The sequence below is a fragment of the Momordica charantia genome (assembly GCF_013281855.1).
Source record: "Momordica charantia cultivar OHB3-1 chromosome 5 unlocalized genomic scaffold, Mcharantia_2.0 BLBB01000005.1, whole genome shotgun sequence".
In the NCBI taxonomy this organism is placed as follows: Eukaryota; Viridiplantae; Streptophyta; class Magnoliopsida; order Cucurbitales; family Cucurbitaceae; genus Momordica; species Momordica charantia.
Window position 1 is genome coordinate 10,587,986 of NW_028275163.1, and position 72,089 is coordinate 10,660,074.

At 34.9% G+C, this 72,089-nt stretch overlaps 2 protein-coding genes, 1 long non-coding RNA gene and 1 pseudogene across 4 annotated transcripts; all 4 read right to left on the bottom strand.

Moving 5' to 3' along the window:
* Positions 1 to 6,510: 6,510 nt before the first annotated feature.
* LOC148211289 (uncharacterized) lies at positions 6,511 to 7,986 on the bottom strand. The gene has a single exon (XM_088124361.1). The coding sequence runs from the start codon at positions 7,984 to 7,986 to the stop codon at positions 6,511 to 6,513; it is 1,476 nt and encodes a 491-aa protein (XP_087980487.1).
* A 9,296-nt stretch (positions 7,987 to 17,282) lies between these two features.
* LOC148211290 (anthranilate synthase alpha subunit 1, chloroplastic-like) lies at positions 17,283 to 17,567 on the bottom strand. The gene has a single exon (XM_088124362.1). It carries the CDS (start codon positions 17,565 to 17,567, stop codon positions 17,283 to 17,285), a length of 285 nt encoding a protein of 94 aa, XP_087980488.1.
* Positions 17,568 to 19,183: 1,616 nt separating this feature from the next.
* LOC111025816 (uncharacterized) lies at positions 19,184 to 20,974 on the bottom strand. Of its 2 annotated transcripts, XR_015790918.1 has the most exons (3): positions 20,799 to 20,974; positions 20,393 to 20,657; positions 19,184 to 20,191 (listed from the first exon to the last, which is right to left on the bottom strand). It is a non-coding gene; the product is annotated as an uncharacterized LOC111025816 (long non-coding RNA). The 2 variants fall into 2 exon arrangements; XR_002603634.2 differs by having other exon boundaries at positions 19,184 to 20,657.
* A 26,808-nt stretch (positions 20,975 to 47,782) lies between these two features.
* LOC148211291 (uncharacterized) lies at positions 47,783 to 48,448 on the bottom strand (annotated as a pseudogene).
* Between the last annotated feature and the right edge of the window lie 23,641 nt (positions 48,449 to 72,089).

A 72,089-nucleotide genomic window follows, 5' to 3' on the forward strand; every position in this document is an offset into this window, starting at 1 on the left:
TTCAGGGAAAGATCCGTCAATAATTTCTCCCGAGTTCAGAAGACAAAGACTAACCAAATCCGGAATGCGGTATTTCAGACGTAAGCGACGCAAATCCCTTGCTGTATGGGTAGAATTGTCAAACCAAGATGGACGGAAGGGCACAGACCCGGAGGAGGGATTTGATGACGACCCATCATCCGAGGAAGACCACTCAAAATTAAGACCATCACTTGACGCCATGAGAATTAGGCAACTCAGAAAAGGGAGGATAAAATAGAAAAATTACCTTGAAGGAACGGGGTGATTGAAATTGGAATGTGTTTGGGGGTTTATATAACCCTCGAAGAAAAGAAGAGTGCTCGGACCAATGGTCCTTAACCACTAGGCTGAGAACTGCTCGGCTCGTCTCCTGGAGTGACCGCCGGTCTGATACCAGCTCGGCACAATCTTTGAGAGACCCGTGACCTTCACGGTCACGAGTACGATTTGACACAACAAAAGAGTGAAGCCAAAAGCTGCTTGACACGCTGCATGAGACACCTGTGATCTCCTCGGTCAAGGGGAAGATTTTGACACAACAAAGGACTAAAGCCAAAAGTGGTTCGGCACACTGCTCGAAGAACCTATGACATTCTCGGTCAAAGGGCAAAAAATGAAGACCTCCTTTTGTTTTTGGTCTCGGGTTAAGAAACGCATGGGGAACCACAAGTTGATGTGACAACACCTACACGAGAACCCATACTATCCAGCTCGGCGGTTGAGGAGAGTAAGTATTTTTGTCAAAAATCTGACCAAGATGGGACAATTCCATAATAAGTGAGGCACGTTTTTCATAGAGTAACTATGTTTCAAACACTCTTACTCTCAAGGAGATAAAGATAAAAGTTAAAAAACATCACGTTAAGAGTAGGGGACAATTGTTATAGGAGGAAAAAAACGACAGGTAAACAGAGTTGACGAAATGCCAGACCCAAATTGGGCCAGGCCGAGTAGGGCTCGGCGCTGAGCCGACCTTGGCCCATTCCCTCCATCATCCGTTACAAGCCTCATTTCCTTCGACATCTGTTATAAGCCACGTGGTGAAGATGTAACGCCCCAGAACTTCCCACACACTTCTAGGTCACGTTAACTACCCAACTGTTTAAACTTAACCCCAAACTCGAGATTTCGACTCCCTGTGCAATAATTATATATAAAATCAAGCTTCACCCCTCATCAATTTAACAATGAAACACTTCTACAGAATATCAATCAACATCATCCATAGACAACCTCACGAGGCAAATTTATTATTTTAACTAGGCAAAACTCAATGAATGGAAGAAAACTAAAATAAACACCTATCCCGAAATAAATTAAACAACAAGTGGGAACCTCCCAATTATTCAAATAAGAACAAATAGTTTATCGACCAAAACATAGGGTCTTAACCATCCAAAAACTTAACCTAAGCAAAAGTAACTACGCAGCCTATGGTCCTCGTTCGTCATGTCTCCTCCGTCTCATCACCATGGACGCCAACGAGTCCTTCACCTGAAACAATAATTGTAGAGGGGGGTGAGTATATAAAATATACTCCGTAAGTAGCCCTCACCAACAACACACACACATCATGCTCAACCAAATCATAAAACATTCATAGTCATGCTCTTCATCACATTATAAAATCAACATAGACACATTCTATAAGAATCGGCAACAACCACAAACATGAACCAATTAGTTACCAACCTCGAGTCTCCCTAACATCGCAAGTACCTCTACGCTTATCACAGCTATCCTAGCCCTCCACAGTTAACTTCTTCGAGTAGAGTCGGCCCCTGACCATTTTTACCCAGAGCCCCGACACTACTGCATCGGCCCTCGACCATTTTTACTCAAGGTCCCGATGACTTCACCATCTATCGGCCCTTGACCATTTTTACCCAAGGCCCCAATAGCTTTCCTTCCCAAAAGACTCATCTCATCGACCCTCGACCATTTTTACCCGAGGCCTCGATACTCAATTAGTGACGTATCAGCCCCCGACCATTTATACCCGAGGCCCTGACACTCACCCATTCACTTTCTCCAAGAATCCAACTCTCACCAGAGTCTCACTAAGTACTTTCTTAAGCCATGACCCATGCATCTTTCAGCTCACAAACACAATTCAGCATGCTTCCACAACATAAACCACATTCTAATAATGAAATGATAAACCACTCATGCTTTCACAATATAACATTTCTTAACAACAGCTCCACAATGAGTTTTGCCGTAACGACACATAACCAAACAAATTTTAAACAATTAGAGCCCAACATAGTTCACCTAAAACACTTAATATCCAACATCAATATTCAATGAGCATTGCTAGATATAATAAACACACGAAGCACGCCGAACAATTCCTGCATATTCAGACAACAAACATCCCCACAGCAAATCTCAGCAGTTTAGGAAGGCAGAAATTACACCATTGTCACCGACAAATATTAAATACTACTCCAAGTATACAGATTACCATAACCGAGAGCTACCTAACACATCAGCTATCAAAAATAATATCGAACATCACAAAAACAGCATATTAGAGGCCATCTGACACACATTAACGCACGCACACGCCCCTTGTCTACTTACACACAACCGCGCCCTTAAGTTTTGCGTCGATCTCACAGCTAAGCACTAAAACAGAAAAATACAGCAAGTTGCGTACACTATTCAGCCTTCGAAATCAATTCTAAAAGGGTTCAAATGACTCATTACCACCAAAATCGACTTCGTATAGGTGTGGGTCACCTAGATCTAGCTCGCCAAGGTGTGGGTAGCCTAAATCGGGCTTCAACAACGATGGGTAAGCGTCAAACATTGCTGGAACGAAGGAATCGCCGTGATTCTGGGCTATCGGAATCACCGAACTGCCTTGACGTGTGCTGGCCTGGGTTGCTACAGCACGCCGGAAAAATAAAAGAACGCCGCCGGGGAGTAGGTCGCACCGCCGCTGCTGTAGATCGTCAGGACGTCGGGTCGAAGTCGCGCCGCCGCTGAATGGGTCGCCGTCCGCTGCTGCTGCTGTTACGGATGTGGTCGCCGGCCGCCGTTGCTGCTGTTTCGAGGAGGCGCCGCCGTTTCCGTCGCCGCCGTGAGGTGTGGTCGCCAGAGAAGAAATTTAACAGGGGGGTGTGACGGTGGCTAGGGCAAAAGGAAGAAGAAGATGAGAGCCTAATGTGTTTTATTTTGTTTTTCTCCCTTATTCTTTTTTTTTCTTTCTTCTTTGTTTTAAAACCAACCCAACCCAATAAAGGCTCACATGACCAAGCCCAAGAGAACAAGAAACCCATCCCAACGCAAGATAAAACCAACCACACGGAGCCCGATAAATATAAATTTAATTAGAGTTTAGAGCCCGATAAATATAAATTTAATTAGAGTTTAGAGCCCGATACATATAAATTTAATTAGAGTTTAGAGCCCGATACATATAAATTTAATTAGAGTTTAATTTAAAAAAAGAATGAAAATCTCCTGATTCGAGACTAACTAACCTAAGGGACTCGGGGCGTTACAGACTTCCCTGCTTCAAAAACTTTCGTCCCCGAAAGTTGATTGTTCCAGCAGTTCAGGGTACCTCGCCTTGATATCATCGTCCCGTTCCCAAGTAGCCTCTTCCACTTGGTGGTTTCTCCACAAAACCTTAACCAAGCGAATTGTCCGGTTCCTTAACAACTTGGTTTCTCTTGCCAAAATTTTGACAGGTACCTCTTCGTAGCACAAGGACTCATCTAGTTGTAATGGTTCAGGATCCAAAACGTGTGAAGGGTCATGAATGTACCTCCTCAGCATAGACACGTGAAACACATTGTGAACCGCAGCCAACGATGGTGGCAAAGCCAGCCTATATGCGACTGGGCCGATACGTTCCAAAATCTCAAAAAACCCAATGAATCTTGCGCTGAGCTTCCCCTTCCTCCCAAAGCATAAAATTCCTTTCACGGGTGCCACACAAAGAAACACCCGCTCACCTACCACGAACTTGAGTTCCTTACGCCTGATGTCTGCATAACTCTTCTGACGGCTCTGAGCAATTTGCATCCTTCCCCTGATCTTTTGAATGGTACTATTAGTCACCTGTACTAAATCCGGTCCCAAGAGGACTCTTTCTCCGACTTCGTCCCAATTAACCGGAGACCGACACTTCTTCCCATAAAGTGCCTCGTATGGAGCCATTCCAATCGTGGCCTGAAAAATGTTCTTATAAGCGAACTCTATTAGGTAGAGATACTTGTCCCAACTACCACCAAAGTTTAACATGCAAGCTCTAAGCATGTCCTCTAAAACCTGGTTCACGCGCTCCGTCTGACCATGGGTTTAGGGGTGAAACGCTGTGCTAAAGTCCAACTTAGTGCTAAGGGACTTGTGTATACTCCGCCAAAAAGTCGAGGTGAAACGCGGGTCGCGATCGGACACTATGGATACCGATATACCATGTAGCCTGACAATTTCCTGCAAATACAGTTCCGCCCACTTTTCTACTATATACGTGGCCTTGCCGGGAATAAAGTGAGCAGACTTGGTCAAACGATCTACAACTACCCATATCACAGTAAATCCCTTAACCGTCCTTGGTAGTCCTGTAATAAAGTCCATAGCCACATCGTCCCACTTCCAAACTGGTATGCTCAAAGGTTGCAGAAATCCAGCAGGTCGCTGACTTGAAGGCTTTACCTGCTGGCATGTCAAACACTTGCTAACAAACTGAGCTATTTCCCTCTTCATGTTATGCCACCAATAATTTTTCTTGAGGTCTTGATACATTTTGGTGCTTCCTGGATGAACCGAGAATGGAGCATTGTGTGCCTCTTGCAGTAAGTCATTCCTCAACGAATGATTTTTTGGCACACACAACCTTCCGCGAAAAAGCAAGGCTGCCTCACCTGAAAGAGTGAATCTCCATGGCCCACCATACTAAAGCCTTTGGCCAAGCTGGGATCTCCCTTTTGGGCAACAATGATCATCTGTCTCAGGCTAGGTTCCACTGAGAGTCGAGCCAACAACGCTGAGACATCATCCACTGTCAGCTCCACCTCCAAGCGTTCCAACTCGCTGTGCATTGGACTGCAGGCCGCTGCTAAAGATGCCACATTTGCCGCCTTTCTACTAAGAGCATCGGCCACAACGTTCGCTTTACCCGGATGGTAACTAATCTCACAATCATAGTCCTTCACCAACTCTAGCCACCGTCTCTGTCTTAAGTTAAGCTTCTTCTGAGTGAAAAGGTACTTCAAACTCTGATGATCAGTGAAGACCTGAATTCTTTCTCCGTAAAGGTAGTGCCTCCATAACTTTAAGGCGAACACCACCGCTGCTAGCTCTAGGTCATGAGTGGGGTAGTTAAGCTCATGCACCTTCAGCTGTCGAGAAACATAAGCTATAACCTTCCTGTGTTGCATTAGAACACATCCCAAGCCCTTTCGCGAGGCGTCACTGTAAACCATCAAACCTGTCGTTCCATCGGGGACGGTTAACACCGGTGCAGACACCAAACGCTTCTTTAATTCTTGAAAAGTCTCCTCACACTCGCTGCTCCAAGTGAAGGTAGCGTTCTTACGAGTCAACTGCGTCAACGGTGCCGCTATACGAGAGAAATTCTGGATGAACTTCCTGTAGTACCCAGCCAAGCCGAGGAAACTACGAATCTCTGTAACGGAACTAGGTCTTGGCCAATTGCTAATAGCCTCTACCTTGGCGGGGTCTACTGCAATACCATCTCTGGTGACTATGTGACCTAGGAAAGCCACTTTGTCCAGCCAGAACTCACACTTTGAAAACTTTGCATACAACTTATTTTCTCGTAGTGTAGTCAAAACCTGTCTGAGATGCTCCTCGTGACACTTCTCAGTCTTGGAGTAAATCATGATGTCATCGATAAACACAATAACAAATGAATCCAAATATCCCTAAAGACTCGATTCATTAGATCCATAAAGGCTGCCGGAGCATTTGTGAGTCCAAAAGACATCACGATAAACTCATAGTGCCCATACCTTGTTCTGAACGCTGTCCTTGGAATGTCGGCCTCCTTTAACCTTAACTGGTGGTACCCCGAACGCAAGTCTATCTTCGAGAACACTTTCGCTCCCTGAAGCTGATCAAAAAGGTCATCAATGCGTGGTAGGGGATACTTATTTTAATCGTAACTTTGTTTAGTTCTTTGTAGTCTATACAAAGTCGCATATAACCGTCTTTCTTCTTAACATAGAGCACGGGCGCACCCCAAGAGGACACGGTTGGGCGGATGAAACCTTTGTTGAGTAATTCCTCTAACTGTAACTTCAGCTCTTTCAACTCTGCCGGAGCCATTCGATATGGTGCTTTCGAGATGGGGGCCGTCCCTGGCAGCAACTCTATACAAAAGTCCACTTCGCGAAACGGAGGCAAGCCGGGGAGGTCCTCAGGGAACACGTCAGTGAACTCATTAACCACACGAACCGCCTCCATGCTTGGCACAACCTTCCTTGCATCCACAACGCTAGCCAAATAGGCCTAAGCACCACGCTGGAGAAGATGGCTGGCCTTCAATGCCGACACCACCATTGGGACCCCGGCCTTAACTCCTTTAAAGGTAAAGTTTTGTCCGAAGGGCAAGCGAAAACTAACTTCCTTCTTCGAGCAATTAATATTAGCCCGGTTAGCAGCTAACCAATCCATGCCTAGTATCACATCGAAATCCTGCATATCCAGATGAATTAACTTTACCTCCAAGGTCTGACGATCGAAAGAGAGCTGGCCTCCTTTCACCACTTGACTAGTGACCAACACAGATCCTGACGGTGTGGATACCGACAACAAAAAGCCTAATGATTCTAGCTCTAGGTTCGCATGTCGAACAAAGGTAGAAGCAATGAAAGAATGACTAGATCCAGAGTCAAATAATGCGTAAGCAGGCATACTAAGCACTAAAACAGTCCTTGCAAAAGTAATACGCATGCAATAAAGCACAAGCATAAACACACAACTCAAAACTCGCAAAGAGAAGATACATGTGACCATTGCCTCGGCATGCTCAACATCCCCCCTGGTGAGAGCGAAGACGTGAGCCCTATGGGTTCCACCTTGAGCTGCCGCTGTCGTAGGGGTCTTCTGGCCTAATACTTGGGTATTCGAGTCGGTCATCGGACACTCCCTTGCGAACTGTCCTTCCTTCTGGCACCTGAAACATATTCTTTTTCCCAACCAACATGGCCCAGCATGGCTCTTCTTACAAGAGGGGCACACCGGAGGAGCAGTCTGCCTTGGCACATGATGCTGGTGTCCTCTTGAGGGTTGACTGGACGAGAACGATGCAAATTTCCTCTTGACCCCCGAGCTGGAGCCTATCACCTGCTGAGACTGAGGCTCCTCGAGACATTTGTCCATAACCAACGCACACCTGACTGCCACTGCATATGTAGTTGGTTCCTTGAGAACAAGTAGCCCCTTGATCTCCCTACGCAAACCGTCAATGAACTTGTCAATCTTTAATTGCTCAGTAGGAATATATTGCATTCCAAAACGGGACAACTCAGTGAACTTCCTCTCGTATTGGGCCACAGTTAGGCTCCCTTGAGTGAGACGGAGAAACTCTGCCCGTTTTTCATTCCTGACAGTCACGGGGAAATAGTACTCATAAAGTAGGTTCGTAAACCTTGCCCACGTGACGGGTACGTTGGCGTGATCCTCCGCTGCCGCCAACGACTTCCACCAATTTACTGCTTCTCCCCGAAGCATAAACACTGCTCCCCGGAATGGGTCGCCGGCCGCCGCTGCTGCTGTTTCGAGGAGGCGCCGCGGTTTCCGTCGCCGCCGTGAGGTGTGGTCGCCGGAGAAGAAATTTAACAGGGGGGGTGTGACGGTGGCTAGGGCAAAAGGAAGAAGAATATGAGAGCCTAATGTTCTTTTTTTTTCTTTCTCCTTTGTTTTAAAACCAACCCCACCCAATAAAGGCCCACATGACCAAGCCCAAGACAACAAGAAACCCATCCCAACGCAAGATAAAACCAACCACACGGAGCCCGATAAATATAAATTTAATTAGAGTTTAGAGCCCGATAAATATAAATTTAATTAGAGTTTAGAGCCCGATAAATATAAATTTAATTAGAGTTTAATTTAAAAAAAGAATGAAAATCTCCTTATGCGAGACTAACTAACCTGAGGGACTCGGGGCATTACAGAAGAAATCCTAGAAGAGCTCGAAAGTAAAAGGGAAAGCAAACCCTAGAGGTAGGCAAAAAAGAGACTAGCTACTTCACACTAAGTTGCTTCGTTCATTGAGCTGACTTTGAAATCGGAGCCCGTGTGACTAAGATCGCACCGGTTTAGACTAATCTGATTTTGCAGGTCCCTGATCATCGAGTTGTTGCAGATCTCGAGGCAATTTGAATTGGAATTGTCCACGCATCAACAATTACAAATTTTAGGAAAAATAAATCATATGCACGAAAAATTTTTAAAAAATGTTTGACACAATGACATTGTTGTAGAATTAATATTTTTTAAAATCTAGAAATATACATATGTTAAAACGAAAAAAATTGTTCAATATAGATCAAATAATAAGTAAGTTTGAAATTAAACAAAAAATTTGAAACTTGTTGGTATGAAAAAATGAGGAGGTTGTTGAAGATAATTGAAGGAGAAAAATGAATTAAAAAGATAAATTATAAAATTTCATAAAAAGAAAGTAAAGAATACAAATGATTGAAGACTTATACAAATGATTGAAGACTTACTTTTCATAAAGGGAAAAATTGGTATATATTAAAAAATTGAGGGCAAAATTGGTAGAGAAAAATTCTCCTCCATAGCCCCATTTATATAAAACTAGTTAAATTCACGATAAAAGTTAGGCAATATTTTTTAAAACAGTTATTTTATATTAAGTAATTATTTAATATAATTATTGATTTTCTTCATACTTGAAAGGTATGATTTTTTTCCAACAATACGTCAAAATTTGTAACTTTTTTTTAGGCAAAAATAATATGTAAATAGACAAACAAAACCCACTAAACCAGGCAGTCTAAACATTTCAAAGCCAAACAACCTTTCATCTCTAGAGGCCATGAGTTTTGTTGTTGTAAGGGTAAAAATTTGTAATTAATTAAGAGTGAAACATACATAGACAACTGTTTTTTCTCATCCATAAAAAAGTAGTTTTCACGGTTAAATCATGTGAATCGTGTTGTAGTTATGGAGTAGTTATTAAACGATTGAATGAGATAATTCTATTTTTTTTATTCTATAGATTTCTTGCATTATCTGTTTAAAAATATATGAAATCTTTAGTTTTTGAAAAAAAAATGCTAATTTTTTTTTATGAATTTGTTCTAATTTTTATAAAACATATATTAAGTTATATTTTAAAATTTTAACATATATTTCACTTATAATATTTTATGAATAAAGTATGACATGAAACACATTTTAACTCTCCGTAGATTCTAAAAACTACATTTTAAAATTTTGTAAATTTTTTAGTTTACGAAAAAAATTGCCTCTTATTTTTATTTTCAATGAATCTGCTTCTTATTATTGTTTCGTATAATACTTCAAAAGTTTTAACAATATATTATTCATAATATATTTAATCCATAAAAGTAAGACATTAAACAAATTTGAAAAAAAATAATACCATAAAATTGTATCATTACAAATTTTATAAAAAATAAATCATATACATAGTATACAAAGTTTCTAGTTTGACGACATATTAGTAAAGAAAAAAATCATCTGTAGGAACATTGTTTTAAGAAAATATTTGAAGTTAATAACACTGTATAGGAAGTTTTGAATGAAAATGTTGTATGGAAAGTTAATCCATTAAAATTTAGAAATGTAATATGAATAGTAAAAAAAATGTTCAATATAAATTAGAAAATAATTAGTATGAAACATTTTGTTTGAATAATGAATGTAAAGGGTTTTAGAAAATAAATTAAAGTATTCAAATGACTTAGGACTTACATTTTATATGATATGATCAGGTCCTTGTTGAATCTCCTTCGTGAAATTTAGTAGGATCTTCGATTTTTGTTGATTTTCGTTGGAGAAGATGATAGGGTATCAGGTTTTTTGTGATGTTCGCCATTTTTAATAAACGAAAAGACATTTCATGAATGGATATGATCTAAAAACTTATTTCATAACTTTTGAATATGAAAATAAAAAACTTATTTTGTAGACCAATGCGAACCAAATGAAATTGAACCGATGCATCCTTAACCATTTAAAATAGAACATTAGAGGCCCAAGTCCATATATATATATGATTGATCAACACTTAAAAAAAACAAACAAACAAACAAACCTGCTGCCAACTTCGTCTTCATCGATGGAGGTCTCCAATTTTCAAACTCTCACTACTTTCATTTTCTTTCATCATTATCAGTCACTTACACCACATGTCAGTGTCCCGAACATGAGTTTTGGGCAAAATAAAAAAATACATGGGTTTCTTTTCTTTTATAGGTGGTTTGCAATCACACCTATACGTGGATGGATGCATCGTTACTTTATCGAACAGTCGCATTTAATTTATCTCAACAGACATCTTCGAATAGTCGTGTCCTATAGGGGATTCACAGGTAAAATGGGTATATATTAAAAAGTGGGGTTAAAAATGGAAGGCAAAGATTCTCCTCCATAGCACCATTTATATATAGTATAGATAGAATTTAAAATCAATTAAGTTAACTAATTTTTCATCCACAATCACAGTTTATAAAATCACTTCCTAATATTAATAAGATGGGGGAGAGAATTGAGATAATCTTTTCCTTTCCACTCATGGCTTCTATCATAAAATTTTATGGTTTTTTTTTCTGATCCCTTTTTGCTTACAGGTAAAAAACCTTATAACTCTCTCCATGTTCGAAAGTGTGACCATGCCAATCGGCAACTTCAAGGCACCATGTCCCTTTCCGGTGTGTTTCGTCCCGATCGTATCATTTCAAATACAGAAAGAAGAAAGCAAAAAAAGGAAGACAGCTAGCTGTATATAATATTTAGAAAAAAAAAGATGGTGCAAAACCCACATTTTTTCTTTATTATTAGTCTCTCTCAATCTGTTGTTGTCAAGGTCCCTTTAATCTTAAAATTGAAGCAGCTCAAGACATATGGATATGTTTTTTTAAAAGATATGTGATACATTTAAGTTGCATGAGATTAGTCAAATCTATATCTCAAATCCAGTTTGAGAGCATACAATTTCACTTTGATTTAATTTAACAATGATGTTTCATTTCCAACTATAAGGCAATACAAATTCTATTTTAACAAATGTGTGTATATCTAGACTTTTTGTTTTTGTTTTTGTTTTTTTTATTACTATTTTTTTCATTATTCTTTTATAATTAATATTATTTTTATCTTAGAATATTTGTGCCTACTTTGAAATTTATTAGCTCAATATCCTATAGATTCAAATTTTATAAGAAATTAAGAATGTTTTGAAAATTATTTTATCATATTTTCTAATAACAATAAACGGTTAATAAATATTGTCAAAAATTGAAAAAAAAAGAAACAATTAATAAAAAAAATAGAAGTCAAATGAAATAATTCATATGAGTCTCAAACACAGCCCATAAGAAAGACAGTTAGGTGCTTACCTACTGCACCAACATATAATTTTATTATTAATGGGCATATATTATTAAAATTTTAATTAATTATTTTTTTTATTCAGCTAATATATTTCATTAGAAAGTTAATACATTTTAGAACAGAGATGAAAGCCAAACCGAGCATAGCTCAAGTGGTTAAGGCACATACTTTTGACTACGCGAGAATATATGCATAACATCAACATATATAAATGAAAGTAGAGATATAGCATATTTGAGAACTCGTTTGAATTGAAAAATAATCAACTATTTAGACAAACAAACTTTACATAGTAGTACGCAGAGTCTGCTAAGAATCACATTGGAAATTTTTTCTTTAATTAATCGACGCACCAGCTTTTTGAAAGGAAATTATCAGCTGCATCATTGGCCCAAGCCCTACGGCCCCCAAGTATTGTTTGGGCTGGGCTTGGACAAGCCTAACCACTCAAACCTAGGCTCATAGCCCAATCCATGAGCCTAAGTTGATGAGCCAAAGTTGGATCGGGCTTGGATCGGCCCTTTTTAATTATTAAATTTTAAAATTTGAATAATTTCCAAACTAATTTTTTTTTTTAAATCTGGATATGTGTTTTTATATAATTTTAAATTTTGAATTTTAAAATATGATGAAGTTGGAACCTTTCAAATCTTTTGTACTTCTCAAAACAAAGATTTAAATGATTCTTCTTAAGATCTTCCTATTTAATTTGGTGGAAACTAAAGTTATTGCATGTCAACCTATGTGTTATTTATTTTTTATAATAAATAAATAATAAAATAATATATTAATAATATATAATATAAATATTAATAAATATTGGATCAGGCTTTTGGGCCGGCTCTACGGGCCAATCCACATATGGCTCAAACGGGCAGACCCAAGTTAAAAAATGAATATTCATATCCAATCCAATTAATTGAAGGGTTGGATTGGGCCGGGCCGGTCAAATGTTGACTTTGGATCAGGCTTGGATTTGGACTGGAATAGCGTTTAGGCCTCGGGTCCCATGATGAAGATGAGAACATTACTCATTAATGAGGTTAACGACCAATCGATAACTGGAACTACTTTCCTCTCAACGAGATCCACCATCAACTTTTTCCTCTACAAAATTAAAATTAAATTTTAATTCAAATTAATTTATGAATAGTTATCGCAAATCAAAGTAAATACTCGCTGTTCAACAACTTGGAATTTTTCCACCAGTTTTTCTACTCGTCCAAGACAACTTCTATATGCAGTATCCACATTGGGATATTTGTAAATATTTACCCAATGAAGAATATAAACTCTCTGCAATAGTATTAAGAAAAATTGAAATATAGATTAATGCCAAGTAACATTAAAAAAATTTCAATTTGCATATAAACGCTTGTGTTTGACGAAAAGAAATGTCACTTTCTCATTATGGTAAAAAACAATCACTTTGTCATGAAGACCGAGACATAAGCCGTTTAGGTCAATAGGTTCTTTATTGGTGGGGCGGTAAAGAAAATATTCTGCCCATCCACCTATGCAAGTGTAATAAGACAACTACGGTTACATTATTTTGTCACAAATATTTGAACAAAATATGAAAGTAAATAGCACAAATACAATATCATGATACAACCCTTGATTTATAAAGCTGAAACAAATATGGATTTGACTCATTAAACTCTATTTCCTATCTTGAAAATAAGGAACCAAATACCCCTTTAAAGTTCTGTTCCTACAATAAAAATGTTTGTTTTTTGTTTTCCGTTTTAATTGTGTGGTTTAAGCCTTAAGGGAAGGGAAGTGATATTAGGTTTTTATTATTTTGAGTGGTCTGAGAGAGACAAAGCTTTAAACTGAAATAGGTGGACTCCTTCCACATTTAACATATGAGAAGTGTTGTTTATTAATATATTTTTTAAAAAAACACCACAATTACTTACTCCGACCAACTTTTTTTCTACTAACGACACCGGTGTCTGTGTGAGAAGTGTTGTAATGTGGGTTGTTGAGTGGCTAAAAAATTGAAAAAAAAAAACAAAATGATGAAAAGAAAACATGGGTGAATCATGTGATTTTTTTCTTTTTTAATAATAATAATTAATAATAAATCACGTGAGAAGTGTTGTAGTGTGAGTTTTCTTGTTTTTTTCTACGGCTCAAAATATCATAATTTGAAATTAATTTATTTAGAAGAAACAAATCACACTTCTAATCCTTTTCAAACTTTAAAACTTAGTGAGAAACTACGTACCTTTCCCACGTGTATAAGGAACATGGGACAAGAGCTTGCTATTATGCAATCTTTTGACTGCGCAAGAATATATGCATAACATCAACATATATAAATGAAAGTAGAGATATAGCATATTTTGGAACTCGTTTGAATTGAAAAATAATCAACTATTTAGACAAACAAACTTTACATAGTAGGATTCCGTGTGAGAACTTTGATTTAAACTCCTTAATGCTTTGAAGACCTCAAAATGATCTGCCGAGTGTTGATACTCAAAGCGTCTGCTAAGAATCACCATGGAAATTTTTTGCTTAATTAATCGACATACCAGCTTTTTGAAAGGGCATTATCAGCCTCATCATTGGATCCGGTCGGGCCGACCCAGCCCAAATAAGTAATGGCCCAAGCTTGGCCCAAGCCCAAGCCCTACAGGCCTCAAGTATTGTTTCGGTCGGCCTTGGGCCGGCCAACTACTCAATCCTAGGCTCATAGCCCAATCCATGAGCCAAAGGTTGTGAGCCAAAATTTGATCGACCCATATATTAATATATTTTAAATTATTAAATTTTCAAATTTAAATAATTTCCAAACTATTTTTTTTTTGAATCTGGAATACGTGTGTTTATATAATTTTAAATTTTGAATTTTAAACTATGATGGAGTTGGAACCTTTCAAATCTTTTGTATTTTTCACAAAAAAGATTTAAATGAGATGTTAAGAAGCTGGAGAGTTTATTCTTAAGATGTTCCTATTTAATTGGGTGAAACCAAAGTTATTGCATGTCACCCTACCATACCTATGTGTTATTTATTTGTTATAATAAATAAATAATAAAATAATATATTAATATTATATAATATAAATATTAAATAAATATTGGATAAGACTTTTGTGTCGGCCCTACGGGCCAATCCATATATGTCTCAAACGGGCTGGCCCACAGGCCGACTCAAGTTAAAAAATGAATATCCATATCCAATTCAATTAATGGAAGGGCTGATTTGGGCAGGGCCGGTCAAACGTTGTTATTCATTTAAAAAGAGTTAATTATAAATAGTACTTTTAATGTACTTTTTTTAATAAATATAATATAAACTTTTTAATTCTTTAACAAAATTGAATTCACTTGTATTATAATGTGATGGGATGATTTTGAAAAAATTAGTATTAAATACTGCAAATCACTACTATCATAATTAATTTTAAACTAGTTATCTCACAATTACAATCTCTCTATAACAAGGGTTTATTTGTTGAAAAGTTATTATTATTATTATTATTATTATATATTTTAGTACAAATGTGGGGATGAGGATGATGCATAATTAAATGTAGCTTAATAATCTAAGATCAGTTACACTTGTTAAAGCATGTATTACCGACCCAAAAGTTGTATGTTCAAACCCTACCCTCACATGTTATTGTAATAAAAAAAAACTATAGCTTTAGGGTTAAGACATTCAAGCACAGAATAGGACTCTACGAACCTTAGTATTTAAGTACTTGTACAGAAGGAAAAAGAGAGAAATTTGAGGGATGAGTTTTCTGTATTGCAAAACTGAAAAGAAAGCACGATTTATGGACCATTTGTGGCCATTTAAATAGTCACATCTTTTCATATAAGGCTATATCTTTTGATAAACGACATATCCTTTCGTATAAGGTTGCATCATTTACAAAAGACACGTCCTATCACGAAAAGTTGCATTACTTTTTATTTTATAAAAAATTAATTTATTTCAAAATTTCCAATAGTTTCTTCAATAGCCGTACGAAACATGAGTGTAGACTTGAACACTGTAGACCTGACTCTAACACACAACAGATGAATATTTTGTCCTTGATCTTAGATTGAAATAAAAGAAGTCTTGAGTTAGTCTAAGGCACAACTCCATCCAAGAATATAATTTGTAGCAGTATCACAGTTTAACCAACATAAAAATTTATAGTGTAGAAATTGAAAATGTTATAGTATAATAAAAAAAAAACAAAAATATGCTACACTATCCATGATTAAACCTGGATAACGACAGCAGACCCATTACAGTAAAGAATGTGTTTATGCAAGGGTTTGCACAACGGTTCTTCGCGAATAAAGCTCGAACCCGGTTTCCGGTTCCGACCTGAGCCCAAGGGTGGACCTGCACAAGAGGGTAAATACTCCAATGCTCAAGTCAGTACAGATCGGATTCCGTATTTAGTTCGAGGTGAAATTCAATACTTGAGTGTGAAATGAAGCCCTCTATTTATAGGTGATGGATCCGACAGTACACACGACCGGCGGTTATATGTCTTTTCTCATATCGGACCTGTCGAGTTCCGAGCAGGTCGGACCCCAGTCAGGTCGAACCTTGGTGCCCATACTTAGCCTTTTATAACGGGCGAACCTGGTCTCCTCGGTAGGGCCGAGGTGAACCTAGGCAATCCTTTTTATTCAGTTCCCCCAAAACACTAATGACAGTCCTCCACGTGTCTTGGGTATGTTTACCCCCAAACAGAATGAAATTTCACAAACACCTGTGCAGCTGCAGACCCTAATCGAGAAACTCATATTTCTTAAACCTTTCAACTAATAACTGAAAAAACAACTTAGGTTCAACATTATAAAATTATAATGCAAGTAAATTAATAAAGGAATAGAAACAAAATCACCTCAAGGCCATGTTGAAAACAGGGCAGAATAATGACTCCAATCCAAATTTAGCAATTGCATTCGTTCCATGCAGGTGACGGATTATGGAGAGACAAACACATGTCACATATATAAACTTGTCTAAAAAACCTTATCTTACAAAAAAGATGTCTAGTGACATTGGTATTCCTATTCATAATAATTAATTTAGAAGCAATCAGCCTAATGACCATAAGACATAATTTAGAAAGAAAATGGTTCGCAGAATATCTTCACCTCCAGGAAGTTTCTGCAATGTTAGTTCAACTATACTATTGAGACTGAATATTCTCATTAATTAAAAAATAATTACTTACAGTTATAGCTCACCGTTGTCCTCTATAAATATATATAACAGATGTTAAATAAAGAAAAGTACTAACTGTATTAACGATCTATCTAAACTAAACTAAAATAATACGAGTATTTAATATGAAACTAACATCTCATGTCCATGTGTCCTAATAAATTGAGTTAGCAGCAGCAACATCGAGGTCTCAACCCAGCTGCCTTCATCATGTTAATCAATGGCTTCGCCTTAAAATTAAAGCACTAGCTTCCGCAGTTGACATTATCAGATCAGGGGTTCGTCAAGTCGGAAAATTCCAAACCTACTCTGGTTTTCTGTTGCAGTCATAGAGTCTAGTAAATAGCACACCTCCGTCTGAAAATGGGAATACAATAAACTTCCTTCAAGTACATCACCAATATCACAAGTCAAAATCATATTCTCGTCATTTTTCCCACTGGGTAGTTAATAAATATTACTGTTTTCACCTTTCTCATCCACCCTTCACAAAACTCTCCTCGGCTGAAGTTATAACCTCCGCCAGCATGAAAGCTTGATCATTGCACTCTTTACTTTCATGTTCTGGATCACAGTTCTTGGTGATTATTGACTCGACATGAATGTGGGCCATTAAGTTCTCTTTGTTACCATCCTCTGCCTCAAATATTATCATTCTTGGGGCAAGGGAGACACTGACATCTCCACTGAAAGATATTGCGACAAACCCACCACAATACGATACTCTATTAATGTGCTCATTCTTGGTAATCAACTTCATAGCCTTCCACTGCATAATTAATATCTTAAACACTAAGAAAGATAAACTAAAGGAGGATCTAGTTAGGTGATTTATAAAACAATCTGTAAAAATACCTTACCAACTCCCTTGATTAAGCAATATCTAACCTATCCAGCATACTTACAAATTTGTTCAAATGTCCTCTCATCTGTACAAAAATAAATAATATAAATAACAGTTACGCCGCACATTCAGGTGCTTTTCATCTGCCATGTGGGAATGTTCTTTTTTCTTTTCTTTCCTCTCATTTTTCTTATCGTAGAGCTTTTATGCTCTATATGCCCATAGCGCTCATATTTATTTCTTTCTTCTATCTTCGTCTTACATAAAACCTGTGTCAGCAATTTATATTACAAACATCAAATCTAAAGATGGATGCACCAAAATTAATTTGATAAATGCAAAATTATCTTGAATGACAAGATTTTATTTCAAATTAAAAAAAATTATTTAAGTATCCATCTGGTGACAAAAACTTTAAGCATTTTCTATTCCCATTTCTTACTTTACGTTTCCATAATTATAACATACAAAATTTAAAAACATATCCTTTTTTCCAGGTACTAAAATATTAATTACAAATATAAGCAATGTAAAAGAAACAACAAAAGTAGATGAAACATGGAACCTTATTGATGCTACGACATGCCAAATCGACGAGCATTTCGAGTTTTTCCCACTCTTTCCTTTCATATTCATCCTCATGAACCTTGGAGTCTTTTTATTTCTTCCCTTTCTAGACATCCCGACGTTTACTCTACAGGTCATAATAACTCTTTTATCTAGGCTTGTCGGTCAGATGTATCATAATTTGAAATTAATTTATTTGGAAGAAACAGATCACATTTCTCATCCTTTTCAAACTTTAAAACTTAGTGAGAAACTACATACCCTTCCCACGTTGTAAGGATCATGGGGCAAGAGCTTGGTATTATGCAATCTTTTGACTGCGAGAATATATGCATAACATCAACATATATAAATGAAAGTAGTGATATAGCATATTTGAGAACTCGTTTGAGTTGAAAAATAATCAACTATTTAGACAAACAAACTTTACATAATAGTACGCCGTGTGGGAGCTTTGATTTAAACTCCTTAATGCTTTGAAGGCCTCAAAATGATCTGTCGAGTGTTGATAGTCAAAGCGTCCGCTAAGAATCACCTTGGAAATTCTTTCCTTAATTAATCGACGCACTAGCTTTTGAAGGGGCATTATCAGTCTCATCATTGGGTCTGGCCGGCCCGACCCAGCCCAAAGAAGTAATGGCCCAAGCTTTGCCCAAACCCAAGCCCTACAGGCCTCAAGTATTTTTTCGTCGGGCTTGGGTCGGCCCAACCACTCAAACCTAGGCTCATAGCCCACCTAGGCAATCTATGAGCCTAAGTTGATGAGCCAAAGTTTGATCGGGGTTGGATTGGCCCATATATTAATATATTTTAAATTATTAAATTTTAAAATTTCAATAATTTCCAAACTAAATTTTTTAGTATGGAATATGTGTGTTTATATAATTTTGAATTTTGAATTTTAAACTATCATGGAGTTGGAACCTTTCAAATCTATTTGGAAAAAATCACATACTTCTACCGCATGAATAAGTAGAAAATAACTGAAAAATTTAAAGATAGCAATAAAATAAAGATATACAAGAATTAACGTGGAAAAACTCCAAACTGGAGAAAAAACCACGGCCCACAAGGGAAAATCCACTATGTGAAAAATTATTACAATCACACAGATTTCTATCCCTGATCCCAATTACATAAAACACTCTTTCAAAGCAAATACCGCTCAGTTAACTAGAGCTAGTATATCAGGTTTAAAGTATTTCAATTGGGATGATTAAAACCCAAGCCCATGAGCTCCTTTTATAGTAGTTGGAACACATCTACTCCTTGTACTTTTCCGATGTGGGACAACTTCTAGCACATGGAGACCATCCTTGTATTCTTCCAATGTGGGACAACTTCAATTCCAATATTTTGCCAAAACCCAACAAATTCCACCTTGGCAAGATATTGAAAAAAAAGTTCACAGCTTCTACTGCACTCATTGTCTTCACTGACAATCATAATTCACAATTCAGAGAACTATAGCCTACTCCACCATAAAAGTAGATCACTTGGAATGTCGCCTTCAAGGATTTTTCTTCCTCGTCACATGTCGATAAATCCTGCTCAGATTTATGGTGCAACTTCCACCTACTTGGCTCATTTGGAAGTTCTTCAACCATCGACATAACTTCCACCACACACACCTTGCATAACCGCCAAGCCAATGCCCATGTGTAAACTTGTGGAACCGCTAACATCACATCCTCTATTATGGTAAAGCGGACATACCATGAGGATGAATGCTCTCTCTCTTCAAAGGAACTGATCATCGTCTCCCCTGATGAGAGAAACACTGTCAGCATCCCGCCTAGAGCCCTTTGACGAACTGGCTTTGTTGGGACAATCTTTCTTCATGTGTCCAGACTGTCCGCATCCCCAGCAACAAGCTTTCTTTTGTACGGAGTCATTCTTCTTCTTCCAATTGCTAGCTACCAGTGCTGAATCTTCATGTGAAGTACGCCCTTCACTATTCGGCCTTCTTTCCTCTGACAATAGTTTACTAGTAACCTCAGTAAAATTCAAAGTATCATTCTCATACATCAAGATCGGTTTCATGTGTTCATAAGAAGGTGGAAGTGATAAGATGAGCCTGAGAGCTTTATCTCCGTCATCTATCTTCACTTCGATCACCTCCAGCTCAAAGATGATGCTATTGAGATTACTCAGATGATCTGAAACTTTCGTACCTTCCTCTATTCGCAGCGTGTGAAACTGCTCCTTCAGGTACAGCCGATTTGAGATGCCCTTTGCCTGATACAACGCTTCGAGCTTCTCCCAAAGTTCTTTAGCTGTCGAATTCCATGCACATTCGCATGAATATTCTTATTCAAACATGTTCGTATTGCGCTTGCAGCTCTCAAATCCATTTCCTCCCAATCTTCATCACTCATGCTAGACTTCTTAGAACCTTTGCTGGAACCAGCACTGGACTCCATTAGACCATCATCACCGCTTTGATGGATAATATACATACATGCGCAGCGAAAGTGAGCAAGAATCGAAATAACAATCTAGATGCATAATACAACCTAAGATTAAACATGCATGATCATACATTATGATGCTTAGAGATAAGTAGAGAAAAATACAAACCTTTGTAGCTTTTCAAAAATCTTCAAATAGCTCCAATGAAGAACAACCAAGAGATCTTCCTAGCTATTCTCAAGGCTTGGAATAGAGTGGTGGGACTCTTTTTAGAGAAGGAAAAATTTAGAGAAAAGTGGAGCTAAAAAGAGTTATGTAAGCTTTTTTTTTGGAAAAAAAAGTCAAAGGTTCCAAGCCCTTTAATTTTTGAACAAAGGCCTTCTTAAATAAGCAAATTACATGCAACTCTTGCATGTCAAAGTTCACCAAAAGCTTACAACACATATTCCACTTATGCATGGCATGACTAAGTGTCAAAATGCATGTCTAAGTTCACCAAAAGCTTACAACACACATTCCACTCATGCATGGCATGGCTAAGTGTCAAAATGCATGTCTAAATTCACCAAAAGTTTATAACATACATTCCACTTATGCATGCATGGCTAAGTGTCAAAAAGTGGATTTTTGAGATTATTTAAATGTTCCACTCAACAAGTTAGTGGAATTTTCCACCAACTTGGTTAAAAACATTATTTTAATCTACTTTAGTCAACCTTTGACTTTCTCTGGTCAAAGTCAACTATTTGACTTTTTCCAAAATCCGATGTTTGATGAAATCCATGTCTCCGATTATGAATCCACATTCATAATTTTAATATTTAAATCATATTTAAATATTTTGTCCAAATTTCTCAAATTGATATCATATATCAATTACTTAATCATATCTCATATGATTAACCTAATTCGTACGATTCGAATTATTCCAAGTTTATTCCTATATGAGCTAGCTAGAGGATCTTATGGACCTACAGATTATGAGCTCCAACGATCCGAGATTAACCGGTTAAACTCTTTAACCTAGTTAACCAACATTCGTTAACTATCGGGTCACTCCACTAAAGCCCATAGCTGCACTCTCTTCACTGTAGATATATTATGTCCATTTGATATAACCATGATCGGTAAGTCGACCCTTCACAAGTTGTTCGTAATTACAGCTAGGTCAAAATACCGCTACCTCTTGTTCCTTAAGTCCCACTGATCCTCTAATGAACAATGATTTGTAGTCCAACTATAAAATCAAAAATCCTCTCAAACCTTTTGATGAGGGTGGCGCCTATTGTTCAAGACCTGGATTCAGCCCTTAAGAGAACAACCTTTCTACTATCCTAAAATTGGGTAGAAGTGAATTCCTTCTTGCACCCTATCTCCCTAGCTATCTACCGGGCCTTACCCCTGAAATGGGAGGCTTATTGAGCCAGCGCTGTTGAGCTGCTCTCACCCATGCAGATCTAAGGGTAATCCTGAGTAAACAGAAGTTCATAATTAGCTCAGGATTAAGATCGAGTTACCTAGGCCATCAAAGTCGAGATAGTCAGTTTCAAATAGTAAACGGTGTTATAAAGTAAAAGTGACTATCTCATGGTCCGGTCTTATGCAAACTCTTTGCACGGGACACCCCCACTCGCATGTCTTCACATGAACGAATTAGGATCACATCATTTGTACTAGCTACAAAGTGGACCGCATCCATAGTGTCCCCAGAATAAGGCGCCCAACCTTATTCCTATACTATAGACCATTTAGACTGTTAACTCAAACTTGATCCATATTTATGGATCTTACATAGAGTTTGAGTCTCAGGTAACAGTCTAGGATCCTTTATTTTATTGGATTTAGATCTAGTAAGAACATTTTATTGGATCAATAACTACTTATTGAAACCTTCAATAACAACTTTATTGAAAGATAAAAGTATATCTGACATTTTCAAACTATGAGTTTCAGGACATAAAACCCAACACGCTTAGCTTTTCAGAAGCACCTTCACTCGGTCTTCCCTTCAACGCCTTGTGTAACCCAGATTGTATCAGCACATCCTTGACTTGCACTTGCCACAAGCCAAAGTTGATCCTTCCGTCAAATTTCTCCATGTCAATCTTCACTGGACTCATAAAGAATGACATATCTACTTCACACTCCTAGCGAATCTACAAATAGTGAACAATCCACACTATTCACAGAACCGTAGCTCGTTTCAAGAAATCTTTTCTGATGTGGAAGTTCAGACAATGCTGCAACCACAGAGCATACTAAGAAATTCTAGAAACTACAAACCTAAAGCTTTGATACCACTTGTTGTTCTTATTATTGAGAGAGAAATGAGAAAGTGGGGAAGTGTAAGTTTCATTCAATGATACTACATATTTATACAAACTCTAAGTCTAAAAATAGACTCAACTAATTCCACATAAAAAGTAACTACTCCACTAGCCATAAGAATAGCAACCTACCTAGTTGACTTGACTATACCAAAAATAACTCTAACAACTTCCTAAAAACTAAGACCTTGGACTAGACAAATTCAAAAACTAAAATAATATTTCAATAGGAAGACTACTGTGTTTGCTGCTTCAACCCAAAACTCCTTTGACAAAGTCTTCTCATGCAACAAGCATCTTGTCATCTCCATAATACACCTGTTCTTCCTTTCACTAACTCCATTTTGCTTTGGAGAATATGGAGCAGTGAGTTGATGTTCATTGCAGCAACAACAGCAGTCAACCAAGCTATTTGGTTGAAGAAGTTGATGCATGACTTGCATATAAAGAAACAAGAGAGTATGAAGGTGTTTGTGGATAATCAAGCCACTTTAGCTATTTCATTGAATCCGGTTTTTCATGGAAGGACCAAGCACTTTAAGATCAAGTATAATGTTCTTAGAGAGATGCAGAATGAAGGAGAAGTTCAGTAGGTGAACCTAATGTGAATATTGAGATGCTTGTTCTTGAATTTAGATCGAAGTTCGTTGTTCTTTTAGAATGTTCAAGTCTTCAGAGAGTCTTCAATTTGATATGAATTCTCTCCATTCTTAAATTCTGAACCTTTCAAAATGAGAGACCACTCTATTTATAGAGATTTCCATAGGCCTAATGGGCTTTGGGCTTGAGTTAATTTGGATAAAACCAATGGATTTGGGTCATGAGCCTAATTTAATTTCAAAATGTCTAGGTTTGGGTAAATTTGGATCCAACCCATGGATTTGGGCACTATTTGGGTTACGAGCCCAATTTAATTTCAAAAGATTTAAGCTTCGATGATTTTGGACTCTGCTTATTTCTTGTTTAAGTGGATTTAGACTTATTTTTATCAATCCACTATAATGGTCTTATGGTAATTTAGCTTTCAAGTCAAAATATCATTCAATCGATTTGTAAACTAAATCAATATCGGGCCTAATTTTGTATGACCCCATTCAACCAATTTAAACCAATCTAAACGGTCAAATGAAAAACACTTGGCATTATTTGGGAATTGTCATTTTTATCTTGAGGTTTAATTTAGGGATAATTTATAAATGCCCCAAATTTAACAAAATATAATTTTGTCAACTATGACGTGGTTGTTAAGATTAGCCCAAAATTTATGGTTCTGTCGTGTATTCTCACCAATATTGACTATTATCTTAATAATTAATATTTGAAAATATTTTCCTTGTCTTTTTTTTTAAAAATTGTTTTCTCATGAATGACTAAATTTAAGAGAAAGGAATCAAGTTGTTATTCATTTAAAAATAATTAATTATAAATAGTACTTTTAATGTTCCTTTTTTCATAAATATAATATAAACTTTTTAATTCTTTAACAAAATTGAATTCACTTGTATTATAATGTGATTGGATGATTTTGAAAAAGTTAGTATTAAATACTGCAAATCACTACTATGATAATTAATTTTAAGCTAGTTATCTCACATTTACAATCTCTCTATAACAAGGGTTTATTGGTTGAAAAGTTATTATTATTATTATTATTATTATATATTTTAGTACAAATGTGGGGATGACGATGATGCATAATTAAATGTAGCTTAATAATCTAAGCCCAGTTACACTTGTTAAAACATGTATTACCGACCCAAAAGTTGTGTGTTCAAACCCCACCCTCACATGTTATTGCAATAAAAAAAAACTATAGCTTTAGGGTGAAGACATTCAAGCACAGGATAGGACTCTACGAACCTTAGTATTTAAGTACTTGTAGAGAAGGAAAAAGAGAGAGATTTGATGGATGAGTTTTCTGTATTGCAAAACTGAAAAGAAACCACGATTTATAGACTATTTGTGGTCATTTAAATAGTCACATCTTTTCGTATAAGGTTATGTCTTTTGATAAAGGACATATCCTTCCATATAAGGTTGCATCATTTACAAACGACATGCCCTATCACGAAAAGTTGCGTTTCTTTTTATTTTATCAAAAATTAATTTATTTCAAAATTTCCAATAGTTCCTTCAATAGTCGTACGAAATATGAGTGTCGACTTGAACACTATAGACCTGACTCTGACACACAACAGATGAATATTTTTTCCTTGATCTTAGATTGAAATAAAAGAAGTCTTGAGTTAGTGTTAGGCACAACTCCATCCAAGAATATAATTTGTAGCAGTATCACAGTTTAACCAACATAAAAATTTATAGTGTACAAATTGAAAATGTTATAGTATAATAAAAAAAAAACTAAAATATGCTACACTATCCATGATTAAACCTGGAGAATGACAGCAGACACATTACAGTAAAGAATGAAATTTCACAATCACCTGTGTAGTTGCAGACCCTAATCCAGAAACTTATATTTCTTCAACCTCTCAACTAATAACTGAAAAAACAACGTAGGTTCAACATTATAAAATTATAATGCAAGTAAATTAATAAAGGAATAGAAACAAAGTTATCTCAAGTCCATGTTGAAAACAGGGCAGAAAAATGACTCCGATCCAAATTTAGCAATTGCATTTGTTCCATGCACGTGACGGATTATGGGGAGACATATATAAACTTGTCTAAAAAATCTTACCTTAAAAAAAAGATGTCTAGTGACATTGGTATTCCTATTCATAATAATTAACTTAGAAGCAATCAGCCATGATCATAAGACATAATTTAGAAAGAGAATGGTTGACAGAATATCATCACCTCCAGGAAGTTTCTGCAATGTTAGTTCAACTATACTATTGAGACTGAATATTCTCATTAATTAAAAAATAATTACTTACAGTTATAGCTCACAGTTGTCCTCTATAACTATATATAACAGATGTCAAATAAAGAAAAGTACTAATTGTATTAACAATCTATCTAAAACAAAACTAAACTAATACGAGTATTTAATATGAAACTAACATCTCATATCCATGTGTCCTAATAATTTGAGTTAGCAGAAGCAACATCGAGGTCTCAACCCAACTGCCTTGATCATGTTAATCAATGGTTTCGCCTTAAAATTAAAGCACTAGCTTCCGCAGTTGACATTATCAAATCAGGGGTTCGTCAAGTCAGAAAATTCCAAACCTACTTCTGGTTTTTGGTTGCAGTCATAGAGTCTAGTAAATAGCATACATACTTCTGAAAATGGGAATACAATAAACTTCCTTCAAGTACATCACCAATATCACAAGTCAAAATCATATTCTCGTCATTTTTCCCACTGGGTAGTTAATAAATATTCCTGTTTTCACCTTTCTCATCCACCATTCACAAAACTCTCCTCGGCTGAAGTTATAACCTCCGCCAGCATGAAAGCTTGATCATTGCACTCTTTACTTTCATGTTTTGGATCACAGTTCTTGGTGATTATTGACCCGACATGAATGTGGGCCATTAAGTTCTCTTTGTTACCATCATTTTCCTCAAATATTATCATTCTTGGGGCAAGAGAGACACTAATGTCTCCACTAAAAGATATTGCGGCAAACCCACCACAATACGATCCTTTATTAATGTGCTCATTCTTGGTAATCAACTTCATAGCCTTCCACTGCATAATTAATATCTTAAACACTGAGAAAGATAAACTAAAGGAGGATCTAGTTAGGTGATTTATAAAACAATCTGTAAAAATACCTTACGAGCTCCCTTGATAACGTCTAAAGCAATATCTAACCTATCCAGCATGCTTACAAATTTGTTCAAATGTCCTCTCATTTGTACAAAAATAAATAATATAAATAACAGTTACGCCCAACATTCAGGTGCTTTTCATCTGCCATATGGGAATGTTCTTTTTTCTTTTCTTTCCTCTCATTTTTCTTATCGTAGAGCTTTTATGCTCTATATGCCCATAGCGCTCATATTTATTTCTTTCTTCAATCTTCGTCTTACATAATACCTACATCACCAATATATATTACAAACATCAAATCTAAAGATGGATGCACCAAAATTAATTTGATAAATGCAAAATTATCATGAATGACAAGATTTTATTTCAAATTAAAAAAAAATTATTTAAGTATCCATCTGGTGAAAAAACTTTAAGCATTTTCTGTTCTCATTTCTTACTTTACGTTTCCATAATTATTATATACAAAAGTTAAAAACATATTCCTTTTTCCAGGTACTAAAATATTAATTACAAATATAAGCAATGTAAAAGAAACAACAAAAGTAGATGAAACATGGAACTTTATTGATGCTACGACATGCCAAATCGACGAGCATTTCGAGTTTTTCCCACTCTTTCCTTTCATATTCATCCTCATGAACCTTAAAGTCTTTTTATTTCTTCCTTTTTCTAGACATCCCGACGTTTACTCTACGGCTCATATTAACTCTTTTATCTAGGCTTGCCGGTCAGATGTATTATAATTTGAAATTAATTTATTTGGAAGAAATAGATCACACTTCTCATCCTTTTCAAACTTTAAAACTTAGTGAGAAACTTTGTATCTTTCCCACGTGTGTAAGGATCATGGGGCAAGAGCTTGGTATTATGCAATCTTTTGACTGGGAGAATATATGCATAACATCAACATATATAAATGAAAGTATAGATATAGCATATTTGAGAACTCGTTTGAATTTAAAAATAATCAACTATTTAGACAAAAAAAACTTTACATAGTAGTATGCCATATGGGAGCTTTGATTTAAACTCCTTAATGCTTTGAAGACCTCAAAATGATCTGCCGAGTGTTGATACTCAAAGCGTCCGTTAAGAATCACCTTGGAAATGTTTTCCTTAATTAATCGACGCACCAGCTTTTTGAAGTGGCATTATTAGCCACATCATTGGGTCGGGTCGGGCCGACCCAGCCCAAAGAAGTAATGGTCCAAGCTTGGCCCAAGTCCAAGCCTTACGAGCCTCAAGTATTTTTTCGTCGGGCTTGGGCCGGCCCAACCATTCAAACCTAGGCTCATAGCCCAATCTATGAGCCTAAGTTGATGAGCAAAAGTTTGATCTGGTTTGGATCGGCCCATATATTAATATATTTTAAATTATTAAATTTTAAAATTTCAATAATTTCCAAACTAAATTTTTTTAATATGGAATATGTGTGTTTATATAATTTTGAATTTTGAATTTTAAACTATCATGTAGTTGGAACCTTTCAAATCTTTTGTATTTTTTAAAACAAAGATTTAAATGAGATGTTGGGAAGCTGGAGAGTTTGTTCTTAAGATGTTCCTATTTAATTGGGTGGAAACCAAAGTTATTGCATGTCACCCTACCATACCTATGTGTTATTTATTTGTTATAATAAATAATGAAATAAATAATAAAATAATATATTAATATTATATAATATAAATATTAGATAAGACTTTTGAGTCGGCCCTATGGGCCAATCCAAATATGTCTCAAACCGGCTGGCCCACGATCCGACCCAAGTTAAATAATTAATATCCATATCCAATCCAATTATCGAAAGAGCTGGATTTGGCCGGGTCGGTCAAACGTTGACTTTGGATCGACCTTGGGCTGGGCCTGGAACGGCCTTTAGGCCTTAGGCCTAATGATAAGGCTGAGGGCATTACTCGTTAATGAGGTTAACGACCAATCGATAACTGGAACTACTTTCCTATCAACCGGATCCACTATCTACTTTTTCCTATAAAAAATTAAAATTATATTTTAATTCAAATTAATATATTAAATTTTAATTCAAATTAGTTTATGTATAGTCATCTCAAATCAAAGTGAATACTCGTTGTTCAATAACTTGAAATTTTTCCACCAGTTTTTCCACTCATCCAAGACCACTTCTATATGCAGTATCCACATTGAAATATTTGTAAATATTTACCCAATGAACAATATAAACTCTCTGTAATAGTATTAAGAAAATTTGAAATATAGATTAAAGCCACGTAAGTTTAAAAAAATTTCAATTTGCATATAACCGCATGTGTTTGACGAAAAGAAATTGCACATTCTCATTATGGTAAAAAATAGTCACTTCGTCATAAAGACTAAGACATAAGCCGTCTAGGTCAATAGGTTCTTCATCCATCCCGGTAAGGAAAATATCTTGCCCATCCACCTATGCAGTATAATAAGACAACCACGGTTACATTATTTTGTGACAAATAGTTGAACAAAATATGAAAGTAAATAGCACAAATACAATATTATGATACAAACCTGGATTTATAAAGCTGAAACAAATATGGGTTTGACTTATCAAACTCTACTTCCCGTCTTGAAATTAAAGAACCAAATACACCCTTTAAAGTTTTGTTCCTACAATAAAAATGTTTTTTTTCCCTTTTTAATTGTTTGGTTTAAGCCATAGTGGAAGGGAGGTGACATTAGGTTTTTATTATTTTTAGTGGTCTGAGAGAGACAAAGCTTTAAATTGAAGTAGGTGGACTCCTTCTACATTTAACATATGAGAAGTGTGGTTTATTAATGTTTTTTAATTAAAAAAACAACAATTATTATTCCAACAAACTTTTTTTCTACTAACGGCCCCGATGTCTATGTGAGAAGTGTTGTAGTGTGGGTTGAAAAGAAACCAAAATTTATAGACTATTTATGACCATTTAAATAGTCACATCTTTTCGTATAAGGTTATGTCTTTTGATAAAGGACATATCCTTTCATATAAGGTTGCATCATTTACAAAAGACACGTCCTATCACGAAAAGTTGTGTTTCTTTTTATTTTATCAAAAATTAATTTATTTCAAAATTTCCAATAGTTCCTTCAATAGCCGTACGAAATATGAGTGTAGACTTGAACACTGTAGACCTGACTCTAACACACAACAGATGAATATTTTGTCTTTGATCTTAGATTGAAATAAAAGAAGTCTTGAGTTAGTCTTAAACACAACTGCATCCAAGAATATAAATTGTAGCAGTATCACAGTTTAATCAACATAAAAATTTATAGTATACAAATTGAAAATGTTATAGTATAATAAAAAAAAACTAAAATATGCTACACTATCTGTTTGGGGAAGAGAATACCCTGGACACGTGGAGGGCCCCTATTGGTGCTCCAAGATGACTCATGAGTCATGCCCAGCTCGGCCCGCCGAGATAACCACCACTAGCGTTGATAGATGCAAAGTATGAGGGCCGAGGTGAACCTGGCCAAGGTCCGATCTACCGGGAAGCTCGGTGGGGGCCGAGGTGAGCTACTGTCAGCGGCGTGATTATCGGGTGTAACCGTCGATCCCGAGGTTACCGGGTGTAACCGACGGTCCCGAGATTACAGGGTGTAACCGTCGCGAGATTAGCGGGACTACCACCCATAAGTAGAGGACCTCACTCCACGATCAGGTACGATGATTTCTGACGTCGAACTAAACTGGGAGTCCGACCTATACTGACTTGATCGTCGGAGTGCTCACCTTTTTGTGCAGGTCCGCCCAAGTATTCAGATCGGTCTGGAGGCCGAGTTCGAGTTGCAATCAGAAATATACTGTTGTGCATATCCTTGCATAAACATTTGGCGCCGTCTGTGGGGACGACAATCTAAGTCATCCCAATTCTTTTAAACCAACACGTAAGCGAAAATGGTTCAACCCGCAAACTCGACCAATACGGCAGATCGAAGGACCCTAGCTGCCAGCGATGCCCACCAAAGGGAGGTCGGAGCAGCAGTGGTAGAGGGGCAAGGTCACGACGGCCTAGCAACAGAACCCCTCCGCAGGTCGGCACGAATCACCGCGCCTGTTTTACCACCTGCGCACCCCCCAAGGACATCCAAGGCCACCCGTGGCCGAGGTGGAACCTCTAAGAAGGGCGCCCGGGGTCCAGCCCCGGCCCTGACAAGTGAGAACTTGGACGCACTCCAGAGAGAAATGGAGGCAGTGCGCACGAAAATGGCTAAATTGCCTTTTCTTTTGTCACATACTCTCTCTTCAATGCCTTGATAAATGTTGTATTATGATGTTTGGGGTCCCTCCCCTGTGTCTTCATTTCAAGGATATTGCTATTATTTTAATTTTGTTGACGATTTTAGTAGATATACTTGGTTGTTCCCATTAGTTAATAAATCTGATGTGAGTAAAGTTCTTCAAAGTTTTGTTCCCTTTGCTGAGAATTTGCTTTCTTTTCGGCTCAAAGTTTATCGCACGGATAGTGGTGGAGAATTTATTAATTAACACCTCTATATCCAATTTTCTATCCTCCAATGGAGTCACCCATAAAAAATCTTGTCCCTGTACACCCGAACAAAATGGTGTCGCCGAACGTAAACACAAACGTATTGTCGAAACGACCCTTTCTTTACTTTGTACAGCCTTCATGCCTCTTGAATTTTGGGTTTATGCTTTCCAAACTGCTGTCTTTCTCATTAACTGCATGCCTATTTCGCCTTTAGATGGCCAATCTCCTTTCGAATGCCTATTTGGTTATTATCCTAACTTGCATCGTTTAAAGGTTTTTGGTTGTGTTTGCTTTCCTCTTCTTTGTCCTTACAATTCTCACAAATTTGAACCTCGTATAACTGAACATGTCTTTCTTGGCTATGCTTTAGAATACAAAGGCTGTCTTTGCTTCAATCCCTTAACTCAACACATCGTCGTAGCTCGACATGTTCTTTTTCATGAGCACATTTTTCCTTTTACTACCTTGCGAACTTCATCCCTTCTTCATCCAACATTTTTAATTTTGCCATTGATCCTTTCCCTTCTATTTTAGCCCATTCTTGGTCAGTTCCCACTTCTCCTTCTCCGTCTAGTACGCACATTCCCACCTTCGTTGGTTCTTCTCCTTCTTCTTCTACTTCTTCTTCTACGTCTTCTCCTGTTTTACCCAGCTCCAATACTTCTCCTTCTCCCATTGACTGTTCTCCTTCTATTTCTTCTCCAACTAATCCAACCACTTTAGCCAATATCATCCTAGCTATGTGTCCTTCGAGTAACGTCCATCCCATGCAAACAAGGGGTAAGTCGGGTATCTCTAAAAAGAAAGTCTTTCATATTGATGCTTCTTTGTCTGAACCCAAACCTTCCTGTTTCACTGAGGCTAACAAAAGTCCTAAATGGCGTCAAGTAATGGCTGACGAGTTTTCTGCTCTCGAACAACAAGGCACTTGGAGTCCAGTTTCTCCTACTCCAAACATGAATGTTATTGGCTGCAAATGGACGTTCCGTATTAATTATACTCCTGATGGTACTGTGTTGCGATATAAGGTTCGGTTGGTAGCTAAAGGTTATCCCCAAATTGAGGGTGTTGATTTTGAAGATACATTCAGCCTACTTATTAAGAAAACCACAATTCGAGATATAAGGCTCAGTTGGTAGCCAAAGGTTATCCTCAACTTCATGTGAAGAATGCCTTTCTTCATGGCTTCCTTAAAGAGGAGGTATATATGGTTCAACCGTCATGCTTTGTTGATTCTCTTCATCCTTTTCATGTGTGTCCTTTGCATAAGTCCTTGGTATGACCTTAAACAAGCTCCTCGGGAGTGGTTCGAGCGATTTACATCTCATTTATTGACTTTGGGATTTGTTGCTTCTTCAACTGATTGTTCTCTCTTTGTTCGTTCTGTTGGATCTTCCTTGACTTATCTCCTTCTCTACGTAGATGATATTATTGTTACAGGGCCGGATTCTTCTTACATATCTGCACTGAAAGATGAGCTTAATATTGAGTTTTATATTTCTGATATGGGGAATCTCACTTACTTCTTAGGGTTAAAAATCAAGCATTGTGGTTCTAATATCTTTGTTAATCAACACAAGTATTTGGCTGATTTATTGTTAAAAGCAGAGCTGGCTGGTGCTAAATCATATAGTACTCCTATGTCTATTGCTACTGACTTTTATGCCCATGTTCCTATGTTTGATAATCCCCAGCTTTATTGACAGCTTGTAGGCGCCTTGTAGTATCTCACTTCTACGCGGCTTGATATCTCGTTTGTTGTTAACAAGGTGAGTCAATTCATGAGTGAACCTTCCGTGATACATTACTTTGCTGTCAAGCGCATATTGAGGTATTTGTGTGGCACACCATCTCTTGGATTGTTATTCCGCCCTAGTTTTTGAGTTACAGGCTTATTGTGATGCGGATTGCACCAGTGATGCCTTGGATAAGAGGTCGGTTTCTAGCAATGTTCTATTTTTAGGTGGTAATCCTCTCTCTTGGTCTGCTAAGAAGCAAGCCACGGTGTCCCGATCTTCTACTGAAGCGGAGTATCGATCTCTTTCTTGCACTACAGCTGAATTATATTGGGTTCGTCAACTTTTTTGTGACTTATATTTTCTTGCCATCTACTCCTGTCCTGTTTTATGATTATGTTTCGGCTCTTGGCACTGTCCTATGCTCGCTTTCAATTGCTATGTTCCAAACTTTAACACTCTTTGGTTGCTAAAGTTTTGAGGGGGTGTATTAGTTGTTATGTATTCTACATTTAAATTAGTTAGCTAGATATATGTAAAATATGGTTATAGTATATTTGATTCAGTTAGAGTATAGTTACTTTGTATAAATAATGATGTATTTTCCTCTTGAATAGTGTGAAGAGAGATATTCAAAACAAGGGTTTGTTTCCCCTCACCCTTTATTTCCATTGTTGGGTGAGCTCCAACAATGCTATAACGCCCTGTCAAGAATGAAATAGAATCTGCACAAAGTTAAGGACACTAAATAGAATTAATCATACTATTTAATATAACTTAAGCTTTGAGTTTAACTTAAGTGATTCCACTAGAAAGTTTGAATTCTTCTCAATGTTTTCATCCATCAAACATTGGTGTGCCACTACTAGATCAAACACCTTGGAAAAGATGGACCGTGAGAGAAATATGCCTTGGAGAATTCTATCGCTTCAAGACCTAGTAGGAAAAGGAAAAAGATATGATGAAGAAAATATAAGGCAATGGAAGGGATGACAGTGTTAGTGGTACATCTATATATATCCAACATCACTCAGTACTTTTTAGCTATTCACATATCCTATTATTGTTAGATAACAAAATAATTACAAAGAAAATAACAAACTAAAACTAAATAAAAGAATAAGATGGCTAAGTATTTAACAAACTAAACCTAACCGCTCAAACTAATTATAGAATAAATAACAACAAAACAGAATTGTTAACCATGGTTATCTTAATAGAGTTAACTATAGTTTGTTAATTGTAGTTTAGTATTTACTTTTGTTTAGTTAGACAGTTTAGTTTGTAATCAACAAACTAAAATCTTGATGTTTAAATATCAACGTATCATAAGGAGGGTTCAACAATAAGGATCCTCTCCTCTCGCTAACAGAAAGCTTACATCTAATATGGAGCCCCCTCCAAGTGCCATGAAACTTTTCAATCACTCTTTTGCGATTTTTTTTATTACTTCTGTCATTAATCTAGCGATGAGGAATTTTACAGAGATTGATTTTTGTTTCAGAGAAACAAAAATACAAGCCAATCTTAATATTTTCTTCTCTCATATCAGTTTTATCGGCAGAAGAAGAAACAGAAACCGAAAAATAGGTAGATTTTATCGATTCATTCAAAAGCAAAAATGTAAATAAACCAATCTAAAACTACACTTTCACGTATAAAAATAAAAAAAAAAGAAGATTTACCTGAAGAACACCTCAAAGTAAAACTTGGAGGTCTTGAGCTTGAACCGAGCAAGCGGAACATAGTGTTCGAAAAGATGATGACTTCATCTTAAAGGCAAAGTCTCTTGTATGTGTACCGGAAGAGCTTTGTTGTGGATTTGTCCTTGCAAAATAGGTATCAGAAAAACAAAAGGTAGGAAGCATGAAGCTCAAAAATGGGTTTGTGAAGCGGTACGTTAAAGTAGAAACGAACCTGGTTTTGTGCGGTTTTTAGTTCAACCTCCCATGAACGTGAATCTCCAGTGCAATTTCTTGTTTGTGGTCCACCATCCCTCACTTAATTATTCTCACTTTCTGTCATTTAATTTTCTTTGTTTTTTCTTTTATGTTTCGGTAACTAATTTTTTTTCACTATATTTTCTATGTTTATAAATTAGGTTTCTTTCTTCATAATTTTTTTATATTTTCTGTTTTTAAAAATTTTGTTAGCTTCTTCACAATTTTTTATGATATATTTTTTTAAAAAATGAACATATGTTTGAATAAATTCTTAGCTTAATTTAAAAATAAAAAATAAATAACATTTTTTTTATAGTTTCAAAATCATACTTTTAGATTTTGAATAATTTTTTTAAAGAAAGTAGATAACATAATAAACAAACACATAGGCAAAAGTAGTGTCCTTAATTTTCAAAAACGCTAAAAAATGGTTATCAAGTGGAGTGTGAATTTTCCCTTTTATATCATTCCGATCCATGAGCTATCAAAATGTTTATTTTTGTTACTAGGCTTAAAAAAACAACCAATTTGTGTTGGAAATTTTAAACAAATCCTAATTCATGATTATTCTAAAATAAAAGCCATAAAATTCCAGAACAATCAAGGCCAATGATCTAAGCATGTAAGAAAACCAAAATCTATAAAGAGATAGAATTACTTGAAACCATTAGATAGATTGACCACGATCTGCAAGAAATTGTGGTATGTGGTCTTCCTCAACTATGCAACCCATACCAAATATAGGCAATACTCTCTGTTTGATGGGAAACAGGAGGCTCAAGAAGCATAGTATATTGGGCACCATAACCATATATTTATAGGTTAATCCTAGGGTTTCCCTAATCCTAGGGTTTCCCATAATCCCTTGGATTAATGGGCTGGTTTCTACTCAGCAAGTCACACAACTAAATGGGAAGTCATGGGCCCATAATTAAAATCACTTGTATGCCCATTAAATAGCCCAAATATAATTGCTCTTTAATTTGTTACCCACATATGAATTAATTATTAAATTAATTCCAACAATCTCCCACTTGGGTAACAATTTTCTTTATTAGCAATTATATTAATTTAGTTCTTTAGTGCACATCTCAATGCTATTAAAATAAACTTCCCTTTAATAACAATCTGATTCATCTCGTATATCGATGAAGAACCAAAGCGGCTGTTGTCACATGTATAATCACGACTCAACCTTCAATGATCACCACACCAAATATACTCAATTACATGGATCAAGTGTGGAAGAGCAGCATGAGAATTACATGTAATGTGATCTAAACATGTCTATTCTCAACTCGTCCAACTTTATTCTTTGAAGAGATCCAAATTTATGCTTTCTAGCTTTATGTTCTACATTTAGAAAGAAAATCATTCAGAGTAACAAAATAAATTATCTTCTTTATTCTGCAGAAAAGAAAAACAATATGTATAATTTAAGAAAATACAAACTCCCACTCAACTAAAATACCATAATTTTCACATCTATATGAGCATTATGCTCGTAAAACTTTTGTGAAAATTCTTAATGAGCGCATCCGCAATGATGGAGTTGCATTTCTTTAAAAAAAAAAAAACTCTGAATTTTCTTTATCAACTAAAGCTTAAATATTCATACAAAAGTTTTTGTTGCTGTAATATGGAAAAATACAAATTTTTGTCAAAATAACCTAATGACAAAATTTGATAACCATATTCTTAAGTTCGTTGCCACATACAAAATGTTATAAACACATACTTTCGTGGTGAAAGGGACTAAAGTGACTCTCTACCACGAGATAGTAGTATCCTTTAACATATTAGTGAATATAGCCTCAAAGGTGGATCTAGATGGCAACTCAAATTATCAAAATAAATAGCCTTATGATCTCTAATTAATATGATTATGATGAGTGAGCATGCAACTTTTTTTTTTTTAACACCTTATAACTCTTTAGATCCAATTAAGAGTTATCAAAAATTGCCTTTCATTCTTGATATGAATACTGCAACGGAAGCATATAGACTTTAAGCATGAATTTTTTTTTATTTTACTTTATTATTCAAGGGACCTCTATTGACAGTGAGTTTATCTTCACTAGTGATTCAATATCCCCTAGTGTATAAATCTTATGCTAGAGAACTTGCAATACCTTTCAATATAGTTCTTTTGTGAATTCTCAATGTTACTTGAGATTGATCTTATAATATCATTTCACAATATAAAATAGATATGTTCATGCAAGTTTTCATCCTCTAACAAGACCTTTATTATGTTGCAGGCATATTACACTAGGTAAATAAATTTACTCCCACTAAACCTGTAATTCATAATTATTACTTCTATTACCTTCCGATATTACATATGATAATATCAATATGTAATGAAAATTATGAAATTGCAGATAAAAAATTATTCATTGAGATCACAGATGAATATAAACCTTTTGAAACTTTGTGTTACTAGATCAAAACTTTCCAAAATATACAAATTTATTGATTTCATAAATTATACAATTAAGAAACCAATCTTTAAATTCATTTGACAAAACTCAAAAAAGTTATAAGTATTGTCATTTACTTGAAATCACTTTTCGAGAAGCCATAGAAAAGATCTCTAAAAAATTAATGTCAGCCTTAAGATTTGAAACCATAATAACTAGATGAGCCTTATATTTGTTAACATTGCCTTTTAAAAGCAATATAACAAAATGTAAAATATCTTCATTGTTTGTTGTTTCAACACATTCTTTATGACATTTATTTTTTCTTTTAAGAGATAAGACTTTGTTTAACTGAAGAGAATATACTCTTTTTATCAAACTTTAATCTTTATAATCATATTTCTCCTATCTCTTCTACTTACTTTAATCACATTTTTAACGATGTTGAGCTTGTTTTACTAAAATGAGGAGAATCTTTATTCTTTGCTAATATTGTTATAAAGAGAAAATAACTAAATTTCTCTTAAATACAACATTCTTTACTTTATATATCTTCCCCCCAAACTCAACATCCTTAAGAAACTTTAAGATCTCATCTATATTAACTTTAAGTGGGAACTAACTTTAGAAATTATATATCTTGAAAGACTAGTGTATCTAGAGTGACAACTAAAAACCTTAAATCCAAGTCTCGTAAAACCTTGAATTGTAAGTGATTTTAGTTGTTTCTTTATTTGGTACACCACTTAAACTTTTTTATAACAAATTTGAGTGCTTTCTCCAAATAGACTGAGGGTAAGGAAGAATGATTTGTCATATTTCTTACCACATCTTTTTGAGCTTTGAATCATTTTATAAGCAACATACATCTCAGGTTTGTCTGAAAATATATATTACTTATTAGCTCTATAAATCCTTAAAGGAGTTAGCAAATGGCTTAGACCTTATCTTTTCAATCCATCATATTTCCTAACGATTTCATTCACTATGAATTAATATATGATGACTTTTAAGATATCAAGGAATAAAGACTTCTTCTGTATCAAATAGCGGTGCCCTTAATGAGAGTAAATTTGATTTCTTATAACTTTATGCAATGTTGTTAAACATTTAAAGAAGCCATATTGAATAGGCTATAAATTGATGTTCTAAAATACTAAAACTCTCAATAGCACCTAATTTGACAATTCCAGTTATGTCCCCTTAATCATTCCTAATACAGACTTGAATGTCTGTTTAATCTTGAGAACCAACAAGCAACGAATAGAAATACCAAAGTTTATTCAACACATAATATAAGTTTTCATATGCAAGTCTAGCTTGTTAAATACCCTAAGTGAGAAGCCAAATTTTATTTATACCTCATGTGGTAATGTATTTGGAACATTTTTTTGTTTTTTCTTATATATGTTCAAATTTCCTAAAAATATCAAGAGAAGTCCTAAGCTTGATTCTTTTGTGGTTTAGGCGAACATATGTTCCAAATAAACCTTAGTACCAACTTTAATTTCTTTCTTTAAGGAAATAAACAATTAATGAGTACAATTTTATCTTTTCTTACTTAACCCATTTTCCTTGAAACATTAGTTATAAGTATCATAACCCACTACATACCTACTGTATAATATCTCAAATGGTATCAAATGCACAAGTAAATCCTTGAATATTTTAAATTTTGTGCATTAGATCCTTTAGTGTACTCATTAGTGTTCCTTTATTCTTTATTAAGAAATAGTAAACAAAAATTTAAAGTCTATTCCTTTTGTACTTTTCAAAACAATTCTTAAGGAACTTTCCTAATTATTTCCTCATTAAACATAATCCCCTTGAATGTTGCAAAACACCGTCATAATACTTATGTAATTAAGGTTACTCTGACTTTTCAAGATCCCAATTAAACCTTAGAGGGATATTGATTTGCAAAAGTTGAAGTGTTTCCTTTCTTTATCAAAAATTCATGCAAACTTGAATAGAACTTATTCTTAAATACACAGTAAGGCAATTAAATAATATTTAACAATAACTAATTCAATAATAAAACATGCTCAAAATTAACCTTAAGTATTTATAAAAATACTTTATAACTAAACTCAATGAGGACAACAAGATACCTAACACAATATTGATAGCCTTCCTTTCGGCCGACAATATCAACTTGCAAGTGGTACTCTCCATGTGGTAATCAAACATTGATAATCAATCATGTCAAGTGAAAGCCTTCCTTTGGGCCGGCAATCACTCACGTGGCATAACTTTATATTATCCATGTTTATAACCATCTAACTATATGTGGACCTGTTATTTGGCCAAACTGAAGTCTTCCATTGGGCCGACTACAGAGTGCATAAATACATAGATCTACAAACGTCTGATAATTTTGAAAGATATCAATATCAGAAATCAGAGGCTACTTTGGCAGCATGATTCATCAAATTAACACCAACCGAAAGGATCAGACAATTATGCAACATATATAACTTTAATTATTATTAATTTTATCTTTATGAAAATAAAACTACCAAAATTATTTCAAAATTAATAATAATATCTTTATATGCATAATTTAATAATTGGGAAAAGTCCTCTAAACAATTTATTAAATCTAGAAAAAAATAAAACTGGATTTTCCCAAAAGGAATATTATTGATATTATAACTCATCAACAATTAAACATAGGCTATAGAGCACTAATTGCAGCACAATAATCTAATATCAATAATTAATTCCATAATTGTAAGTGTATTTGTTATTTGGCCAAATTGTGACTTTCCTTTGGACCGATCACAATTCGCATAAACAACAATACTCAAATCTCACAAAATTATTACTTAATTATTATTAATTGTTTCCATATGAAAATAAAATACCTAAGTTATTTTTAACAATTAACAATAATATTTCTAAATCAAAACATTCATAGAAATTTAAAAACTGTGCAAAGTATTGATCAAATTGTTAATTTATTCACCATAATCAACAATCTTTAATGAGCACAACATAAAAGAAAAATTAATCGACCTTCATATTTAAATTCGCCCAGAATATTCAAAACATAATATAAATTGATAACTAAAAAAATAATTATTAAAAATTAAATAAATAGTCACAAAACAAAGAACATCTGTAAGTTTGCGTACTACAACATTTAAAAAATAGTTGGTGCTAGGGCATTGTCTCCATGCACCAGCTGTTATCTTCAAACGACACCTTATTGGAGTGCTGCAATTTCTTTAATTTTTCTTTTAATGAAAACTAAAGATTCACCATCACAACTGATTTTTTAATTAAAAAAATATTAAACTTTATCAAATTAGTCAAGGATAAATTCAAACAATTTTCAACCAATTAAAAATTTTAATCATGTGAAAATTGTTCAAACATCTTATCAATCCAAATAATTTTGAGGCATTAGGGTTTCCACACATGGTGCATGGATAATGGAACATATGGGGTTATGAATAAAAAACACATAGAGGACATATGAAGCATGGATTATGAGACACCTCAAGATTGGACACTAAGCAATGGTTAGTGGGCATCTATTTAATTTAAAAGTTCATAATACTCCCCCTTAGATGCCCATTGTATATATGAAATATGCCTCGTTAAAACCTTACTAGGGAAAAAACCAGTGGGAAAAAATCCTAGTGAAGGAAAAAGAGTACATATTTCATATAATATGATAAACCCAAAATAATACAATATATTTAACTCCCCCTCATGGAAACATCACTTGAGATCTCTAAGTCGTCGTATTCCAATGTCGCGCACCAATGTTTCAAAGGTTGTTGTAGGTAATGTCTTTGTGAATATATCTGCCAAGTTATCTTTCGAACAAATTTGTTGAATAGTGATAGTACCATTCTTTTCAAGATCATGAGTATAAAATTTTTTTGGTGAAATATGTTTTGTTCTATCTCCTTTAATATATCCTCCTTTGATTTGAGCTATACATGCTGTGTTATCTTCGTAAAGTATCGTTGGAAGATTTTTACTAGATGATAGGCCACATGTTTCACGAATGTGTTGAGTCATTGATCTTAACCATACACATTCTCAACTAGCTTCATGAATTGCAAAAATTTCAGCATGATTTGAGGAAGAGACTGTTATGGTTTGTTTTACTGATCGCCATGATATAGCAGTTCCTCCACATGTGAACAAATAACCAGTTTGAGATCTAGTTTTGTGTGGATCAGATAAATATCCAGAATCTGCGTATCCAACTAGATCGAAATTTGATTTGTTTGAATAAAACAAACTCATATCAATCGTTCCTCGAAGATAGCGAAATATATGCTTAATCCCATTCCAATGTGTTTTTGTAGGATAAGCACTATATCTAGCTAATAAATTAACTGAAAATGCTATATCTGATCTTGTGTTATTAGCCAGATACATAAGTGCACCAATTGCACCAAGATATGGTATTTCAGGACCAAGAAGCTCTTCATTATCTTCTCGAGGTCTAAATATATCTTTTTTCACATCAAGTGAGCGAACTTCCATTGGAATATTTAATGGGTGTGTTTTATCCATATAAAATCTTTTCAAAATTTTCTCTGTATAAGTTGACTAATGTACAAATATCCCATCTGCTAAATGCTCAATTTGTAGGGCAAGACAAAATTTTGTTTTCCCGAGATCTTTCATCTCAAATTCTTTCTTAAGATACTCTATTGCCTTTGAAAGTTCTTCAGGAGTTCCAATTAGATTCAAATCATCAACATATACAGTTATAATGGCAAATCCCGACTGTGATTTCTTTATAAAAACACAATGACATATTGGATTATTCTTATATCCTTCTTTCAACAAATATTCATTTAGACGATTGTACCACATTCGTCCTGATTGTTTTAATCCATATAATGATCTCTGTAACTTTATGGAATACAATTCCCGAGCATTAGAATTGGGTACTTTAAATCCTTCAGAAATTTTCATATAAATATCATTATCAAGAAATCTATATAAATATGCAGTGACTACATCCATAAGATGCATGTCAAGACTTTCAAACACAGTCATGTCAATTAAAATATCTCAGTGTAATTGCATCCACCACAGGAGAATATGTCTCCTCATAATCAATACCGGGTCTTTGTGAAAAACTTTGTGCAACCAATCTTGCCTTATATCTTGTGATCTCATTGTTTTCATTTCTTTTTCTTACGAATACCCATTTGTATCCCACAGGCTTAACATTTTCCGGTGTTCGAACTACTGGTCCAAAAACTTGACGTTTTGAAAGTGAGTTAAGTTCTGCCTAGATTGCTTCTTTCCATTTAAGCCAATCTTTTCTCTTTTGACATTCTTTCATAGATTTTGGTTCACAATTGTCACTTTCAGATAAAATGTCAATAGCAACATTATAAGCAAAAATGTCATCAATAACTACATTAGTTCGGTTCCATCTTTTTCCAATCATAACGTAATTCATTGAAATCTCATTATTATCTTCAGGTACTTGACTTTCCTCAATATCTTTATGAGTAGTCATGTTTAGGATTTCTTCTGGAATATCCTCATTCTCAATTGTGTCATTTTGATTATTGACTATTTTTCTTTTCCGATGATTTTTATCTTTGGAACCCATTGGTCTACCACGCTTATGGCGTGTTGTAGATTCATTAATGACAACTTTCTGCATTGGGATATCAATTTTCGATGGAACATTCGCAGCTAGTATATGTGACTTGGTCACTTTCTTGGCATCAATAAATGCATCTGATAATTGATTTGCTATATTTTGCAAATGAATTATTTTCTAAACTTCAAGTTCACATTGATCTGTACGGGGATCGAAATGAGACAATAACGATGCATTCCATGTAATTTCTTTTTCCAACTTCATTATTCCTCCCCCTAATGTTGGAAAATTTGTCTCATTAAAATGACAATCAGCAAATCGTGCAGTAAATACATCACCCGTCAAGGGTTCAAGATATTTAATAATTGATGGGGAATCAAATCCAACATATATTCCTAGCCTCCTTTGAGGACCCATCTTAGTACGTTGTGGTGGAGCAATTGGAACATATACTGCACATCCAAAAGTTCTCAGATGGGAAATATTTGGCTCTTGGCCATAAGCTAATTGTAACAGGGAATATTTATGATAAGATGTTGGTCTAATACGTGTGAGCGACGCTACATGTAAAATAGCATGTCCCCATACAGATGTAGGAAGCTTAACTCTCATAAGTAATGGTCTAGCAATTAACTGCAATCGTTTTATGAATGATTTCGCTAAACCATTTTGTGTATGAACATGAGCTACAGGATGTTCAACATTTATCCTAATTGCCATACAGTAATTATTAAATGATTGGGATGTAAATTCACCAGCATTATCAAGACGAATACTTTTAATTGTATAATCAGAAAATTGTGCTCGTAACTTTATTATTTGAGCAAGTAGTCTTGGAAATGCAAGGTTTCAACTTGATAATAAGCATACATGTGACCATCTACTTGATGCGTCTATTAACACCATAAAATATCTTAAAGGACCGCTTGGTGGATTAATAGGTCTACATATATCACCATGAATTCGTTCTAAAAATGTAGGTGATTCAGTCCCTACTTTAAATGGTGATGGTCTAATGATCAATTTGCCTTGAGAGCAAGCATCACATGATAATTCATTAGATTGAAGAATCTTTTGGTTCTTTAATGGATGTCCATGTGAATTTTCAATGATTCTTCTTGTAATGACCCTAATTTTTATATGTCATTAATAATATAAGATTGAGACAATTACTCATAAAACATAATTTCATTAAAATAAAATAAGATAAAAACTTGTATTTTTCATCTAAAAATGAAAACGATAACTTAATAAGACTTAACTTATAAATCTTTAGCAGCGGAAATCACAAAGTTATTATTCTTAAATAAAACAAGTAAAAATGTGGTATAGTCATAATTAAAAGTATAGATTATAAATAAAATTCAACTATGTCTCATATCTCCTCCTCGTCAATGCCCAGGTCATCCTGGATGTTATTCTCGTCAACTATATAACTATCTATAAAAAAAAATTGAAACAACATGGAATGAGCATAAAAAAATACCGAGTAAGTAGTTCCCATCATAAGGAACCTTTCATGCTCAAACACACACATCATGCTTATATGCATGCATACCTCAACCTAACATATAAACCAACTAACAACTTAACTTAAGATACTTATGCTTGCTAGCATAAACTTACATATCTAAATCCTTAACTTGGCGCAATGCTATGCAGAAATACCCCATACCATAACCGTCAATTCCGCATGTAATATTTATAGGGTAATTACCCCCCACAAATACCATTAACATGAAATAATTTGTTTCCTAGAGCCCAGCCTTTAGCAGAAACCATACATGTCATATCATATATCTAGCTGCATAACATAACTGTTTAATTTGGGTATTTCATGCATAACATTAATCTTACCTAAATCCATGACACATAAGACTACTAACTTCACTATGAATGCAATGCATAACACATTATGTCATGTTTTACCTAAACATGATTTGCTATTAAACATATTTAAAATGACATGAGAAAGCCATAGAATCATAACATGCTTTGTAATACATAAAATTTAACCACAATCACCATTCAATAACAAAATATATTTAAGCAACATGAATAACATAATTCAATAACAAAACAATGCAACACATAACATAATTCACTTTCAATCAAATAATAATACAACAAAACATACAAGGCGGTAACTTATGATAGAATCCACTTACCTGAACTTTGCAAACTAAAAGAAATTCCTTAAAGCTTCCTAATAACAATTAACACAACTAAAATTAGGACTCAATTACCTAAACTAAACTTTCTCCAATAAGTTCTCATAACTTAGATACGTTCACTATTCTACTAGTAGAAATCCCTTAATAATTAACCTAGTCCATAATAATCATAAAATATATATATAAATTTGTGAAAAGTAATTTTAACTCTTCATATTAGCCTCTGATTTATATACTATAATATCGATAAAAATAATTTACTGATTTTGCAAATTTACAAAAAAACTAGAGAAAACACATAGCACTAGTCTTCACAATTTTAAACCGTAGGTAAAACTAATCATAAAAATCAATTTTAATACATTACAACACATTTTAGGTTAGTTTAAAGGTGCTGGTCATGGTCTCAAAAATTCAGAATTAACAATCCAAAATTTGATACTAAACAAGCTAAAACTATGAAAATAACATAAACCGTTAAAAATCGTTATGAAGGAATTTTATGAACATTTTTAGGACCTTTTAAATTCTGATTTTCAGATCTCAAATCAACAAAAATAAGGCCTAAACAGTACCTATTTTATCTTAATAATGAACCCTTAAAATAATCTACACAAGGAAGAATGATGCTTACCGTTGGTGCGTTTTCCTCTCTACCGTAAAGAATAAAAATAGAAAATTTTCAGCAACTAAGAGAGCTTGAAATGATGATGGAAACCTTAGAAAATGGATATGAACATGCTTAGATTCTATAAAAATTATTAGGAAAAATCTACTTACAAAACTAGACTAAAAGAAACCGTTCTTACCGAAAAGACAAAACCGCAATGAACGATCCTTGAAGGGACTTGGAAAAGCAACCACAACTCCTCTAAGGTGTAATTTAAAACATAGGGTAGATGATTGAGAGGAAATTTTCAGATTTGTTTAGAAATGTTCTTGGAGGAAAATGAATGAAACAAACATAGGTAACTTAAAGGAGAATGCCTTGGAAGATGAAACAAACATGAATCTTGGAAGATGGAACAAACTTCTTCTCTCTCCTCATGCATGGCCAATTACTTAATGGGATTGTTAGTGTTTTTTGGTCTTCCTAACTAACTTAATTACTACATGTGTGTCTTGGGTGGAAGGTGGGTTATATTGCCTAATCATGGTTATGAGTTAAGTAAAACTTTCTATATTCCCCCAATTAAGTTAATTTAATTAAGGTAGAAAAGTAAAGAGTAAAATAAAGGTAATATGGGGCTTTACTTGGCTAATTACCTTAAAATAAAACTTTGGATAAAATGTATGAAACTTTATAAATACTCAAATAATGCTACCATTACAATTACCATATTTCACAACATTTATCTAATTACTAAAGTAGTATTGTTAATTTTGTTACTTAAATACAATTATAATCTCGCTAATCTTATTAATCTCTTATGCATATTTATTTTTGATTAACATACATAATTAATTAAACATTGATAAGATGAATCACTAAATTTTGTTGTAAATTTCTTTTTAATAAGTAAATAAAATTAACTTGAGCTTAATTAGTTAGAGTATTAGAAGCCTACAATTATTAACTAGGATTGATTAAAGTTTATTGGCATAAAGCTAATTAGATTTGACTAGCTTACCTAAAACAAAAAATAATAATAATAATATAATGTCATGACAATACTGTTAAAGGTAATGCAGGGCATTACACTTCTCATCATTATGAACCCAGGATGACCTAATCGGTCATGCCAAATGGTAAATATATTTGGAGTTATGAACTTCAAGTTCGTAGTTGCATATGCTTCCATTACTCATATATGAGTATAATATAATCAGAAGATCAAGCAGACAACTTTTCAAATATACGTTTGTTATGTGAGACAATAGATATAATATAGAGATATTCTATATTATTCTTGTTATCAGTCTCAATATGATAACCATTGCAACGTATATCTTTAAAACTTAGTAGATTTCTCTTTGATTGACTAGAGAACAATGCATTGTCAATTGTAAATTTTGTTCCTCTAGGCAAAATTATGTCTGCTTTTCCAAAACCTTCAATCAAGTTTGCAGAACTTGATATAGTATTGACTTTTGCTTTCAGCATTGTCAATTTAGAAAAATATTGTCTACTTTTCAGTATTGTGTGCGTAGTTGCACTGTCTACCAGACATAAATCACCATTGCTCATTTTCGAGTCATCCAATATATGAAAACGTTCCATGCTTCTTCATTAAACAAAATAATTACAATAAGAAGAAGGAAGAAGAAGAAGAAAAAAAACTTGAAATACAAAACATACATAAAAGATATAAAAAAACATTAGTTCTTAATATTCTCAAAATCAAAAGAAGCACTTGTTATTCCATCCATTGTGCTCAATGTGCCAATTTGTTCTCCAGGAGATTCAAGAAAGTCAGCCACATCCAAACTTGTAATATTGGCAGCGTCAAAGATATCACCATCCTGGTAAGCAAGATTTGCTTCCACATTATTTCCTTTTTATTTCAAGGAAGCTTGATAAAGATCCACTAAGTGTTACGGTGTACGATAAATATGTGCCCAATGCCCAGTCATACCGCATCAGAAGCACTTATTTTCAACACTTCTGGAATTCTGATCTTGTGGAGCTTTTCCTTTATGATCAACATTTTGTGTGGTTATTTTAAAATTTGGACGATTATAACGCCCACCACGAAATGAAAAATTATTTCTTCATCTGCCACGGTCACGCCCTCGACCACGACCTCGACCTCGACCACGATTATTGAAATTTACAGCATTAGCCTCTGGGAATTGCGTTGCTCCCGTTGGTCGAGATTCATGATTTTTCATCAATAGCTCATTATTTTGCTCAGCAACCAAAAGGCATGATATGAGCTCAGAATATTTCTTAAAACCTTTATCTCGATATTGTTGTTGCAAGAGTATATTCGAGACATGAAAGGTTGAGTATGTCTTTTCTAGCATATCACTATCAGTAATTTTTTCTCCACATAACTTCAATTTCGAACTGATTTTGAATAGTGCAGAATTATAATCACTTGCTGATTTGAAGTCTTGGAGCCTCAAATGCATCCATTCATAACGAGCTTTAGGAAGAATAACTATTTTTTGATGATCATATCTTTCTTTCAAATTTTGCCACAAGGCAAGGGGGTCTTTTATTGTCAGATACTTCATTTTCAACCCCTCGTGAAGATGGTGACGAAGGAAAATCATGGCTTTTGCCTTTTCCTAACTTGTGGTTGTATTTCTTTCTTTGATGGTTTCTCCCAGGTTCATGGCATTAAGATGGATTTCAGCATCTAGTACCCATGACAAATAATTATTGTCATTGATATCAAGAGCGGGAAATTCTAATTTGGTCAAATTTGTCATGGTAACACTATCACAAAAAAATACTCAAATTAGGGATTTAACATATAAAAACAAGATATTACTTGAAAAACAAAAATTAAATTACCTACCTTCGGAACCTACCTTGAACAGGGGAAATGACAGAGGCTCGTGCTGATAACGTGTTGTAAAATTGAGGAACGAAACGAGGCAACGTCGGGGAAATAAAATAAACAAAACAATTCAAATAATAAAAAAAATTCAAAATTCAAAATGACATTTCCCACCAATTTTCTCACTAATTTCTCACCACTAATTTCTCACTAATTCTCACTAACTATGAGCACCACATTGACCTTATTTATAGGTCATGGATAAGCATGTGGTGTGATTTACATGACATTAATAATGTCTAAAATTGAGACATATGGGGCATTAGGATTTCCACACATGGTGCATGGATAATGAAACATATGGGGTTATGAATAAAAAATACATAGAGGACATATGGAGCATGGATTATGAGACAGCTCAAGATTGGACACTAAGCAAGGGTTAGTGGGCATCTATTTAATTTTAAAATTCATAACAAATAACTTTTTGTTTAAATAAATAAGTTATTAAAAGAACAATGAACTTAACTCTTAAAGATCCAGTAATCATCCATGCAAAACTTGCTCTGATACAACTTGATGGAAATTTTAAACAAATCCTAATTCATGATTATTGTAAAATAAAAGCCATAAAATTCAAGAACAATCAAGGTCAAGGATCTAAGCATGTAAGAAAACCAAAATCTATAAAGAGATTAGAATTACCTGAAACCATTAGATAGATTGACCACGATCTGCAAGAAATTGTAGTTTGTGGTTTTCCTCAACTATGCAACCCAGACCAAATATGGGCAATACTCTATGTTTGATGGGGAACAGGAGACTCAAGAAGCATAGTGTATTGGGGACCATAACCATATATTTATAGGTTAATCCTAGGGTTTCCCATAATCCCCTAGGATTAATGGGCTGGTTTATACTCAGCAAGCCACACCACTAAATAGGAAGTCATGGGCACATAATTAAGATCACTTGTATGCCCATTAAATAGCCCAAATATAATTGCTCTTTAATTTGTTACCCACATATGAATTAATTATTAAATTAATTCCAACAATTTGGCCTCTACTTTAGTACACTCTTAACCGTATATCACTGACTTGGTTGGTTGGGGTCTCTTTTGATTTAGCGGGGCTGGGAACTGGAGGCTTTTCTACTAGAGGAGGGGGAGTTTCGGGTGGAACTTGCAAGAGGACAGGGCTGGCAACATGGGGGATTATCTTAGGGTTGGGCTCTAAAGGCGGAGGCGGTGGCAACTCCAAATCGAGTAGCGTCTGCTCTGAGCTCGTCGAAGTTCAAGGCGTCGAACTTCATAAACTCGAAGCTTTAGGAGGTGGAATGGTTTCGTGCGCCTCCTCGAACTCGATGTTGGAACGCTCACTCTCCGAGAGTTGGACCTCCAGGGTCCTTTTCCGATTAGCTTTGTGCTTGATACGCGGCATGGTGATGGGGGAGAATTTTAGGGTTTTGCTTAAGCGAAGGGAAGAGAGAGCTTAAGGAATTTAAGAGTAGGGGAAGGTTTTGGTGATGCGGGAAGTTGAACAAGGAAAGAATGAGAGGAGAATGTGGAGAACGTGGGTTGTGAAATGGGTGGGTCAAATAAATAAGGAATGAATCCGTCCCACGATTTTTTTTTTCATTTTGAAAATTTTCTCCAATAATCATTAATGCTCAAATCCTTTCGAAATTTGTTTGTCCTTCCAATAATTAAAATGATTACCCACCTTCCTCTCCCAAATTAATTTTCGTCGTTCTCCCTTAATGAGGTCCTACATGACTGCCACGCCCTCTATTTAGGCTTTAAAGCTCTCACCTGCCCTCTCTCTTATCTCTTTGCCTGCGTCACCCATCCTATCAAAGTTGCCTTGCACTTTCTTTTGCAAACGGCTCGGCTTGTCTGATTTAATTTTCCCCCAAAAGAAAAGATTTAAAAATCAAACTAAAGCTAAGCAAAATATTCGGAAGCAAGAAAACTAAGGAAATACACAAAAGTAAATGCTAGAGCAATAAAAGGATTTGGCAAAGTATCCTGCTCTAACTATTTTTTCTTGTGTTATGGTCATTCTGCTGCAAACTGGTGAGCTCCAGCATCACTCACCACGTGCTCTCCATAATAGTGCTTCAGCCTCTGACCATTAACAGTGAATTTTCTTCCTGAATCAGCCTTTTGCACTTTGATAGCTCCATGGGGAAACACATGCGAGACCAAAAAGGGTCCAGACCATCTAGATTTTAAATCCTGGAAAGAGTTTCAATCTTGAATTGTACAAAAAGACTTGTTGTCCCTTTCCGAAATGTCTGGGTTGGATTTTTTCGTCATGCCATCGCTTGGTCTTTTCCTTATAGATTTTTGCATTCTCATATGCACTCACCTAAACTCCTCAAGCTCCAACATTTGTAAGTGACCCAGATCTCCTACTACAGCATAGTCCAAGTTGAGCTTCTTTAAGGCCTAGAACGCCTTATGCTCTAGCTCCAACAGAAGATGGCATGGTTTTCCAAAGATCAACTTATAAGGAGAGGTACCCAACGGGGTTTTAAATGTTGTACAATAGGCCCATAAGCATAATCAAGTTTCATTGCCCAATCTCTCTTGTTGGTGTGACTACCTTCTTTAGGATACTCTTTATCTCCCTATTGGATATCTCGACTTGACCATTTGATTGGGGGTGATATGTTGTGGAAACTTTATGCCTGATGTTGTATTTCGCCAGTAATGATGCTACGGCTTTGTTGATGAAGTGGGAGTCCTCGTCGTTGATTACTACTCTCAGTGTACCAAACCGTGTGAAAATATTTTTATGCAGGAACTGAAGGGATCAAATCCCGCAACGGAAGCGCGTGAATGCATGTGCTTTGATCTTGTCTTGGAAATACAATAAAGAAAAGACATAAGCATTATAAAACAGAAGAGTGAAGCCTTTGAAGACACTTATTTAATGTATACACCAACGCCACCAAAAAGCCTTCCTAGCTATCTTCTGGATGTTAAGAACTCGGTTTGTGGGAACCGTCCTAAAATTGAGAGGGAGATCGAGAGATTGAGAGAGCGATTTCTCGTTAGAGTTTTGGGAAACTTATTCAAGCAAACAAAAAACAAGAGGAGAACCTCCCTTTTATGAGGGAGGAAGAGTGAGGGAGAAGTCACCACTTCCCCACTCACCACCTCCCCACATCCCACCATTAATAGTCGATGTGAGAGGTTTTTCCTCCTTTTTTTTCTTTTTTTCTTTTATTTAATTTAATTAAAACAATTTTAATTAAATTAGTAATTAGTTTAATCTATTTTAATTAATTATAAGAGAATTATTAATTTAATCTAATTTAATTTAACCAAATTAACACATCCCATTAATTTAATTAAATCATATTTGATTAAATTAAACTTAAATTAATCAATCATATTAGAATTAAATTCTAATATCCATCTCTCTAATAATTTTGAATTTAATTTAAAATCATAATGTATCAACATACATTATATTAATTGCATCTCATACAATTAACTTTAATTCCCTTTGACAAATTTGAATAATTCAAATTCTTTTCAAGATTAAATATTATTAACTATCATTTACGAGCTAGCAAGGGTACCTAATGGACCTACAGATCGGAAGCTCCAACAATATAAGATTAATTGATTAAACTTATTAACCATATTAATCAATATTCGTTAACTGTTGGTCACTCCACTAAAGACCCACAACTGCACTCTTCTCACTGTAGAATATTTTGTGTCCATGGATTTTGACCATTATCAGTAAGCCAATCGTTCACGAGTGTTTGTAACCACAGCTGGGTCAAATTAAGCCAAAGTATTAATTGGAAGGGACTTCAGCTCATAATTCATTTTCTATATCTATTAAGATTTTCTCAGGCTAAAATAGACACATATTAACAATAATTTGCTCAAAACTTCCCCAATAATGACTAGAATAACTTTCTTTTGGAGAGTTATCACACCCCAAACTTAAACTCTTGCTTGTCCTCAAGCAAGACTACACTTTGCACCCCACAAGACAGCATTGAGAATGCAATGCATCACATATTGCACTTAGCTTTACTTACTTGGTTCACGCACAATGCACACACAATTGAGAGCTCATTCATCCTGCTTCCACCTTGGACAACGAAAAAGAGTAGCTAAGATCTTGCTCTAACACTTAGCTCTACTTTAGTAAGATATGCACAATGTATATATCAATAGATATACATATAATTACTTGTGAGTTGATGGTGAGTTGTGGTCTGCACTTCATTTATGAGGTCAATGTCAGTATTTACAGTGGTTCGTGTCCCACTTCCTTTTATTCGTTGATGGTGAATTGTAGTCTACACTGGAGTCGCATTTTTATTTATTGGGTAATGTCAGTTTCTATAGTAGTCTGTACTTCCATTTCTGAGGTAATGTTGGTATCTGCAGTGGTCTGCATTAGGAGTAGCACTTCCAATTCGAAGTCAATGTCAATATCTACAGTGGTATGCACTAGTGTTGCATTTTCATTTTTGGATAAATGTCAAAGGAAATACCTATAATGTCTTTCACAACTAACTTGTTCATGCAGAAGCCAAGCAAATCTGAATAAGACTAACCCTAGTCCATGCCAAAGCTAAGGGTAGTAGATACCATGGAGACTTTGCAATCATGACAATGCCTAATGTGTAGGAAGCAACAGATACTAAAACAGTTTTGCATGCTTTCACATTAAAAGTAGTGGCATGAGTGATTTGTTTTGGTATCAACAATACGATTAGTGTAGAATTCAATATTGTCGAGGGGAGAGCTTGGAATGATGAGACTTAATCTATCGTTGTAGCAAAGAGCTTGGAAGAATGAGGTATCAGCAACCATGAGCAATATTTGATACAATTGGTCATTTAATTGATCGTTGCAGAGGGAAAGCTATGAGAGATCACCTTGAGACTAAAATTTAAATGGTGGAGATATAAAATCAAATCAATTAAATCCCTTAAATATGAGAAACAAATCTATGTTAGGTGGTTTCAAATGAGAAGGGAGAAAAATATATTTAAGGGCAAAGTTGGAAAATCATCAAATTTTTAAATCTCCTAAAATGTAGTTTAGTTCTTTGTGCAAAATGTGATACTATTGGCCATTTTTTAAAACAGGTGTCCCATTTTAGTCATTCACCTAAATTATCCAAATTCTTACTTCAAGTAGAGTGCCGCAATGAGGCAGCATTGATGAAAGATCATTGCCGCACATACTTTTTTTTTTATAATCAAAATCAAGGATTCACAAAGATAGTTAATAAGAAATTTCTGAGTCAAATTTTATGAAACCAATCATACAACAATTTTCAATAATTAATCATTTTAAATTATACAAAATTGTTTAATATTCTATCAATCCAAATAATTACAATAGCATGTTGTTTAAAGGTTCTTAAAAGAATAACATGCTTAAAAGTAATTCTCAAAGATATAGTAATCATCCATGTAAACTAGGCTCTGATACCACTCTTTGGAAAATTTAAATAAATCCATTTTTATGATTATTCTAGAATAAGAGCCATATAATTCAAGAATAATCAAGACAATTGATCTAAGCATGGAAGAAAACAGAAATCTATAAAGATATTAGAATTACCTAGAACCATTAGATAGATTAACCATGATCTGCTAGAAGTTGTGGTTTGTTATCTTCCTCAACTATGCAACTTGGACCAAAATGGGCAATACCCTTTGTCGGAACAGGATGTTCAAGTAGCATAGTATATTGGAGACCATAACCATATATTTATATGTTAATCCTAGGGTTTTCCATAATCCCCTAAGATTAATGCTCAAGATCAGTTATATACACATTAAATAGCCCAAATATAATTGCTCTTTAATTTGTTACCCACATGAATTAACTCTTAAATTAATGGGGCAATTGCAGGAATAGCTAAAATTAATAACGCGTTTTAAAAAATGTCCAAACCTATGAAATATTGCAATAATGGCTAATTGATTTTTTTCGTTAAATTCTAAAATATTTTGTAGACAAAAATAGGCTTGTAACCAATTAAGTATATACGCATCATTTTAGGGATTTAGGATTTTTAACTAATAGCAAAAATAACGGACTTTCATTTTAGGAAATCAATTCTATCTAATTAAATGAATGAAATTTAAATAATTAACTTAAATCTAATATAAAATTGATAATTAGAATTTGAGAGTTTGATTTAAGAAAAAGTTATTAAAAATGTGTTTCCCCTCTAAAATTCCAAAATAAGGAGATAAATAAGATTATTACTAGGTAAATGATAAAATTTACTTCTAACCTTTGACTTGAGTTAGAGAAGTTAGGGTTTTAGGAGTCCCACCTTCTTCCTACCTTTTGGTCTCACGCAACTTCATGCGTCCCACAGCCATCGTCTTCCTCACGAAGTAGATCCGCAAGCCGCCATCCCGCCACTCACCTTCAAGGCCACCATCTCGTTTTGCTGCTCACCTCATGAAGCAGATCCGTGCGCCGCTCGCCTTCACGCTGCCGTCCACGAACCAAAACCAGACCCGTCGCCGCCGCACCCAACTGCTGCCACCCTCCCCGTTGGCCGCAACACGTACCATATCTGCTTGATGCACCACGTCCCAAACTAGATCTACCGTCCCGTCGCTCGACCAGATTCGCCCAAGGCCGATATGATCCGCTGACCGCCCAAGACCAGATCCACCTACCATCGCTTTGATATGTTTCCGATCTGCCTCCCAACTTCCATCTTCTAGCAACTGTTCGAGAAAGGTAAGACCCTTTGTTCAGATTTTACGTATTTTATGGGTATTTAAAAAGATATTTTTGGTTTTCCTATATTTTAAGGTATTTAAAAAAATACAAGTGTGTGACCGACATGTGTCTTTTGTTTATAATTAGATCTGAGAACTATATATCTACAACTGCAACAGACTTACTATATTTATATAGTTTAAATTCTAAATAGAATCTATAGATATGGTAAAAGTTAGAAGAGGAACATCTCAACAATGACTAAAAGCTACTGGTATAACAGGACACATTCAAAGGAATCGTGCAAAATCAACTTAGAAAGTGAAAAAGATGTATAGATGCAGTAGTTTATATATTTCTTGTTTGATAATTTTTACATTAATATTTACAAATTAGATTCACTGAGCTAATTGTACTCGTATATTTCAGGAAAATGAAAGGGTCTCAAGATAGTTGAGGAAGAACGTGTTAGTGAGGTAATTATTGGTATATACCTGTATTGACATTCTACTTATGATATTTGAGTTGTATAGTTGTATATACATGTATTGACTTTCTTATTTTGTTAATTCTTGAATTGGTATATACATGTATTGACATAATTGAGTTTCATGGTGATATATACGTGTATTGAATTCTAATTTTGATTTTTCTTTAATTGGTATATACGTTTATTGACCTTTTAATTTTGATAAATTTTCTAATGTTTTAAATGACGATACAAAGTCTAATGAAGAGAATAAAAGAGTGAATAATGAATCCACCGATGAACATAAGAAAAATAACTCATCGTCAAAAGAAGTTTAAGAAACTGAATATGATGACAATACACGCCCAAAGACTACAAATTTAAGAGGCATCACCTATTTTCCTAATCGTTTTGATTTATGGGTTGTTAGTCTTTAATTTTTTAATTTACTTTTGTTGTAGATGATTTATTAAATGATAAAGAAATAGGAGAACAAGCATACAAATAACCTATGACAGCATATACTCCTTAGTGGTTAGGTATATATACTAATTGATGCAAATATGTATATATAGATTAAAGAAGATACAGTAGAACAATTGCAGAACGATGAGATGAGAGATGAATCGTTGTACACAAATCATTTAAATTAACTAAAATACAAAACAAAGTAATTAAAATAATTAACTTGAAATCCCTTGAATGTAGGAAAATCATTTTGAATTCAAAACAAAGTTTGTTAGGTGGTTGAATATAAGAAAAAACCAAAAACACATAGAAAAGGGTATTGTTGGAAAACTATGTTCTTTTGTAAAACTCCTAAAATACCCTTTAGCCATTTGCGCAAAATTTAAACATCTTTTAAAACGGGTGGCAAAATTTAGCCATCCACTTAAATTTTCCTAAATTAATTCCAACAGGCCCAATTTAAAAAATTAATATCTATATCCAATCCAATTGATTGAAGGGTTGGGTTGGGTCGGGCCGGCCGAATGTTTACTTTGGATCAGCTAAAGATTGGGCTTGGGCTAGGCTTTGGCCTTTGGGGCCGATGATGAGGCTAAGTAGAGGCCTCTACAACCGATGCGACACCAAAAAAGAATAAGAGCAGCCTTGGTGGGGAAGCAAACGATGGTTTGACGATTACACATGAAAAGGGTCCAAGGAAAATAGATGAGGGTTTGAAGAGAGAGAATATAGAGTTTTAGGGGAAGAAAATAGGTTTCAAGAGGAAGAGAATATGGTTTTTAAGTTTAATCATGCTCAACAAATACTTGATTTTATCAAATAAATAAACTATTAAATTTTAGTAATTATTAGATAAACCACTGACAAACTAACTTTTATTATCAATTAAATTACTATTCATAATTATGATTGAACCTTATCATCGAGTCCAAAGTCCAAAGGAAGGCTCTAGGTATGTCCATTTTATCCGTGGAGGTCGATCTTGACGCTTAAATGGGGTGGGAAATCCTCGAGTAGATTTCCCACGAGGTGAGGAATGGGAGAAAAATTTTCCCCACCACCTAAATAGAAACGGAGATGGGAATACATTCCCTTCCCCATTTCCCGTTTTTCGCCCCGCATCATTTTTTAATATTTATATATATACACACACTAAAATAATGCTATTATCCTCTTTATATATACATATATTTTTTAAAAAACATTTATTCTTCTCTACCCACCCAACCAATATATATATTAGGAAGAATTATACCTTGTAAACGAGGTTTTATCTTTAGAAATTAAACAATTAGATAAAATTTTCTTTATGAAGGAAAATTTCCCGCAAGAAACTCGATCCCCACGAATTTCTAGCAATGAATCTCTACCTCGATCCTCACAAAATTTCGTGGAGAATTTCGCGTGGGTGGATGTTGCATGTCCACAACCGATGTGAATACAAGTGCAAGTGTACATTATTCTAGCCGATTGTAGTATAAACAAGATTGAAATCCACAGGGACTAAGGATATTACTCTAAGCGTGCACTTAAGAATACCAAAAAAATGCAAATAAAAGATAATTAGTGTTTGTAGAATTATAACTAAGTAAATAAAACACAGAAAGAAATTCGAAGAGAGAAATAATGTAATAACAGATGTTGGGGTAAAGAAATGTTGTAGCAAAACGAATAGAACGAGGAAATAGATAACGATACGAGTATGGGGGGATCACTATATGCTTTTGCTCGCTTACAGAAGATGCTCTAGCATAGAATTGCATGCTAATGCTCAAACTGACGTGGTTCCTTTCCGAGACACCAAAAAAATATTAATATCTACAACATCCATTGCTAAATACCCAAGCATAAAAACACTTTGTAAGCATGGTGAGACGGACCTTACCCTAAGCATCCACAAATTTACTATAAAAAAAAAGTAACTAACCACAAAGAGAGCCAAATACGCTACCTATATATCGTTCCAAGTCATTCAAGAAGAGCAAACAAACTGATAAATGTGGCCAGCATAAATCAGTAAGATGAAAATATTATATCAACTACTCTATTTAACAACAGTAAAAATATGCTAGAAAGCCTCTGTTCACAAGCTACAGCGAAGGATCCCCTCGAAAATGGGGTTTAGTTCATGAGAAATGGAGAGAATACAATGGGTAAAGAGAGATACAACTCATTTGGTGAAAAAGCTTGAGAAATCCTCTGAAACCTCCAGCTCAGTGATAAACCAGCAGTTTCAGCCTCTTCCGGTCGGCTTCTTCACCAAATTGGGGCAGCTTTCTTTGTCTTCAGTACGTTTTGGGAATAATTTCTCTACTAAGGATCTTTTCCCCCTTGGGGATTGATGATGAGACAGCCTTCATCTCGTTGCTTTTATAGCTCTCCCGAAAATTATGGCAAAACTTAGTAAAACGCACGTTGTACGGACATAAGTAGAAATCCCATGTGTTACTGCTCTGTCCAGGAATTTCTACAGAAAGCGATGCTCCAGCATCGACATGCTCTAACTTGGTAACGATCCAGCATTTCTCCTCTAATTCTGCTGCTCCACAACAAATTTTCCAGATTTGCACAATTAAGCCAAAATAGGGAAATAAACAAGAACTTGCATAAATTCAACAACATGAGGTTTTATAACGTGGTAATCATCTTTTTCACTCAATTCCTCACTTAAGCATGCGATTTAGACAAAGATCCTCACATTAAAGCACAAATTAACCCAAATCATTAATAAAATAACTTTATTTTGGAGAGTTATCAGTGGATAATTAAATGCAGGGTGGGGATGGGGATGCAAAAGCTTTTCACATTCTCCGCCTTGCCCCGTGAATATCCCTAGTCCGCCCTTGCCCAACCCAAGACTGATCCAAGCCCGACCCAGTGTCAAGGTTTGATTGGTCTGGCCAAGCCCGACACTTCCATAAATTGCATTGGATATGAATATTTGTTTTTTAAATTGGGTTAGCTCATGGTCCATAAATTGCATTGGATATGAATATTTGTTTTTTAAATTGGGTTAGCTCATGGGCCAAATTGTTTGATCAATTTTAGTTAGTTCAACTATGTCAACAAACATCAGGCTAAATGCCAAATCTATTATTAGATGGTCATCCAAGATAATATTGAAATCCTTAATTAAAGCAGTTAGCGTCTCGTGCACAAGTGCGTGGAGTCACATTACATATCGGTAACAAGTTGTTTAGGGTTGAATTGAGAGAGGTCAACCATATTAGAACCCCTTGGTACAAAGGACTGGAGGACTTTCATGTCCCAATCATGGTAACTTGTATTGTGACTATGATATATGCGAGATACATCCGGACAAGAAAAATCCATAAAGTAAGTTGTACCATTGGCAGATTTTTGGTCATGCAAGTAGATTTGGAAACGCGAAGTTTAAGTGAAATATCATATATAGAGGCTTCATGTAGCCTTGGAATTAGGAAATGTGTTCGCCTCATTACGATGTCATCTATTACAGCTCGATGCTAATCGTAAATTAGAGTCACTTCACCTCTGCTTACTCTTTACATGGAGGCTTCTACAACCGACTCAACGCCAAAAAGAACAAGAACTGCCTTGGTGAGGATGGAAACAACAGTCTGACAGCTACACATGAAGAGGCTTCGAGAGAAAGAGACGAGGGTTTGAAGAGGAAGAGAAAATGATTTTAGGAAAAGAAAGGAGGTTTCAAAAGTAAAGGAGGAGGGTTTTTTAGTTCATCATGCTCAATAAGAAATCTTATTTTATCAACTAAATCAACTTTTAATTCGGAAAGAATCGAAGACCAATCCATTTAGTATGAGAGGTCGGTTCATGGGCTATTATTAATCTAAACCACTAACTAACTAATTTATATTATTATTAAACTACTATTTATAATTATCATTCAACCTTATCATCAGGCCCAAAGTCCAAAGATTGGCCCAAGTCTAACCTAGGCCTAATCCAAGTTCGGTCGAAGGTCAACGTTTGTTCGACCTAACCAAGCCAACCTTTCCATAAATTTGATTAGATATAATTTTTATCAATTGGGCTGACCCATGGGCCGACTTATTTTAGCTATTTGAGACAATAAAACAGCCTCAACAAACCCAGGCTAAAAGCCGAATCAATTATAGATGAGTCATCCAAAATGATATTGAAATCCTTAAGTTGAGCAGTTAACATTTCACACATAAGTGTGCGGAGACACGAGGCAGCTCAGTAAAAAGTTGTTTAGGGCTAAATTAAGGGACGAAAGTCATTAGAACTTCTTATACAAAAGACGGAAGGATTTTCTCGTTTCAATTATGGGAAATGGTTTTGTGAGTATGACATAGACAGATACATCGTGTGAGAAAACACGTAAAGTTAGTTATACCACCTATAGATTTTTTTTGTCATGCAAGTAGGTTTTGAAAATGAGACGTTTAAGAAAAATTTTATATACAGAGGCTTTTTGCAGCCCTAGAGTTAGGAAATGCATTCCTCGTGTAACGATATCGTACATTACACCTCAACACCATTGTAAATTAGAGCTACTTCATCTTTCTGATCATGGAGGCCTCTACATCTGACACGATGTCGAAAATAACAAAAGTAGCCTTTGTGAGAAGGATCGACAATCCAGCAGTTACACCTGAAGACGGTTTGAGGGAAAGAGATGATGGTTTGAAATGGAAGTAGGAAAGAAAAGAGAGTTTTAGGAGGAAGGGAAAATTGTTTATGAGTTCGATCCTACTCAACAAGAAACCTTATTTTATCAAGGAAATCAACTATTAATTTTTAACAATCAATTTATAGAAACCACTAACTAACTAATTTTTATTATCATAAAACTACAATTCATAATTGTGATCCAGTCTTATCATCAGACCCAAAGTCCCAAAGGTCGGTCCAAGCCCAACCAAGTTATAATCGAAGCTCGGTCCAAGGTCAGTTGAAAATTTGTTTTAGATATGGATATTTGTTTTTTAAATTAGGCTAGCTCATGGGCCAAATTGTTTGAGTTATTGGAGTTAGTTCAATTACCTCAACAAATTCATGGATAAAGGCTCAATCAATTATAGATGAGTCATCCAAGATAATATTTAGATTCTTAAGTCGAGTGATGACCCTTGATTTCAAAGCTAAAATGATATAAATAGCATTTAGTTAGCTTTTGTGTCAATTTTGGTTGTTTCATGCATATCTTTGTGGACAAATGTTAAATATTTGAAATGCATGATGTCGAGAGCACACTTTGGTGAATAGAAGACAAACAATTCTTTTTGTGTGTATTTTTACAGGAATATCAGTGGATTATGGCTCAAAAACCAAACACATCATTTATGCATACTAAGATGTGTCGGGTGCATCACCTCTCTAGTCATACGCAGACGTATCACCTCACAAGAATCATATGGCTACATATATATGCACCAGACGTATTTCTTTCATTTTTTTCACAGTTCAGTCTTCTTACCTTTTGAATTCTTTACTTTTACTTCATTTTTTTTTATTTTAGCTGAAGAACTATTTCCATTTATTTTGTTTTTTCGATTTCTAGCATCTTTATCTTTCAAGCAAAACATTTATCGTTACATATTTCCAAATTCAATAAAAGGAATTTTTTTTTTGGTTAAGTTTCCTTGTGATTTCATTTATTTCATTTCTATAAGTAACTAAATTACTTTTTCAACCCTCCTACAATGTCTTATTTTACATTTTATTAAACTGCAACTATCAGTAAGCACGACGGTTACGCCTCTATTGCTTATCTTGATTTTAGTGTTTCATAGACATATGTAAATGCTAGTCTAAGCTCTTAAACAACTAAAAGCAGTTTGGAATAGGAGTCGAACCAGTTATTGCAAAATGTGGGACATATGCGCCAGACTCATTTGTTAGTTGCAAGTAGATTTATGTTTTCCTTGTCTTATACAACTATTTTATCATAAACATGATTGCTCATTCAAGCTATTTACATCTTATTTTTAAAAAGAAACTAGTCCCTTTAGAGAGGAACTTGGAATACTTCCATATTATTACTTGTGACAGTGTGCGCTTGCACTCGACACTCTAGATGTTGAGCAAAGGCACAACATCAAGCAATTAGCGTTTCAAGCATTATGCGTGAAGACATGATACAACTCAAGAAAAAGCTATTTTAGGGTTGAATTGAGTGAAGACAACCATTAGAACCCCTAGTACAATATGGACGAGAGGACTTTCTTGTCTCAATCATGACATAGAGTTTTTTTAATATGACGTAGGCGAGATACATCCAAGTAGATTTTAAAATGGAAGTTTAAGAGAAATATAATTTCCAAAGACTTCATGTGGCCCTAAAATCAAGAAATGTGTTCCTCCCTGTAATGATATCGTCCATTACACCTTAATGCTAATAATAAGTAGAGTCTTTTCACCTCCACAGAGTATGTACGTGGAGGCCTCTACAACCGACACGATGGCAAAAAGAACAAGGGAAGCCTTGGTAAGGATGGTAACGACAGTTTGGCAACTACAATGAAGAGGGTTTGAGGGAAAGAGAGAGGAGAGTTTGAAGTGGAAGAAAAGAGAGTTACTGGAAAAGAGAGGAGGGTTTTGCGAGGAAGGGAAAAGAGTTTTTGAGTTCTATCATGCTCCATAAGAAACTTGATTTTTTCAAGTAAATCAACTACTAATTTTAAATAAATATTTTATACATAAACTAAAAATTCTAACTAATTTTTATTAACTATCATTAAACTATTATTCAAAATTATGATTTCAACCTCATCATCCCTCAAAGTTCAAAGGTCGTTCCAAGCCTAGCTCAAACCTGATATAATATAATTAAATGTAATAATATATTTTATATTTTATATTAATGTACAATTAATTATTAATTAGTGATATTCTTTATTTTTTATTTTCATTTCTCTATTGAATATTATTTTTAAAAAGTAAAAATAAACCATTTTTTAAAAGTAAAATGGCATAAATAGTAAAAATATGATATAACAAAAATTTCTAGATAATTATTTTTAAAAATAACAAAATTTGTATAAAAAATAAAATAAAATATAATTTCTAAAACTCAAAAGAAAAATAATTTAAAAATATTATATTATATGAGCCAATTAAGCTTGATCCATATAGTCAATCCAAGTCCGATAAGTAAGTTCAAATATTTTTTTTCCTTTGCAAAAAAAACAAATATTTTTTCTTAATGGGTGTTTTCTTTCCTAACACGAGTGATTATCATTTAATGCTATATTTTGTAATTCTCACTAAATATTTATATTAAATGCTAAATTTTATCATTTAATGGTCTTTATTTTGTAATTTAATTACCTAAATTTAATATTGTTTCCAAATTTCCCAAATAAGTCGCAGTGTAATCTTAATTTTCACGCAAGCGTAGATTTCGTTCAAGTTTTAGCGGCATTTTTGTTGGATTTTTTTAAATGCTAAATTTTTTTAAAGTATTTACGAAAATATACCACTTGTCAAACTATTTACCAAAATAATGCTTTGGAAATAGTAGGTGGTCTCTTGAAGAGACGATCAGCTAACGTGACGTTTACGTACTGCCACGTAAATTTTTTTTTTAAATAACTCTTGGTCGAGTCCGCTTTTAAACAGCGTGGCGAGCCACGCTGATTTTTTTAATTACTCAACATGTCGTCTCTTGTGCGGGATTTTTTGAAATCCCGCTTGGTCGTCTTTTGAAGAGACGACCAATTCCGCATGGGCGCCACCTGGCACCTTGGTCGTCTCTTCATGAGACGACCTAAGTTAGGGTTTTATTTTAAAACCCCTAACATATCTGCCCCACCACCGCTCCAACCTTCTCTCCCCCAAATCGCCGCCAACATTTCTCGGTCCAGTCGCTGCCGCCGATCACCGCTCCATCCAGTCGCCGCCGCCGATCATTGCTCCGTCCAGCCGCCGCCGCCTTTGGTAAGTAAATGATGAGATGTTTTTTTATTTTCTTCTTTTTTGTTTCTGTTTCTGTTTTTTCTTTTTCTTTTTTTTTCTTTTTTTTAATAATTTTAGTTTTACAACATGATTACAGGACCACTCGCATCAATTCCAATTTTTTTGGGACCACTTGTCATAGGAAAATGTTAGTTTTTTCTCTGTTGTATTTATTTATTATTCATCTTTTTTTTAGATTCATATCATGATTAGTATTGTTTTGTAGTATAGCAATATTACAATGATTTTGTCGTTTTATGTTTATGTTATGATTTTCAGTTTTTTGACTAGTTTTCTGTTTTTTTATTATTATATTAAATTGATAAATGAATTTAATAACATTAATAAATTTAGAATTAACTAGTTTAAGTAATGTTAACAAAGTTAGATTTAGATATTTGTAAGTAATGTAATTAATTGGTTGATTATTATTAATTAGTTAGTTAACTAAAACTTTTTAATTTATCTTTTATTAATTTGTATAATTAAATTTAGTTACCAAATTTAACTTTTGTTTGTTATGTTCTAGGATAGAATATGGTAGCTAAATGTTTGACAATTGTTTTGTATATGAATGGTTGTATGGTGGAAGGTGTGAATGGAGTTGAATATAATCGACCGCCATGTGGAGGTTTCACTGTTAATAGTGGTATTGATTTTGGACATTTTATTGAAATGGTTGGATTATCATTGAACATAGATGTGAGCGGTAGTGAATTAGAAATAGTTTATAGACATCCTACTCTCACACCTTCAGGATCAACTAAGTACATTTCTATTCCTATTTCGAATCACTATGCATTAGAGTTGATGTTCTCTATTGCAGTGCCCTCTCCAGACATGGTGGAATTATTTGTGTGTGCTAGAAACATAGTTAATGACACACCTAGCCAATGTCTCAACGAGAGCCAATGCCTTGACCCTGAGCCTGAACCAAATGTTCCCCAAACTGATGATCAACCAAATGTTCTCCAAACTGATGAACAACCAAATGTTCCCCAAACTGATGATCAACCAATTGTTCCCTAAACAGATGATCTAGATGATGATATGGACTTACCTGCTGAAAATAGTTTTGTAAAATTGAGAACTGAAACAGATGATGAGTTTGATCTGTTGGATTTCGAGGGTCATGAACATAATATCCCTATGAACATAATATCCCTTCAAACATGTTCAACGACTTGGGAATAAACATCATGAATAGTACTACAGAACATGATCTGATCATTGAACCAGTCGCTGTGGAACATGATCTGTTGTACAAGGGGTTCTGATGTAAAGATAAACAAACAATGCAACATATTGTGAAACAGTTTGCTATTAAAAGTCACAATCCATATGAAGTTGTGGAGTCGGCACCATCAAAGTGGGTAATTAGATGCAAGAAGTGGGAAGATGGATGCAAGTGGGTGATGTGGTGAAAGATAACCCTTGCATAAAAATAGTGACACTTCAAGGTTTGATAAAAGAGAAGTTTGGATATCATGTTTCTTACAGAAGAGTTTGGGATGGAAAAGCAAATGCATTGGCTCGAGTATTTGGTGATTGGGATGAGTCATATCAGCGTTTATCGAAGTGGATGTACATGGTGAAACACACTAATCCAGGAACGATTATTGAGTGGAAACTCAAGAATTACGGGACGCCAGGTCATGCCATTCTTCATTCCGTTTTTTGGGCATTCGGTCCTTGTATTGCAGCTTTTAAAACGTTTCGCCTTGTACTTCAAATTGATGGAACTCACCTTTATGGAAAGTATAGAGGGAAACTTTTGATTGCAACATCAGTTGATTCCAATGGACGTTTGTTGCCACTTTCTTTTGCCATTGTTGATGAGGAGAGTCAAGAGACTTGGGGCTGGTTTTTAAAAAACCTACAAAAGATTGTTACGCACGAAGAAACATGTTTGATATCTGACCGACACGGGGGTATTATATCAGCCGTTAATAATCCAGATAATGGTTGGACAGGACCTAAATCTTATCACAGATTTTGCTTACGACGTGTTGTAAGTAACTTCAATAAAAAATACAAAAGTAAGAAATTGAAAAATTTGGTATATCGTGCTGGTTCTCAATCTCAAGTTCGAAAGTACAACAAGTGTGTTGAAGAGGTTAATCAAATGAATAAAACTTGCATGGATTTCTTTCGCAACATTGGAATTGAAAAGTGGACCCAATCACATGATGGTGGATATAGATATAGGTAGATGACTACTAATCTTTCAGAGTGCATTAATGGGGTGTTGAAGGGAGCTCGTATGTTACCTATCACTGCATTGGCGGACCTTACATTTTATAGATGTGTTAAGTACTTTGAGAAAGAGAAGGTAAGAAGCAAGAAATGCTTTAGCGAGAAATGAAAAGTATACAAGGTAATCTGTAGTTCATTGTTAATACTTTCGATATGCTTCTTAAATGAGTATGCTTATGATGATATATATTCAAACAGGTATGCTTATGATAAACTTCTTAAATGGGTGATGAGATCTAGCAAACACACAGTAGTGAATTATGATAGAGTTGTTGGTGTGTTTCATGTGAAGACGGGAATTCACTACTACAATTCAAATGGAGGAAACACACAAATAGTGAGGTTCAATGTGAATGAACGTTCATGTACATGCAACAAGTGGCAATCATTTGACATCTCATGCTCTCATTTCATGGCAGTTTGCTCCCACATAAACTTAAACTACGAAGATTATGCCAGTGATTGTTACAAACTTATAAAGTATGTTGCATGTTACGCTCATCAATTTGAACCAGTTCCACATGAAGATTACCGGATTGCCTCTCGAAATATGCCTATCTTGTATCCCGATCCAGAATTATTGAGACAGCCCGGTAGACCAAGAAGTTCACGTATATTCATAATGAGATAGATTGGAGAGAACCTAGTATCCAACAATGATGCGGGTTATGTAGCCAACTTGGGCACAATCGAATAAGCTGTCCTTCCAGACAGAGGGAAGCACCCTTATAGCAGCTTTTACTTATGATTTATTTTTGTCATTGTATTCTTTTACCTTTTTGTTTAATTTTGAATGATAACATTATGATTTATTTTTGTGGAAATTTTCAATGCTGATATTATTTATTTAAATATTTAATGATTACATTATGATTTAAATTTTCAGTGATTTCATATCATGATTCTTATTCTGCATAATGACATATTTTATAGAGATAGAACATGGAGCTAAATCCAGGTCTGATGGATCAATCGGTGTTGTATTATCAAGCGCGTCATCGATCAGAGTTAGTTTGGCAAGGTAAGTGTAACAAGGAGTTGCACTGTAGGCGTAGAGAGGCAGTATTTGATTGCACTATTTCATTACATTCTTTGATTAAGCCAGCACTTCGTGCTTCCGGTTTTTATGGATTTGCTAAAATTGGATTTATTCAATTAGATTGGCACTTAATCACTACGCTTGTGGAGCGATGGAGGCCGGAGCTCATACTTTTCACATGTCTGGTGGTGAATGCACGATAAATCTCCAAGATGTAGCGGTGCAACTCGGATTACCGGTAGATGGTGAGCCAGTAACAAGACCAGTACATTATGATTGAAAAACCACATGTCAATTATTTCTTAGTGTGACTCCAGACGACTCACATATTAGAGGATCTAGACTCAGTTTACCATGGTTGGCTTCACAGTTCCAGAACTTAGATGACGATTCTGACGAGCATACTATTGCTAGATATGCTCGTGCCTACATTTTGCAACTTATCGGTGGAAGCCTATTTGCCGATAAGTCTAATAACTTGGTCCACCTGATGTTCCTTCTGTTGTTGGATGATTTTGAGGTTGCTGGACAATTCAGTTGGGGAGGAGCATGATTGGCATGGTTGTATCGACATTTATGAAAGGCATGTCGATCTGATGCACGAGACATTGCTGGTCCGATCATACTCCTTCAAGTATGGGCCTGGGATCGATTCCCAAGCATGGCTCCAGCCCATCGCCACATCACGAAACATGAACTTGTGGAACGACCATTAACTGCACGATATGCCTATCTAACTATTTCATTGTGCCATGACATTAATTCTTTTAATATATACATAATTTTACAAATTTAGAGTATTATTATAGGTGGAGAGATCAGTTTTGTGTCACTGAATTATCGACACATGTATTGGTTCAGTACAGATACATGATGGATCTCCTGACACCAGGATCGGTATGTGTTTAAATATTTAAACTTATAAATATAACTTGATTGAATTTTGATATAATATTTTTTTCCCAAATATTTCAGTTGATTTAGGAACCATACAATAAGGAATTGGCATCTCTACCAGATTAGTGCAGCAACGGCCATGAGATATGGTGCACAGTAAGTCCACTCGGTTGTTTTCATGTTGAGTGGCATCATCCAGATAGAGTTGCTAGGCAATTCGGGATAAAACAATCGATTCCAGATGTTCCTAGTTGGGACCCGAAGATACATGACATAGACCTTCGACACCGGGGATGGCAGGACCATACAATACCTTATATGGCTAGGTGGCGCATGCGTAGAGATTATATTGTCATTAGTCCTCTGGTGGACGATGATGGTGATTGCGATCCCGGATACATGAGTTGGTATTTATCAATTACTAGACTTTATATCACTCAAGAAGGAGCAGCGTTTGGTGCTACGGTATGTTTTCCAATTTGGCTTTACAAACTATTTGAATTTAAATATATATTTATTTTAATTCATTTTCTATGCAGGCTGCATGTTTTGAACAAATTAGTATCCTCTCATCGCCCGAAGATATTAATAGCTTGTGTACCAGTAGTGGGAGATCTTCAAAGGCTTCATCAGTTGTATCGAGTACCTACACCTACTCACGGCCCCAAGCGTAAGGACGTCGTCAAATAGAGCAGGATGCTCCAAACGAACCTGACATTCCTGAACCTGAAGTTATGTATCATAATTTTGATGATGCTCCACCTTTCACACAGACACAAGATGATGCCGGTCCATCCACCCCTATGGTTATTATACCGACTCCTGGTTCGAGCCAAATTCACACACCAGTACAGTATGGTTATGACGGTCATGGACGTGGGCGTGGAGAGTATAGACAATACATCAACCCTAATGAGGATGAACAGACACTAGAGGCACCGAGAGCTTGTCGTCGACAGCCGCATCATCATCGACGACCTCCCTCATGTGGGACACATTAGATTGATTGATAGACTATAATGCTTGATTATGGTTATTCAGCTGTAATTATACATATTAATTAATATTTTTTTTTCATATCTCAAATGATAGTATTGTTAAATTAATTATAATTCTCTAATTTGATAAATTAAAAATATTATTTTCTAATTACAGTATGGTATTAACAAACTTTTAAATATAAATAAATATAGCAATTAAGAAAGCAAAAAAAAAAAAACAACATGTTGGTCGTCTCTTGAAGAGACGACCAAAGTAGATATTAAAAAAAAATAAAACCTCACGTGTCGTCTCTAAAGAGACGACATGTGAGGTTATTAAAAAAAAAAAAGCAAAAACGACATGGTCGATTAATTTAAAAAAAAAAATTAACGTGGCACCGAATAAGCGCCACGTTAGTTGGTCGTCTCTTGAAGAGACGACCAACTTATAATAGTTCAGACAACCTATGAATTTCAAAGCATTATTCCCGTAATTAGTTTGAGATGGGGCATATTTTGGTAAATATTTTTAAAATTAACATTATTAAAAAAAACTCTCATTTTTGTTTGGGCTTTAATCTTTCCGACGTGGTTTTATGCCCATTAATTTTTCCGACGTCTTATTTCACTTTCCCGACGAGAATTATATCATATATAACTTCTAATTTAATCTATAGTATGAGAAACATATATACTCATTCAATAGGTGAATTGTTTCGCTACTTAATTTCAAACTAGTGTACATTTAAAATACCAATCACATATAATTTATGTAAATAAAGTATAATAAACATATACCTATTAATAGGTTATATAAATATACCTCGTATTGTTATATACTAAACTATTAGGTTATGTAATATATACATTTTTAATATAATCATTTATATCTTATACACACTTTCAAATCTAATATACAATATGATAAATATTGTGGTACAAGAAAAAACCGACAAAATCGACTAACCCAAAATCGTCTAAAACAGACTGTCGGTTTGGTCTTTTAGTGGTCTGGTTTAGACTTTGTTTCAGCAAACACAGTAAATCGAATATATCCGGTCGGAATCGGTGTTGACTCACCAAAATCGATTAAAAACCGACCCGACCAATCATAAGGAGGGAGAGTTACTCCAGTAGACAATTTCTTACATACTAATTACATAAATAACTAAAATCTATAAAATGTGTCAATAAGCGGGTCCATTTTTTTATAAGCCCATACTAAAATTACTATATTACCCATGCAGATCTATTATTTGTAAACAATAAAAAAAATCATAGAAGGCACAAATCTCGATTTAATACGTGGCACAAATTGTGGGGTTTCATATCAAGAAACCTTCTATATTTTTTTATTAATTTTTTTTTTGCTGCAAAGGTAAAAACCTTCCGTATTCTTCTAACAAAAATTATTCGAATTCTTCCAAAAGATACCCAACCATATTTTTTTGAAAATCTCCATAACACAACATCGTTCCATCGCATTGTTTCAACCGCCAAATAGAAAAACCTAATTCAATTGGTTTTTGACCCCACCAATAGTTCAAATTGGATAAATGAACCCCTTTTAAAAAAACATAATTTTTGACCCCACCTCTACTTAATTTTGAACCCACATTTAGTGAAAAGACAAATATACCCTTATTTATGATACATTAACTTCCCCATTAACTTCCACCCAACCATTTCACCAAACTTTTAGCCTCATATTTTACTTATGTTTTGAGTTTGAAACAATCCAAAATTTTCACACCATCTAAACTCCTCACATATCACGTTTTTTAAAATCCGAGAAAGAAACATTGTCACGTGTTTGATCATTGTCCCCACACTATCTAAAATCGTTGTCCCCACATTTTCACATTTGAAGAGTTAGAGGTACGTTAACATAAAAATTTCTGAAATGATTTGAAATATTTTTCATTCATACATTTTCACTTGGCTTCTTGGAAAAAGAAAAAAAAATGCAGTCAGTATCCTGGACCAAGTATTGTTCCGAGATTGAAGCTTCAAGATCCGGGATTGAATGTTCAATCCCGGACAAATCATGTTCAATCCCAGATTGAAAGATGGTTCGGGAGTGAACCGGGATACATCCCGGACCAATCTCGAAGCACTATGGTCCGGGATATGTTTCGGACCAAGACTGGTCCGGGACGGTCCTGGATGACATGTATTTTGTTATTTTTTTACCACTTTTTTTGGACGATATTCTTATCTCACTTGATTTTATCTATTTGCAGGATGCCTCGTGTTTTCATAACATTTGGTGGAGAATGGAACGATAGTGAAAAAGATTACGTTGGTGGTCGCACAAGAGGATTGACAGTGGATAGTACAACCACATACAGAGAATTTTTAGGTCACGTGTATAGATTGAGTAATATAAACCCCCTTCAGTTCAATATTATAATTAGACGCGTATATCATTTTAAAACTAAAGTTTGTGTAATGGAGATAACTGATGACGATGACCTGAATTTCTTTTTAACTGGTGAAGATGTTTCTGAATTGCCTATATACATATCTACTACGCCAAAGCAGGTACATGAGAATGAAACGTACATGCCTTTTTTCCCATATCATGTAGGCCAAAACGTGTCCTCGAGTTTTATGCCCACAACTTGTATTCCCCCATTCCAGAGACCCACAGATTCGATACATTCATTTCCTTCCTCATCATCGAACCCCTCTTCTTCCAAACAACCACACCCCTTTTACGGGCATTTAGGTCATGATATAGCGGGTTTAACACCATTGAAATCAGATGTTATTCCATGTAACCTAGGAGATGACAGGGTA

Bases quoted from the DNA above. Each gene is read 5' to 3' on its own strand.
- LOC148211289 (XM_088124361.1), bottom strand. From the start codon at position 7,986: ATGGGTTTCTTGTTGTCTTGGGCTTGGTCATGTGGGCCTTTATTGGGT.
- LOC148211290 (XM_088124362.1), bottom strand. From the start codon at position 17,567: ATGAAGTTGATTACCAAGAATGAGCACATTAATAGAGTATCGTATTGT.